Below are 72,089 nucleotides of genomic sequence, written 5' to 3'. Positions count from 1 at the left end.
TACCTGGTATAACCAATATGCAAATGTTAAGGGAAATTTGGTATTTTTGAAACAATAGTCTTCCACCTCCTCCATTTAGAAAAGCTTGTAGAAATCATTTACTTTGTTCTTAAATAGTATGGGTGAGCTTTAATCCACTATAACATCTTCCTCTCTCACCTCTTCATTTTTCACTGTGATCATTCACAGAAGCAACAGAAGTGCCTGCTCATTTCTGCCTGATTGAAGTCCATGGCATATCACATGAGATTCAAGCACACTGTGCCATAGGCCTTAGAGATGCTGCCCGGTCTAAACTACGCATCTCTCCTGCAGCCCACCACAACCACAGCATCACTGTGGCTGCCTGTAGTATTCACCGGCCAGGAGCCAGGTTTTCCCTCCTCACGCTCTCCTGGCACTGCACCACATGCTCTTGCTCGGGTAGTTCCTTCTGGCTATTTGCACATCTGCCCCAGAATGCCACTTTATGCATGGTGCTGTTGATTGAATGTCTCTCTCCCCTGGACTCTGCCCTGCCCATAAGAAAATATCAGAGAGCTTGCTTTGGCTCTCCACCCTGCTTTTCTCCCTCTATTCACATGAGAATACAGAAAAAGAAGAAAGCTTTCTGTAAACAAGCAACAAAGCCTGCACCAAAAATATGAGTGTGCCAACACCTTCGTCATGGGCTTCCTGCCTAGAAGCCATCCAGTCTGTGGGGTCTGTTAAAGTGGCCCAACCTAAGACACTTTGCCTGAGCACATTTTTAGAAATCAAATGCTCTCACCCCTTCTTGTTCTCTAACCTCTTGATCTGGTTTCCTTTTTTCACCTAAGAACATTTAACAGTCCTGATTTATTTACTTGCTATCAGTTTTGTTGGCAAGTACTCATAGAGTAATTGCCTCATAGCCTGGTACATACTAGGTGTTAATTTAGTGTTTGGGGGCAAAAATAGATATTTAATACAGTATTCCACTGTGAAGCACCGGACAGTGTTTAATATTATTTTTGGTGTTTGATAATCCAGCGACTACTGGATAACAGAAAACAAAGAAATGTCAAGTTATTCTATGTTGTGTATTAGTTTTGTTGTGATGTGGTTTTAAAGACTACATGAAGATTTTGAGAATTTTATAGTTGAGAGCTCTTTTAAGGACAGTGTTTGCCCACTGACATTCCCATCATTATATTGTAAAATAACAAAAACTTTATCACCCTCTTGCTTCTGCCCCAACTTTTACATGGAAATATTTAGAACACAAGTAGCGATTATAAATTTAGCAGCAAACTCTAAGTGTACATGCTTAAGAGATAACTTTGCTTTTTGAAAAAAAAATAATATAAGGAATCAGGAGGAAATGTCTAACTATGAAAGCAAGTGACTGGAAAACTTTGAGGCTGATGCAAGCAATAATTCGCCTATGTATGAAGAGATATGAACCAAACACAGAATTGGTGTTCTACCATCGGATTATCAGAACCTCATTAATGTGAGGACTCAACTGCATGTAGCCAGCTAATGACCTTTCCTAAACCTAGCCTTCACCCTATACTATAATACAGGTAGGCTGATAAACCAGATAGCCATCTGCTATCGCTTCTAAATGCCTTACTTTACTCCAACACAGCCTTTTGAAAGCTGTGCCTGGATGGTGTACTCTAGAAGCTAAAGCTGATACGCAAAATATAACTGTGCTCAATCATAGCTAGTAAATTCCCAAAACAGATGGCTTGACTTATTCTTCAGATTACAAAAATTGCAATGGCAATTAGTAAGTAATAAGCAATAAATCTGCTCAATATTTTTTGATAAATGTTCATGCCATGGCTTTGCTGAGCTGCATCCCAAACTGTATCTGTTGTCTAACTGAATGTATTTTTTTCTTTATCTTTTACCTGCAGGGGTCACTGGTGTCACAGGGCAATCTTCCTCTCTGCGTTGGTTTTGATGGGTAATTACCTACTGGCAGGTAATGTATTATAAGAATGAGGTAATATATTCTTGCGATTTACTATTCAGTAAGGAATTCATTAACATAAAGATTATGACCTAGAATATACCCTTGGGAAACTTTCATGTTGATATGCTTTTATTTGGAAGGTGAGTCACTATGTTTGCTAGTGGAAAACAGTTGACAGAAACTTCATTTTTAACTTCTTTTTGGATCTAACTGTGGAGTTAAGTCAGATGACAATAACCAGGGAAAAAAATGAATACTTCATTAAAATGTTTAAGCAGATCCTTCCTTGACCGTCAGAAGCAATATGACTGTCACCACAAAAATGTCTTGTGTTAGCATACTTAATGACACTAACTATATGCATCTTATTAGCAAATTCTAAATAGTAGCCTTCATTCCATTCACATTGTTAGTACAGCAAGGGCTCTAAGATATACCTTATGCAAATTATTTACATAATACTGTAACAATGAACTTTACAGTCTGACAAAAGTAAATTTTTGTGTTCATATAACTAATTTTTGTATATGTGCTAGTTATGTAAGTATCAAATGTTGATTTCTTTTTTTTTAGAGAGATTTATTTATCTTTATTGGAAAGTCAGATACACAGAGAGAAAGATCTGTCTGCTGATCCACTCCCCAAGTGGCTGCAACGGCGAGAGCTGAACCGATCCAAAGCCAGTAGCCAGGAGTCTCTTCCAGGTCTCCAACGCAGGTGCAGGATCCCAAGGTTTGGGCCATCCTCAACTGCTTTCCCAGGCCACAAACAGAGAGTTAGATGGGAATCAGGGCTGCTGGAATTAGAACTGGCCCCCACGTAGGATCCCAGTGAGAACAAGGCTTTCAGGAGGACTTCAGGCACTGGGTTACCATACTGTGCCCTCAAATGTTGATTTCTAAGTTTTCTAATGGATAAAGGGGAACCAATTTGTCTTCTGATTCTTCTGTTCTAGCAAATATTTAAATATACAAGTTCCATAAATCTTAGACTAACTCCATAATAGGACAAAATTTCTATCAGGAAGACACATTATGTATAGAATGTCTCCATACAACACTTGTGTATGGAGTTTGGCGCATCTACAAATGAGTTCGCCTCATTGTGTTGGTCAAAGAACAATATCAAGAAATTATTGTGCTGTGCCTTCCCACCCCCGACCCAGGAAAAGAAAACAAATGTGATAAAATAAAAAAGAGTGTACAACTGGTAACATCCTGCTAAAATTCACATCACTAATAAAATCAACTGAGAGAGCTGGTTTTTTAAGAATTGTTGATTTCCCCCTAAAAGCCTGAAGTATCGCCTATTCCCCCCTCAAAATCCTTAAGATCATAGTGCATCATACAGTTCTTAGGGCCAGACTCATTATGTTTTTGCAAAATCGAAGTAAGATTTTTCAGAGTTAAATTTTTAATTCCTTGGAAGTTTCTTTATAACCTGTGTCTATTTAACAATGAAAGCAAACAGTATCTTGAAGTCTAAATGCAAATGAATTAATTCTGAAAAAAATAAATATATTTGTACTAGAATGGTAAATGTTTGATAGTGATTGGAAAGTGACTCTTAAAGAAACCCTCAGCAGAAAAACCATAATTAGTTTTAAGATTTATTCCCACTGCCTCCTCAGACCAGGGGGCTTTGCTCACCGCAGCACCTCCGAGTACTCAGGACTGTCACGTTTTACTATAGCCCAAAACGCAAGGTGGATATGTGATGTGAAAGGCCCAACTAGAGGTTCCACATAGAAGCCATTTCCTTCCCTGGAAGGTATATTTAGACCCTTATGAATTTAAAAAATAATCTTTAAGAAAGCAAGTCTTATTGATGCATTTGAGTATTGTTGAGAAAGAAATGTATACATTTTTGCATGCTTTTCAGCGATATGTGTTATGGCTTTGGAAGTAATGTGCACACACAAGAAAAGTTAGCATCATGTTTCTGTATTTACAATAATGAGATAAATCATGATTTCGGTGTCAGATTTCTTCTAAAAGCTGCAGCTGACAAACTTTCCATCCCACTGTAACAGGACCTTCATCAAAGGATAGAATTTATATTGTCCTTTGTTTATCAAATATAAAATCATTACTTGAGACTGTGTTATATACTAATTTATTTAGCTATAGAAGTGAAATCTGGCCCTTCATGTCTATAAGTGATCCTCTTGCCCTCTTTTCTCCTGTAATATGCCTTGTTACCAAGCTGATCTTTTAAGAAACCTTTGGTCTATCAAGAGCTTCTTAAATAGCTCTGTAAGGCTCCTCAAGAACTGAATTCAAGACCACTTTCTTGCTCAATACTTCTGCAAATTAAGCACAAGCCAAATTGTTTTCCCAAGAGTGAGACAGTGTTTTTCACCCCATAAGGCCATGCCCTTTATCTCTCCAGCTCCAAGATGACCTCTTTTATGTTTTAAACACCTACCGTTAGGGTTTCAATGAAACCCTGAATTCTCTTTTAAAATATATACTCATTTGTGAAGAAGACTTAAAGAGAAAGTGAAAGATCTCTCCTTCTGGTTCACTCTCCAAGAGGTTGCATAGCCAGAGCTATGCCATGCTGAATCCAGACCTCCATCCTGGTCTCCCACAAAGGTGACAGAAGCCCACGTGTGTGGGTCATCTTCCACTGCCATCTGTAGTGCATCAGCAGAGAGTTGCACTGGAAGAGGGGCAGCCTGGACCCCAACTATCACTGATATGCAATGCCAACTTCCCAGGTAGTGGTTTCACATGCTGCTCTGCCACGCTGGCTTCTGGTTTCCTCTCTTCCAATTAGCTCGTTGCAGCCCTAGAATACATATCTATTTCTCCTATAAGAATGAAACTTCATTGAGGATTGAGATATCCATTTACTATGTTTGTGAAGTCTGTAATACATTGAAAAACCATATAGCCATTGAGAAGTGGCTATTAGAATAAAAGTGTATCATTAGTAACAACCAAAATACTTGTAACAGTTAATACTTTCTAAGCATTTACTCAATGTCAACCATGTTTGAAGTCAAGGATGTTGGCTCCATGGTCCTTGTTTTTACCAGTGTGCCTGTGTCCTCACTGCTTTGAGTTGAATCCTGATTCCACCACCTAACAGGAGAGTCCATAGGACTTCATCATTTAAATGAGAACATTATTAGTATCAAACCCATTCATTTTTAACAAGTCAATTTATATCATTCATGGTAAACCTTTCAAAGAGTACCTATCACAGGGCAATGATTGGTAGAAATTAACTTTCTCATTAGTTTGTTATTTTCCCACCTCCTATTCTACCTTTAGGGATCTGCCATAAGTCATCTCCTCTGTAAAATAATTCCTAATGCCAACCGGATTATTTTTTTCACTGTGATGTACACATCTAATCTTTCATTGCAGTTAACAAGAACATTTGCTAGCCACAGGAAATAGTTATAATCAGATACCATAAGCTGTAATTCATGAGATCACTGAACTGTGAAGTTTGTTTCCATATTACTCCCAACTCCCAGCAAAGATCATTTTATCATCTGTATTTTGGACTCCCCCTTCCCACGGACTTGACAAAATATCTAAACAACATTGTTCTGGTGAGCAAAACACTTTGAAACTCCTGGATTAGCACACACAAAACAAAACTTTGCTTATTCCCACTCTAAATTTGAATGTATAAAGTGGAAGAAAAGAAATATCTCTGAGTTCTCAAGTAGAGTTAACATATCATAGATGAAGTATTTCATCTTAACGTGCTGGTAAAAAAAAAATCCCAATTTAATTCAATCTTTCCCCAATAGGCATTGTTTGGGTATCTGAGGAATCATATTCAATTTTCTGGGTTATGTTACAGCATGCTTTATTATTATTATTATTATTGCAAAGTCAGATATACAGAGAGGAGGAGAGACAGAGAGAAAGATCTTCTGTCCTATGGTTCACTCCCCAAGTGACCACAATGGCCAGAGCTGCGCCAATCTGAAGCCAGGAGCCTGGATCCTCTTCTGGGTCCCCCATGCAGGTGCAGGGTCTCAAGGCTTTGGGCCATCCTCGATGGCTTTCTCAGGCCATATTTATATACAACAATGCTACTGACTCTTCAATGCTGATTTTGTAGTCTGCAATTTTGCCAAATTCATTTGTTAATTCTAAGTTTTTATGTAGGGTCTTAGAGGTATTCTACTTGCAAGATCATAACACCTTCAGACAATGGTGATTTGACTTCTTCTTTCCAGTTTGGAAATCCATGGTTTCTTATGGCTAGGCCCATGTTAAGCATCAGCATCCTTGTCTTATGCCTCATTTTAGATAGAGGGTCTTCAGCTTTTCCACATTCAATATGATCTCAGTATTGGCTTCTCATATAATCCATTATTATTTGGAGGTATATGCTTCCTATACCTAACTTGTTCACAATCTTCATCACAAAGGCCTATTCAGTTTTGCCGTGTTCCCTCATTGCTTTTATTGAGTCGATTGTATAGTGTGTCTTCCTGTGGCATATTGCTTCTGTTAATTTCTGAGTGTTAAATTATCCTTGCAGCACTCCAGTGACTCTCACTTGCTGATAATGAATAATCTCTTGTTGCTCCTGGCTTGCTGGCATTCATTGAGATTTTTGCCTTTTTGCTCTCAAGGATATCATCCTGTGGCTTTCTTTATTTGTTGTGTCCTTCCTTGTTTTGAAATCAAAGTAATAATAAAGAATAGATTCAGAATTTCCTTATCTTCTATTTTGGAAATAATTTAACAATCGGAATTAGTTTCTCTTAAATATATAGGTATTCTGTGCATGTATTTTCATTCTTTTAGATCTATAAAATCCAGACTCTCAGGTCCTTCAGACCTGAAACATCATCGTCATTTCATGCCCAGTACTAGAGCCAGTCCACTTCGTCTTTTTGGTGCATATATCTTTGTTAAACTACTCAGACATTAAATTTTTTGACAGATACAATGTCTGTCATTTACTTCCTCTTTTTTTGGCCATTTCATTGTATATTCTGAAAAACTCAATTTTCTTTTTCAACGCTTTCTGATTTTTCATTTCCTCTTTTTCTTCTCTGTGTAGTGCTTCCTGATTTCACTAGTTTTTAAATTTTTAACTGACATCAAATTTTATGTGTTTGTCAGGTATTGTACAATATTCAACAGATTTAAGCAATGTGCAATGTCATTTAGTGTGTGTATATATATATATATACATATATATATATACATATATCTGTGCCCTCAAAATTCAACCTTTCTTAATGTGAAAGAATTCAACATACTTTCTCCCAATGTTTTAGAGAAGCATACATTACACTCTGTTATCTACAGCCACCCTACCGTGTAAAACAACTGCAAAATACTCTAACTGTAACTTAGTATCCATGAAACAAACCTTCCATATCCCTCCCTCCATTCTCTGGTAACTGTCATTAAAGTGTTAACGCCTATGAAATCCACTTTTTTAGATTGCTCATTTGAGTGAGATCAGGCAGTACTTGGTTCTTTGTGCTTGATTTATTTCATTTATCATAATGCTCTCCAGTTCCATCTATGTTGTTACAACTAACAAGATTTCACCCATTTCATATCTGAGTAGTATTCTGTTGCGTAAAAGTACCACATATTCTTGATCCATTCATCACAGAATGAATACTTATGCTCTTTAATAAACCCCTGTCTTTTATATATGTAAAAGTAAGCTCTAGAGGGATAGAAGACCTGAATGTAAGAAATTAAATTTGGAGACTGCCAAGACAAAAATAAAAATAAGGGTGTGGTGGCAGATCACAGAGCCGAGAACTCATTCTTGGTCTTCAACATTCTTCAGCCAACTCTCCTCACGATGGATTTCTGCCCTGTTTCTGCATCATACCTACACATATTATAAAAGGTATTCTCATACTTACAAAGCCTCAAAAAATTTTCACGCAAGGCTTCTCACTAAAAATAAACAAATAAAATGATGATCAGGTGCAATTTTGGAAAAGCAGGGAACCTGGACAGATGTTGTGAGATGAAAGAAACAGTAGTGAACACCAACCAGGGTGAAACATCTGTAGATTTAATGTTGACTTTTAAACACAGTAACTGTGGTGGTGTGAAATTGGCTTACAGACAGCAGTGTAAATAAAAGGATATTTTGATCTTTGTTTACTTTTTGAGAGATAAAAACATAAATGACTGTTAAAAATCACCAAAACAATATTTTACAAATTAAGAGTGGCTGCTGAAAGAAGTAAATCAAGATATATCACTTATAAAGCAGCAGAGTAAAGGAAAAAATTAGATATTTTCACTCCCAAAAGGACTAATAAAGAAAGAAAAATATTGTGAAAAGAAGGCAAATAGAAGACTTTAAAAAAAAATAAAGACCTGGTAAAATAATTCCAAATGTGTCAACAATAAAAACAGATGTTTAGATGATTCAGACTCACCTGAAAGAAAATACACTATGATTGGATTCATAAAAATATAGCCATAAGTTGTTGGCAAGAGCCATGAAAAGTGGCAGGGAAACAATGTTGTGTTAATCCCATGTGACAACAAGGGCAGCAATACTAGTTCTGGATGGTTAAACTGTAAGCAAAAAGCTGACAGGGATGTAATGGGCAATAAGGAAAGAAAAACTCACTACGAAATCACGATGAAGAACTTATTTGCTATTAAAAACTAAGAATCTGGCATAGCTGTAAAGAGAAATGATTTCTTCCACAACAGTAGAGAAATTGTTAAACTGGATTACAAATTATTTGGGCTAAGTTTTTTGAACAGTAAATTTAAGAAGCTTGATTTAATAAATACATACAGAAACTCTGAAGCTAAAATAGAAATATGGCAATAAAATACAAATAATAACCAAATCGACAATGTACTAAGTCTTAACTGTATTTCAAACAATTGTCAGTCAGTATAATCTTTGACAATGATCTAATTTAAATAAACAATAAATATTGCAGAACTTCAGATGTTCTGTTAATTCCCATATTAAACTACAATGGGAATTAGGATACAGAAGTAAAAATATTAAAGACATATTTAATATTACCTACGTAGGCTTACAAAAATATAGCTGAATAAGTGACATAAATATCACTGTAAGTACAATAAATTTATAAATTATCAAAAGAAAATATTAAAAAGTTATTTTTCAATAATAGCAAAACATTTTTGTAAGGTGCGTAGGAATAAATTTAATATTAAGTATGCAAGATGTCTGTAGAGAAAATCATTGATCAAGATCGAAGAAACAAAATTAAATAACACATTAAGAAATGCACTGTTTTCATATACAGGCAGATATAATTTTAGAATGATTCTCAAATTGTTGCATGCATTCAGTAAAAATTTAACAAACACCATGAGACTTGATGACTCAAACCTAAAATTCATATAGTTAGAAGACAAAAGATTAAAGAAGTACATAATTTTAAAGAACAAATTAGAGGAACTTACTCTGCTTGATATCAAGATTTAATACAAATCTACAGAAATTAAGGCAGGGGAAATCTTCAAATGGAAAATTGAGAGGTAGTGATATGGGTGCAAAGATATTAGAATTAAATTATAAAAACATATAATGAATCCACCCTTCCCGCCACTTTGAGATCATGGAAACACTCCCTTTACAGCAAGTATTATCTTGCACTTCCTATAAGAAAGTAACAAACTGCTGCTGCAATTTGCCAGAAGAGAGACTCAAAGAACTCTGAACAGTAGGATTTGGGACCCATATAATCAGGATGCAAGGACACTGTTGGGGAATACTGTTTTAGGTTCCATGCAAATCTTGAAAAGTAGGCGAAAAGACAACAGAGGCATGAGAGAGATGTAGGAAAGAAACAAAAAAGAGAGACAGAAGTCTGTGGAAATCCTGCTTTGTACTTTACTGGGATGCCTATTTTCATTTCTAGCCTTGGAGTTGCTTTATTTCCTTATTATCTTTAGATTTGTTTTGTTTTGTTTGTTTAAGCTACTTTGAGAGATTTTATTTATTTCTAACCCAGGAGCTTTGACTAATAGCTAGTTAGACTATTAGCAAATTAACTTTGACATTAACAACTAAAAATAATGATACTCAACTTTGTACAATATCAGAGTCCTCACACCAACAATGAGAAGTACGGCTTTGTAGATACATGAAATGGACCTCGGTGATATTTTTTGAAATAGCTAAGAGAAGATACAGAAAGGGTAATATTCAAACATGTTCTTCTGTGTTTTGTGTAGATAAGCTTAGGTTGAATCTTAAATCTAAGAATTTGGTTTGTAAATTACAGATAGCATTTGAATTGAAAGCTACTCCTTTGATTCATGTGTCACAGTGACTGACATCTACTGGCTAGATTATTTCTTGGATATTTAGATTGATCAAATACCTAAGTTTACTTTTGAACTTAAAGAGAGCATAGGGTATAAAGAAGCACTATATTAATCACCTTAAAATGCAACCTCGTCCTAATTACTGTGCATGTAAAGAAGTTTACAGTGGGGCTTTTGGAAGGCTCTGTGGTTATTTTTTCAGTCTCAAAAATGACAGTGCTAAAAGGACAGCATATCTCTGAAATATGAGAAGCATAGCACTTACAGGTCTAAATAGTCCTGCCTTTGTCTTCCTAAACATTACCCCTATTATTGAACTCGTCTCAAAATATTACAGTTACTGGTGTCTGTTTCCAGCTCCTTTGCAAGTCTCAGCCAAGAAGCAAGCCTAGCACAACGCCTGTGGCCTGGAAAGAATCCAATGAGTGTTTTTTTGAATTGAAATGATTTGAATTGAAATGAATAGAATATATTTTTAGGAACTTTCCATCTTAGGAGCATTAATAAAGAGAGGATCATCTGTGCAAGAGATATGGTGTGTTATGTGTAATGCACTTTTATAGGAATATTGCACCACAGCATGCTGACATAAAACTATGCAGTTCATAAGATGGCTCAGTGTATCTGGTTTGAAGTAGCAACATAGCGCAATAGTTGGAGGATCAACTTTGGAACAAGACTGCAGGTTCTGAAATTAGAATTTGTCACTGTGTCGCTGTGTGACCATGCAAAAATTAATCTCTGTGTGCATCTGTTTCTCTTTAAAATGAGAATAATGTTATTTTCTTATAGAGTAGTATTATTTATTGTTACAAATATATGTGATTCATTTAAAGAGGTAAAAGCAATGCCAATTCACTGCAAATACTATAGTTCTATTGTTTTAAAGAGTAAATGCCGTGAGGACTGAGAATACACACACAGAGAATTATACTCAAAGATTTATGCTACAACTCTTTGTCTTGCTGCTCACATGATAGCAAATAAACTGTAGCATTCAAATAATAATGGAAGAATCACAACAGGATGAGATAGGTCAAATAAGTCATTTGAGGAGTGAATGAGCTTAAAATTTAATCTATAGGCTGGGCAACCATATTAGACTGTGAAAGAAATGGAGACATTTGTTATGTCTGATCTTTACTTTCTATTTCAACTTATACAAAGGAGGACAAAGATTTTCAAAATGTTTCCACATATACCTATGAAAGTAAGACATAAATAATATCTTTTTAAATTGTTCTCTTCTTCACACAGGATACAAAATTGTCCCAGTTAAGATATGGGGTGGGGGGGAAGGCCTGGGGCAATGGCTTAATGGCTAAATCTTTGCCTTGCATGCGCTGAGATCCCATATAGGCAACAGTTCATGTCCCAGCAGCTCCACTTCCCGTCTAGCTCCCTGCTTGTGGCCTGGAAAAGTAACAGAGGATGGTCCAAAGCCTTGACCCTGCACCTGCATGGAAGGCCCAGTAGAAGCTCCTGAATTTGGATTGGCTCAGCATTGGTTGTTTCAGCCACTTGGTGATGTAAACAGGAGACAGAAGATCTTTCTCTATCCTTTCTGAAAAATAAATAAATAAATCTTCCCAAAAAAGATCCATAAAATATGTACATATGCATACTGCATGCTACATTACATGTACATAATATGTATATACATATAAATATGTATGCACACATGATGACTAAAAGACATTTGGAATTTCTAAAGATATAATTAACTGAAAAGTCACTTGCTATGCAGAAGGGAATATAATACTTTGGTGTATACATAAAAGTGATTTAAATGTGTTGCATTGTCTTAAATGATCCTTGTTAAAACATGCTTTATACACTCTAACAAAAATGTTGGTGCATAAACATATTAAACGTAGATTATGCATTATTTATGTGTTTACCAAGAGAATTTCTGACCCTTCATAATTGTTTTAAGTGTCATCTCTTCACCACTTGAGTTTGTGTTTTATGGAGTATGTCTTAGGAAATTTTACATGTTTTCATTCAGAACAAAATCAGCTAACTCATAATCTGGATGTATTCTATAATACAACAGACATGTATCTGGCTTTTGTTTCAGTCCTAACAGACTAACTCCTGGCAGCTACATTTCTGGGCATACATATACTAATTTCCCTTGGACTCTGCCTCAGAGATAGACTTATCATCTCAATTTCATATCAAAATCCAATTTAAAATGGATAGCTCCATGGAAAGGATAAACCTGCACCCATTGCATCCGTCACTACACATACTATTGGTAGATTTTTTCTACTGTTACTGCCAGTTATTGGATGCTAGAATTGTACCATGGAGGTGCTGGGTTGTGCCTGGTCATGAAGATTCCCGTGGCCCCTACCAAGGTGCCCAGACTCCATATCCACCTTGGGCTCCAGGTTCGGGCTTCTTGCTACTGCAGACTATGAGAAGTAACAGTTATGGCTCAAATAATAGGACTTTCATTGACTTCATGATCAATTTGCTTTGAATTCTTTGCTTGTGATTTTTCACTTAGGCCCAGCCTGTTCATCTGAAGCATTTGAGAAGTAAATCAGTGGACAGGTCATACATCATATCTTTGTTTTCTTTTCTTTCTTTCTTTCTTTTTTTTTTTCTTTCTCTCTTCTTGCTTTTCTTCTCCTTCTTCTCTATCACACACCCACACACTCTTTTCCCTCTATTTCTTTTTTCTTTTGTCCTACTCTCTCTCTGTTTCTTTCTTCCTCCCTTCTTTCCATCTTCTTTTTGTCTCTGTCTTTATCTCTCAAAATATTCATGAAAAAGGAAATGGAAAGCTCCTGAAAACTCTCCATGAAATTTTAGGAGCCTGTGAGTACGTGCAGGTATACTCACGTACGTGTCAATCAGGCACATACTGACTATTTTCTACTAGTTGTTCTATTTGCTTTCCTTAAATGTTGACATGCAGAACAGGTGTGAAACTGAGAGATCAGCCTTTTACAAAGGGCATGGCAGCATTTGGGAAGATCGAGTTTCTTATACTTTATACCTTGTGATATTTTCGGATTTTTAAGCTACTGACCTACATTGTATGAAAACGTATCTTGTTCTATGAACTTCTGTCTCAACCAGTACATTAAGTTATCTATTATCATTCTTTTCATTCATAATTTATGCAACATTTTCCGTGAAATAAAATGAGGGTCATGTTCCATGTGTTTGGAAGAAGTTGCAGATATGGAAATCAATTTAATTGTTAAAACAGATGGACAGAAAACATTGCTTTTCTCCTCACATCTCAAACCCACTGCACTATTTTTTCTTGTTCTACCACGTTCTCTTTTTTTTTCTTTTTCAATCTTGTATTCAGCAGTTAACTAAAACTTTTATTCAGTGAAGCTTCCTTCCTTTCTCTCCTTCTTTCTTAATCACCCCTCAAAGTTTCTTGTCCACACATGAGAGGAAAGAAATCATCACAATTCTATTCTTCCTACAAACATTGATTGAAGTTTTCCACAAACTAGACCTTGCAGAACAATGGGGGAGAAGAAAATACTCATGTCCCTGTCCTGATAAAGCCACCAGTTCAGTTAATATATTTAGACAAATAGTCAACATTTGAAAGAAGATGATTAATATTTTAAGAGAGCTCACCAATTGAAATAGAATGCTTTGGATGGTTACTTGATTTGTCTATCAAAAATGTTCAGAATTGAATCAGAAGAAAGGAATAGAGACAACTAGAGGTATCAATTTTACAGAGAGGCAATGTGAGTAAAGTCATTGAGAAACGGGTGAGCGTGGTATGTTGCAGGAAACAACAAGAATTGCTTTACTATCAGGGATCTTGCAGCAGCGATCAGGGAGAAGGCAGCCTTGGTGGTTCAGGTAAAGTTAGAAAATGGAAAACAACCACTTCCAATCATACATGTAACTTAATCAGATATTTAAATCTGTCATACTTGCAGACATCACAGAATATAAAGGATTTTACTATAATTCACTCTGACTCACATTTCTTTTTTATAACAAATTTAAAGAATTTAATACATAGCCACTGAACAATGAAAGGCTCTGGAATACAGGTCATTGAGTAATTCTGTTATTGTGTGAACATGACAGAGTGTGCATAGCCAAGCTCTACGGTATCATGACGTCTAGAACAAAACAAGATGAGATGAAGTGAAACACGGAGTAAATAATACAACCAGAAGTCTTTGAATGGAAGGATGATGCTGTTGCTGCTACATAATGGGATCAAATGATTTAAGGGAAATGCGTCTGCATTTCTGTGTTTATTGCTGTTCCAGACACAACAGCCTAAGTTGGACTCAACCCAAGTGTTCCTCAACGGGCAAGAAGATATAAAAACGTGATTCATATATATTGTGAGATATTATGTAATGATTTTTTAAACATCTGACATCCTGCCAATTGGAATCACACAGATAAAGCTGGTGTACATTATGTTAAGTAAATTGAGGCAAGATCTGACCTTTATATGGAAACTTATGAAGTTGATCTCATAAGAAGTTGAAAGTAGGATGGTGCTTCCCAGAGGCTAAAAAAAGTCGATGGAAGGAAGAGACAGGGAAATTCTGTCCAATGGGTAAGTAACTAAGGTAGGCTGGTTCTCAAAAAATTCATGGAAAATGGAACGAAAAGCTAAATTCATTTTGGTGTAAAATTATTTGAAATCAATTCATATAAAAATCTTAACATGTTCATGAAAAATGTGACTATGACAAAAACTATGCATGAATCTTAAAGTCTTTTACATCAAAATGAATCTTTTGATTCGATTCTTTTTAAAGTGTGTGTGTGTGTGTGTGTGAGAGAGAGAGATTTGAGAGGCATAGAGGCAGGAGGAAAGAAACACAAGAAAGAAAGAAATAGATATATTTGGAGAGAACTCCAACTTTCTGATTCACTCCCCCAATGCCCACGAGGCCAAAGTAAGGCCGGACAGGGCAGGAATAGAAAACACAATCCAATTGTCACATGTTTACCCAGTTACTTGAGCCATTGCCACGTTCCCAAAATCACGGTGGCAGGAAGCTGGAATTAAGAGATGGATGTAAGACTAAAATCCACGTACTCTTTCATGGGATGCGACTAGATTACATGCCCACACTTCAATTTCATTTTTGCAAAAGCTTTTTGAAGTATCCTTAATAGATAACAGAAAGATGTTCTGGCATTCTAGTGTGTCTTAGAATATTATCGATAGTCATGATGTATTGTCTATTTCAACAAGAGCAAGAACAAAGGATTTTAAATATTTCCAGCAGAAAGAATTAATAAATGTTTGAAGAGATAAATAAGCTTAGCCTGATAGGAGTACTGCACAATGTATGTCTGTATTAAATTATCACAAGGTATCCCATAAATACACACAGCTAGTATATGACAAATAAACAAAAATATTGTACAGTAAATACATAAACCAGTGCTCATAGTAGCTTATTACCATTATCAAACACTGAGTACTGTGATAAGAGTAAGTCTTAATTTTGTATGACCAGCAGTGCAGTAGGTTTGTTTATAAAGCATTACCACAAACACAGAGTACATTGTGCTATGATACTATGACAATTGCAGTGTCACTAGGTCATAGGAAGTTTCTGCCTCCACTGTAAACTTATGGAACAACCTTCATATATGAGTCCATAGTAAACAAAATTCTACTGCATGGCACATGGCAGAAGTACAAAAGTTTGGAATTTTTCACCAAGCTTTCACACAGTCTATTATTTCATATTTGAAAAAGGAAGATTATTCATATACTTAACACATTAAATGATGCAAAATAAAAATGATTTGCATTTGAAAGCTTTTTGTTTAGTAAGGTTATAATGCACTTAAAAAGGCATTTCTTGTAATACATGTGATGTTTCAAATCCACAGTTAAAAAATTTTAGTAAAACTTCACTTTTTTAAAAGTGGTTTAAATATGCCACATGCCAACCTTTAAGATCATTTTTTTAGAAGACCTGGTTTGAAGTGCATATTAGAAATTTTGTAAGACCTATTTTTCCTTTTTCAAGAGGAAAGGATCACCTTAAAAATAGTCCTCACAAAGACCTTGGTGACATAACTGCAAATATCACATAGAATCTACGATCGTCTTCATCTTTCATGTATTCCTTAAATCAGTGCAGAATTCTTCAAGATAACTCCTGGCCACACTTTCCTTGCCTGTGTTGTTGCTATATGTTACTTGAAAGTAATGTCTGTATTCCATTCAATATATTTTTGTAAGTCTTATTGGTCATTTATCCAGACTAGTTTTCCTTTCTCTCATGTTTAGTGAACTGCACAATAAGAATAGCAAGAGCCAGGCCAGGAGCCAAGGGGCTCAGTGGCTAAATCCTGCCTTGCGTACACCAGGACTCCATATGGGTATCAGTTCATGTCCCAGCTGCTTGCTCTACTTTCCATCCAGCTAATACAGTAGAGGATGGCCCAAAGCCTTGCGACCCTGCGCCTGCGTGGGAAACCCAGAAGAAGCTCCTAACTCCTGGTTTCAGATTGGTTCAGCTCTGTCTATTGCAGTCATTTGGGGAGTGAACCAGAAAATGGAAGATCTTTCTCTGCCACATCTTTTCTTTGTAAATCTGCCTTTCCAATAAAAATAAATAAATCTAAAAAAAAAGAATAGCAATACCTAACAACACAGCACAGCACCTTACAGCTTGCGAAGAATGTTTACATATTCTCATTTAAGTTTCGCATGGTGACCTGTTACAAGATGTCTCTTGACATCATTGCTAAGTGGTAGAATCTTTAAATTAGCACTGTCATTAAACATGCAATTGTGCTGAAGAATTTAGACTAGTTCCAAGCTGTGTGAAATCATCAAAACGGGAAGGTTGAGTTCTTTAGTTACTTGAATCAGACATACTTTCGTAAGTGTTGCATTTCTGTTATTTGTATTCATTCTTTTCTAGCCTATAACTTGTATAAACTTATCACGTTATTTTTTTTAAAGTGCCCCCCCAAAAAGAGGTTTAGAAAAAGGGGTGGGAACTTACTGTATTAGTAGCCAATGCTAATAGTAAAAGATGACAGCTAATTATGTTGCAATTGGTTTTGCTATAGATTATTTCAGAAAGCTTGGCAAACATGCAAATTGATTTAATCCTATAGAAAAAAAAGGAATGTTTGCAGCCATCCTGTTCTATAGGTATATGAACGTGGAGAAGCCTGGAGAGTACAGCCTGTCATATTTTTGTTTCAGCACATGTTGAAGAATCGAAATCCATCACATTCCTCTGACCCAGGGGAGCTGCGTGAGACAGGATTCAGATAACCAAAGAAATCCACATTCCAGAGTAGTTTCTGTACTTACTCAGCGAAAATGTGGACGAAATGCCAGGTATTACAATAGTGACGTCAGCAGACAGATCTGTCTGCATCCTCACTGGTCCTAGCTGATTTGTCATGCATTGTTTACTCTATACTCAAAAATGGACCTGATAAAGACGACAGCAGGCATAGTTAGCTAAAACAACATTCATGTCTGGGGAAAATACGTTGTGAAGGAAGCCCTGTCAATGCTATTTGGGAAAAATAAAAATTTATTTCTCCACATTTACTGTTAAATTTTAAGCAGATAACTTTAAACTCTCCCTTTAACCACCAAACTGGTTTTTGATCATGAAAGACAATCCTATTGGTCTCACAAAATCGTGACATAAATATGAACATTGCTTGCAACTCACTGTCGAAAGACTGGAACTCAGCAGTGAAACAGAGCTGTGTGTTGAAGAGTGGACGCCATCCACAGACTCACTCCCTCTTACACTGAGACGTCCGTGGTGATATTGACCAATGAAATCATTTACTACCTATAATTGCTTGACTTGCTAATTAATTTTTATAATTTGGGTTCTAGTAGTCAGAAGTCTAGCAAGAAAAAAAAATATGATTTCCAGATAACATTTTTACCCAAAATATGAAACAAACATGCCAGGCACCTTTTCTTTGGTAACTCCTCTGCTAAACCCTTGTTTGACCCTTTACCACAACTTGATGAGGCGCAGTGAAGGCAAACATTACTCTTGCCAAAATATCTCACAGCCAAATCTTTACTCACTGGCAGCTGACAGTTTTTCCTGATATCCACCTGTTTAATTCAGCATATAATATGACCAAAATGGTTGCCAAATTCCTTTTCTCCACCTAGCAACAAGTTCCTTTGACTTTATTTTACATTCTCCCTAAGTGATACTTAGAAAATCAATTCAATCATTAACGACTCCTTTATTGCTTGCCAAAAATATGTAATTATTTTAAATTTGCTGAAACTTCTATTGTCATATGACAAATGTATGTATCAACTTCTTATGTATATGCTTATATATATGATTTGATTTTATATATCAAAGATATGGTTATATATATATATGATTTTTAGTCAAATTGACTAAAAAGAGAAGTAAAAGGGGTTAGATTGTCCTTTTAAAAGATTAATTCAAGTTGAAGCACCTGTGTTCATCAAGTGATAGAGTGTTCATTGTATTAATCGGCTATGGTATATTGGCAAAACTCTTAAAGGTAAAATTTAAAAACCAAGCTGTTAAGAACTAAAGAAATTCTAACCTTAATTGCATTGTGATTTATACTGTCAACAGAATTATCAGAGCAGCTATTTTGGAGATCATTTCTAGGTACTGCTTAGAGTATGCCACTTGTATTTGACTCAAATATGCCTTCTCAAACAATCAAATATTTGCTTTAAGTTCTACTTCAGGATGTTTGTATTTCATCAACTAAAAAGTTGAAGTCAAGTATCTGTTTTCAGTGGGACTTGAGCATGAAATCAGAGGATTGCCAAAATCTGTGTACCTAATGAAACTTTAAGGAAATCATTTACTACCAGATAAAAGTCAGTCTGAATATTTCCTTTTGGTTTTGTCATAAATTTTCCTGTACGTGGAGGATAATGCAGGGCAGGCAAGTTTACGTTCATTGAACTTACCTTTACAGATATGTAAACAGATTGCTTTATTTTCTCCCAAGATCAACGCTACCTCTTCTAGGAAGGAAGTCAATGTGAAAAAAATTGTTCAAATAGACTTCTTTGTTCATTCCATGTGCCTATGCCAAGGAACTAGCTGTGCAGAATATCAAAGGATGGATTCATCCATACAAGAAAGCATAATATTTTATATATAGTAATTATGCAATAAATAGCTGTGGAAATGAATTGCATGCTAATCCTTGAATCACCCCTAATTAATTGAAATGGTAAGCTCCATTATTTCACACATTTAGCTGCAGATTTAACAGCAGCCCATGACACTGCTATCTTGGATGATTCGTTTTTTTTTCAGTAGATATTGACATACTCCTATTTTCCAACTTAAAACTTGAGTTATCATCTAACACCCTGATAATTACATATCAAATATCACCAACTTCCTATGTATCTTCTCTAGATTCACCTTGGGAGATAATTCATTGGTTTGTAATCAACACAATTTTTAATCGGTTTAAAACAAACAAAAAAACTACACAGAACAAATAGTTCATTTGGAAAATTTGTAAGTTCCTATGATTTAATACCATATGCTTTGCAGTTACAGAGTCATTCTGAAGCAATGCCTGTGGAACTTTTAAATGTGTAATTCTGAATAATAGTTGACAATGAAATAGCTCAGTCTCTTAAATCTTTCTTTAGAAGATTAAATTTTTGCTTCAAGGTAGGCCACTCACAAAATTTTGTACAATTCAATGGTAATCTCCCTATTGTTTCAGGATTTATTAGACTTGATCTCTGAAGACCCTGACTTCACAGGTACAAAGAAGCTAGGATGGGTATGTGTATAAACTATTCTATAACTAAATATGATGTGTTTTTTTAACTTACACTTTTCAATATACATGAGTGTTTTTTTAAAACCATGAAATATGAATTGACATAGTTGATCTATCATTATGTGCTGATAAATTTTACAGTAGTAGATGAAAATTTCAGTCAATCCTAAAAGGGCAAAAAAAAAAATAGACAAGGAAATCCTCTGCCATTGTCTATGTTTTATCTATTTTTAAAAACCATAGAGGGGAAAAATGTGCCCAGGGGAAAAAAATGAAGCTTTACTGCGAAAGAAATGAACGCAAGAAATCGCACATTAAGTAGCGAAGAGACGTGAAACATTGCAGCTTCATGGCTCTAAGGAGCAACAGCTGTACCTAATTTCAACTTGACGTGCTTCAGATCTCATATTCATACAGGTATTTAATGATCCAAACATAATGGTCCTATATAGAATAATTACTTATAGGAAGGAGCAAACTTCATACGCATTCCTTTGTAAATGATCCTTCAAGAGAAAAACTGCACTGGCTCTTTGAACAATGAATAGCCTCTTTCACCAATCCAAATGTTTGGAGCTAAAACAGCTTATCTTTTAGCAGGGAATAACCAGGGTGCGGGGGCTACTTCCTTTTGACAGATTCTTTCTGTTTCCCCTCTTCCCAGTAGAGCCAACACAAGGAGCAAAGGAAGATGGCTAAACCTATCATTAGGTCATAGTGATAAACGGTTATAAGAAATATCAAAAACAAAAGGAAATAGGGTATTTGAGAGTTGGTGTATTTTGAAAGAAGAGATTCCCTGCTTTCATCTTGACTTTCCTGCACAGGGAAACTGGCAGAAGAACTGGCAAATTCCTTGTCACCTGACAAGCCTAGTGACTGTCCAGGATTAATCAACCCGTCGCTTTCATGCCTTTCCGTTCCCATGTTCTCACGAGATTCACTGATTAAAATCGTTGGCCCTTGCAATATTTCCGCACTGCGTTCTTCCAGCTGGAAAATCTGGCCTAATGAATTGCCTGTTCTAGAGTCCGATATCACTCTTCTTGGACTACTGGAAGATTCTTCAGGTTTACATTCAGGTCGACCCTGGGTTTCACCTGCTGATTTACAATTATGTTCTGACGCGGCAGCAGAAGTTTCGGCGATCGTGGTAATAGCTGTGTTCGCTCCAGCCATTGCCTGTTCCCAAGGTGGTGCTGCAGCCTCCTTGTGGTGATTAGAAAGAGAGTCGTTCTGAGAAGCTCTGCTCGGGTCTGAGGTAAAGGCAGAATGATAAGGGGCATATACCTCTGTTTTCTTTGGTAATTCTTGGACCTGCCCAAGATCTCTGTTGTTGGGAAGTGATTTTTCATCTGTCGATGGCATTTCCAAATGTGAGTCCCATTTTGAAGTTGCTTTTTGATGACTTGTAATGACCTGCAAGGATTCTTCTACAGAAGTGATATTTCCAATGCCGCTCTTCTCCCTGTCACGGCTCTTCCCAGGGCTGTACGTATTCGCGGCTTCTTGCTTCTGCCTTTCATCCACACGTACATTACAAATATCTAAACGGGATACATTCTCAAAACCATTGTCATCAGTTAAGCTGACTGCGTCTCGTTGACAAAGGGTATAACGTGCCTCATCATTCCTCCCTTCATGTGGATCAAACACTGTTCCCTTTACCTTGATGGGCCTGTCACTTCGTGCTGTCTCTTGAGGTAGTGTAGCAATTACTGCTTTTTCTCCAGCCGACATGCTTTCTGGAATCCTTTCTGATGTTGTCTTAATTATATAAGCTGTACCTGCTTCTGCTTCCCCAGGAATATCGTAATCCGCCGTTTCTTGGCAGGTAAACAACCTTTCGGCAGGAGTAGCTTTCAAGCTCCCAGTGTCATCTCTTTTTCCCCACGTGTCTTCACAGTCTGCTCTTTCTTTGATCCGCTCTGTTATATTTATCTCACTCCCTCTTGCTTTTCCCTGACTGTCCAGAGCATTCCAACATGGTTGATGCTGTGTGCTCTTACCCTGACCTTCAGGTTGGAGCCAACCTAGTTTTTCTTGTTCCACTTGGTAAAGGTACTCCTGCCTGAGGACATCTCCATTGCTTGGTGAACATTCTTGACCAGCTAGCCCTCCTAAGGGAGTGTCTTCCCTAGAGGAGGCATCACTTTCTGGGGTTGTTAACACAGCTTCTTCACAACTGAAAAATGTCCTTGAAGATCGAAATGTATCTGCCATGATTTCTTGGGTAGGAATTGGGCTATCTTTGGTTGGTAGAGAAATTCGGTCTCTGTCATCAGCTTCAGTCACTTCCATGGCTGTTTCAAGGTGGCCCATCTTTGTCTCTTGGTCACAGAACACTGACGGAACATTTCTACTTGGTGTTTCACTAAACCCTATCTTTTGTACTTTGTTATCTCTACTTTGCACACAGTCTTTCCTGAAAAATCTGTTTTCTGTTGATTCTTCCACATTGGCAGATGCATTCCAATGGCAATCTCTTGGTAGATATTCCCCATCTTTTATTTCAATGTTCTTAGCGCCTCCTTCATATTTTTTATTCAGGCTACCTGTCATTAGTAGACTTGTAGAAGGGCAAGATTTCTCCCCTCTGCCACTCCCATAGGCAGGATTAGCATTGTCATCCAGGATTGCTTTGCTGCTGATATGTAACTGAACTGATTCGTCACTAGTGGTATCTCCCAAAGAATGGTTGATTTCTCCCCCAGCTGAAGGCTGATGACTGGTCTCATTTCCTGAGGAATATTTTTCACCGTGGTAATGATCATCCTTTAAGGAACTTCCTGCTGATGAACTTGGAAACAAAGACCCTTGAAACGAGTCAGTGTGTACTTCACTGCAGAGTCGCTTCTTCGCTAATTCTTCAGCTTTATTTGGAAAATTGACTGGACCTGATGAAAATGTGTTCCTTGCATCTTCAGAAGCATCACATTGAGCTAAGTGTTGATGTATCTTTTGGAATAAAAACAACAACAGCAAATAATGACAACATGAACTGATTTGATTGTACAGAAGGAAGTAGAGAGTCTATCAACTTGAGTACTAATTATCTAATACATTTCATTGGCTCATTTCATTTGTGGATTTCATATAAACTCTGAAAGCCAGATGTTTTGGGGGATCCTTGTAACCTGCAACTTGGGAATAAGATTAGTAAGAAAAGGGACCCAAATTAATCACTCCCCTTCCAGCTCCAAATATCACATTGTATTATTCAACTATTCTTGCTTGTCATTGCAGTTTCTCCTCACTTTGGATATACACATTGATAGCTCCATGCTAATCAATTAGAGAGCAGCTTCCTGGGTGCCCCTTGCTGCATTTACACTTGCTGTAGGTGCCCCCATTACAGTTTCTCTTATTAATATGTTTTCTGCAAAGCCTCTGCAAACTATTAATAGCAAAACGTCACTCAAAGAAAAGTGAGGGAGTTAATGTCTCTGCAAATTCTGTTTTAATGACCCTCTGCCAACTGGTACTCAAATGTATTTGAGCTCTTCAGTGATGCCAACTGTCAGGATTTAACAGTGAGATGCCTGTGTTTTTTTTTCTTCTCATAACTGACATTTGCATGATCTCAATAATTATATGCAAATCTTACGTTTTCCCCTTCTTCTCACATAAGGCTCATGTTACTTGTCAACTGCACAGCTGTCTTGTAAGCCAACGCCTGTGGGTTCCACAGATTTGGTTGTATTTCCATCTATTACAGAACTTCATTGTTTTATGCATTAATGTCAGTGTGGAGCAAATTAGCATCTAAATTATTGTTCCCTATTCATTTATTGGACATACAATCTCAGTAACTTCTAAACAAACTTCTATATTTGAGCCCGTTCACTGTAATGAGGTGTATTGGTGAAGTATGTGATTTTACTGGGTCCTTTCATTATATTCTATGTTTTAAAAAGAAAAAGAAATGGCGATGTTAACTTTCAGCTGGTGAGAATTCTCACAATGGGTGACAACTTTGTAGTTTCTTAAAGTTGGAGCAAAGTAAATTGCATACTTTAGTGATGCACCCACCACATCACTATAGAAAGGTAGAATGTGTGGGAAAGGAGATGAGCTCTATTTCTTTTCTGTTTCAGTGTTGACACTTGAAGAGGCAAGTGTCATTTTAATCTTAGCTGATTATGAATCCATGTATCCCAATGATATGAACTCCAATAAATACAGAAAAGGGTAAATTGTATTATGCGATTCATTTACTCCTATTTCCTCTTCTGCCATTAAAGTGCTATCTAAACCACCCCCCAAAAAATTCAAAAAGGATTGCATGTTCACCAAGTGTGAAATTTATGATAACAAATTTAATACTAAATTGTACCATACTGAATTTGTTTCCTGCTTAAAACTATAGCAGAGGCTCTTTTCTCCTCACTTGGTAATTTAATGCTTTGCAATGATATAGAACTTTGAGATTCTTACGTGGGTAGAAGTTGCGCTTTTTTAAAAAATGCTGCTAAATGCAAGTCTTACAGTCTAGTAGAGTTGGATAGGACCTAATAATCATCGTGTCTAGCCTTCTCGTTTTACAGATGAGTTTATGCTAAGTGTACACATGTCACAAAGATTAGAAATGCACATCAGGGTAGGGCTACCTCTCCTGCAATTCCTACAAACTATTACTCAGAGCCGCTGGTGAAGAGATAAGAAATGAATGTCATTAATTTACCACTGCCAGAGACCAGAAGCAACATACTGAAATCAAAGTGGCTTGTTGATCAAGCTGGAAATGCAAGGACAGCATATGCTGTGCTTTCCCATTTGCAAATTATCTTAGTGGAAGCTATTGAAAGACAGGCATTGCAGCATCTTTGAAGCATAAATGAATTCATCTTCTCTAATACCATGGCAAGCAGAACACTTACCATCAACTCTAATTCTTTTTCATTATGTTCATCATGTTCCACGTTTGCAGCTTTTACATTCTGATAGCTGCTCTCCAAGAGTTCCTTGTCCTCGTGGGAACAAACAATGGTTGGGATATAGGTATCTGTAAGGTTAGGAGAATTGTTTCTATGTAAGAATATTTTCATTGTAGGATTTAGCAAGAGGTAAGTTTTATTTAAAAATTAAATAAGAAATATTACCTTTGATTTTTGAATTTTCAAAATTATTTTCTTCTGTTGCTTCTGATAATTCTTCCTTACTGTTGAAATGAAAACAAAATTTATACCTGTTTCTTCTGGGACTATATGTATTCAGTATTTTTATAAAGGAGGGAAATCGAGTCCATTACAAAACAAATAAATATACACAACATCCCCCATAATTTATTCTATTATGTTGTATATTTTTTAGGCAGAAATGATCTTTTAGACTGTGTAGTAATTATCAATTACAGATAAATGTTAAAAATAACTCACAAAATTCCACTTTTTTGAAATAATAAACAACATTGAAACTAACTGTAAAAATACATGTAAATGCACATTTTCTCTATTTTTATCTTTGAAAATGAGAACAATTTTCTCTTAGTTTAAAAGATACAAGTCATGAACTGCTAATCCATTTATGACTGTATTTCTAATATTTCAACTATTAATTTTGTGTGCTCCATTTAATCAAAATTCTTCCAATTGAATTGGTATGGCACTAACCTTCTCTCCAGAAAAGGAGGGGGAAAAACAAGTTGACTAAAACCTGAAAGGCAGCTAAATTTGTATTCAGTTAAAAGTCTCTCTATATGTATTGCCACAGGCCAATTTTATAACCAAGACTTCAGATCTCTCATATGCAAGCATACATTTTCTTTGAAATGATTCAAGTTACATCCTTTTTTCTAGCATATTCTGCATACTGATTGAAAAAGATAGACACATTTTTTCTGTCAAATGTAATCCATTTGCAAGTGTATTTGTGGAGTCATGAGAATATAGATTTGACCAAGACATTTAGCGTGAAAATGCTATTGATGAAAAAGCCTTTGTCTACAGTTACATCACAAGGCAATTTGCAAGGAATATTTGGAACAATATTCCTATCTATTTGTACGGTCTCCACTGAAATTTTTTCTTAGTGACTTCTGTCAGTAATTTTTCTGTAACAAAAGAAATCTGGAAAGATGGAGATGCCCGATAAATCCCTGTGATAGAATATGGAAAATACTCTCCAAGGTACAAGGGATTTTGATCCCAAAAGACTAAGTTTATTTCAATAAATCATGGAAAAATTGCAATTTCTTCCATCCTGATTGTGTAAGCAGGTGATTCAATTCTGTATATGTTTATGATGTTTAATTTTACCTTCACTCAGAACATTTGGTAGCTTTTGAGTTTATAAATTATAAAATGTCACTAAAAATATTTTAATGCATCCAATTGCTTAAAATTTATTTTTAAGAAATTTAACTGCAAGTTGACACATCTCTCCTTTTCCACATACGTAATATCTATGTTTTTATGTATAAATAATTCAACAGTATTTAATTTTCTCTGCTTCTTCTCCACTCCCATAAGAATGCTAAAAATTTAATTTGTATAGAAAACAACCATTCACTCTTCTGCTTTAATCCAATCAAAATTGGGGATCATGTCTAAAGTCGATTGATCTAGAACAATTCAAATTTCAAAATGATTAAGGCAAAAGGACAGGAGTATGTTTGTTTAACTCACTTGAAGGACAAGCAATTATGTGCCTGACCATGCATCAATACAGTAACATCTTACAAAGACATATAAACTCAGAAATTCAGGGGGTCAGCTTTAGATTCATGGATAACTAAAAAGAAAGAAGTTGAACATAAGTGAAATTTAAGATGTACATCAAATATCTGAACGAAAAACTACTAGAAATGTGCAAGGTTTCTGTACAGAAAAGAATAAAAATTGTCTCAAGAAATAATAAGACCATATGGATGAAGAACTATACAATCTTCATAGATAATGGAAACATTAGGAAGATGCTACATTGGTCAGCACACTTGATTCAATTCAAAACTTCAAAGCATTTTAACAAACTTTAGAGATTATGATTCTAAAGAGGAGTGACAGGGCTCCCAGTAGTTGGAGTGTTTCTGAGTAGCAGGAATAAAGAGCCCATTTCCTGCTATCAAGAGTCTTTAAGATTTAGTTGTTACAGCACAGTTATATTGGTGCTGGTACCTGAACATTGATTAACCAAACAGAACAGAGAACCTAGTAACAGAATCACATGAATCAGGAATGCTGGGATAGTGTATTATAACTGACAATAGAGAAATAAGAGATTCTTAGTAAATGGAGACAGGGAAAAATGGTTCCCCTTTTGCAGGGAAAGATGGAAGGTGGCAAACACAACTTCAGATTGTTGTATCAAATGTCAAGTCTCAAAACTCCCACTATAAAATACAGATAGTAATATCACTTATCCTTATAAGTAGGGAATACTTTCTTAATAAAAAAAGAAAGCATGGACCATAACAAATCTAGTCAAATCTTTAAATATTACAATTTTAAAACATGTATTCATTGCAAGACTGTAAAGTAAAAACCTAGATTAAAATCCAGAAATGTGTTTGCATGGCACAAAAGCAATACAAATACCAAGAATATTTGAAGAATCACTACAAATCAGTAAAAATAAAAAAGTACAAGCAGTTCATTATGAGAGAAAACACACATATCAAATCAACACTTCAAGGTCTAATCTGCTTTATTAGAAAGCAGTAAATTGGAAATCAAGACTACAAAGAAATAATCTCCCAGATCCATTGGCAACAATGGAAAAAATCTACCAGGAGTTATTGTTTGCTCTAAATGTGAAGGCATGTATGTGAACGATAGCGGAATGCCTGGATTTGATTCTCAACTCCTGAGATCACGTTGGTGCTAACTCAGTGGGAACGCTTAACAACTGGGATCCAGTTAACTATGTGGGAGACTGGAATTGAGTGCACAACTTCCTGGATGTTTTATGCCTCTGAAGAGTAAAACAGAAGATGAGAGATCTCTCTCATTTCCTTTCTCTTCCTCTCAAATAAATAAAAATTATATTTAAAAAATTAGTCTACAAGCACCAAGAGTTGGAGCTGATTTGGGACCAAAGGCTTTCTGGTTGCTGGTGAGAGAATAAACAGATGAGACTTCCTTGCAGAAAAAAATTGACTGAAATGATCTCCTAATTTGACATGCATACAATCATGACTTCTACCTCCATTCCTGAGCACGCATCCTCCAAATTCTTGCATGTAGTACTGAGACAACACCAGAAATGTTTATTATCAGAACTATAAACCTTGTATGAGTACATATGGCAGTCGAGAGAACAGTAGGTACAGTATGGAATATCACAAAAATAAATATTACATAGCACCAAGGTTACTAAACCACAAAACTATGCCAACACAGACACATTTTTAACAATATTATATTAAATTAACAGGGGAAGTTAATTTTGTTAAACTAAAAACTAGTAAAATAACCTAAGTGGAAAGATATTGCAAGGCATGTAGAGACTACAATAAAAACTATGTAAGAAGAACGTGGGGCCTGGTGCAATGGCTCAATGGCTAAATCTTCACCTTGCAAACACTGGGATGTCATATTAGCACTGGTTGCTTTCCAACTCCGTGCTTATGGCATGGAAAAGCAGTGAAGGATGGCCCAAGTCCTTGGGACCCTGTGCCCATCTGGGAGACCTGGAAGAAGCTCCTGGATCTTGGCTTCAGATTGGCTCAGCTTCGGTCATTGTGGCCATTTAGGGAGTGAATGAGCAGATGGAAGATCTTTCTTTTTGTCTCTCCTTCTCTTTGGAAATACAATCTACCTTCCCAATAAAAATAAATAAATCTTAAAATGAGAGAGAGCACGGGGTTGACATAATGGTGTAGCACTGAAACTACCACTTGTGGTGCCGACACCCTGTGTGTAAGTTTCCGAAATATGATAAAATACTGAAATTTCATGTAATACCTTATGGGAGCTACTAAATAAATATGTGCAGAACATAGCATGAAGTGAATGATGTCTAAAAAAAAGTGATACTGACAAAATACAGTAATAATTATAAATGTATAGCAATACATATTCATTCACTCAATCATAACCAAGTGCTTGAATAGCCACAAATTTCCAGATGTTGCAGGAATTGTCCTGAGCAGTTATTGCTTAGGACAGACTCACACTAATGAGGAAGGTGAGCAATTAATTAAAGCAAAATACCCAACAGTGGGTTGTGCTTAGCAAAATGCCGAATGAGATGAACACAATTTTAGAAAAATATGACCTCTATGTTAAAACCTAAACAAGAAGTGGCATTCTGTACAGCAAAGGAAACGATCAACAATGTGAAGCAGTCAACAGAATGGGAGAAAATCTTAGCACACTACACAACTGATAGGGAAATAATATCCAGAATTTACAGAGCTTCAGAAACTCAATGACAGCAAAACACATGTTAAGAAATGGGTGAAGGAATGAGCAGGCATTTTTTTTAAAGATATTTTTAACCTATCTAATCAGTTCTTAAGCAAACAGCAATTTGTGTTTCTAGGTCACCAGTTAATCATTCAAAATTTTGAGTCCTACAGTTCTTCACATCTATGCTCCATGCAACTGACAGAAAATTCACTTTTTAGGCCAAATTCTGTGATTCACACAAGAATCAGGGATCTTTAGGGAATTTCAAAATTGGTCAGTGACAAAAGGATGGACACCTAGTTATAAATCACATAGGATAACTAGTGACAAAGTTACAACTGAGTTCAATTGTCTTGGTCACCAAAGACAGTGTTGTAACCATAGGGGGTCGATTCATAATGAATAACACTTAAAAAGGATTGGAAGGAATCTTTTTGGTTATTTCATGCTCACTAAGCCAATCACTAATCATGGGCTTTTACAAGATATTTAGTTTTTTTAAGCTTCACTTTTTCCTCTAAAATATTGATAGTTTATCACACAGAACAATTATTACACATAATAAATCATTATTATTATTAATGAAATGTACTAAACAAGACCATAGTGATCATTATTTATTACCACACAAACGAATTTTCATGCTATATCACATCTATATATAAACTATGGGTTTTTTTGTTTTGTTTTGTTTTTAGTATTTGTGGCACTCCCATATGTTTAATCCACAAGTTATTTTAGGAGTGAAATTTACAATGCATGATTGCAAACATGCTTAACATTTCTGACTATGCCCTTGTATCAGAATACCTTCCTGCCTAAAACTCAGTCGATTTTCACAGAAAGCAAACCTTTCATGGAAAGTAAACCTTTACTTCTAGGCACCCTCTCCAAGTGCAGTGTGCAGTGGAATGTTAAGTTACATATCTTTTATTACTCAAATGATTTACTCAGTGTCAGGATGCAAGCACCAGGTTAATGTGGCTATGGTTTCTGTGTATGTTACCTTTCTGCTTTTTAAGTTACGGATGATTGTAACACCGAACTGTCAACTTTTAGTGGTTTTTAGTATAAGTAATAATATGATCTCTTCCTACAGTCCTAGGATGTCATTGTGTTAAACTCCACTTGCCTCTTAAAGTATGAGCACAATCTTTTAGAGACCAGTTTCACAAAATCTGAGTCTGATAAGATGGAATTACTCAATCAGTTAGTGTGAATGGCAGGATCAAGTCGTAACTGCAAAATGTAACTTTCCAAGAGGAATCAGAAAGTTGGAATAAACAGGATTATTCTGAAAGTGAGTAGTGTTCGTCACATTTGTGGCTCCTAAATCCTGCCAGAAAATGGTGAGAACCATCAAGAGATTCAAATGGGAGACGTGGTGATAGCCTTTCACACTAAGACGAACATTTAAAACCGAAGTGTTAAACTCTTCAGCAAATGTGGACCAGCACTGCTTCAAAGCCTGTGTTCTCATTTGATCTCTCTCCTCTGCTTCACCCATGCCCCAAGCAAGAAAAATAAAGTTGATATTTCCACAAAAAAAGTCATTCTACCATTTTTGCCTTTCATAGCCACTAAAATACTGATTGAAGAAAGCAAAGACATACTTAGTGAGAGATCAAGTTTGTTAATACGTTAGCTAGTTTCAGGTGGTTTTTTCCCATTGCCATTGAAATGCCAGCTGTCTTCTCTTTGTCAGGAACAAACCAAAATACAAAATAGAAATATCTGATCCAAGAGAAGCAATTGAGATAAATGTCTAATTGTGAACAGAAGCCTCAGGGGGAGGGGCAGGAAATGTGAAGATATCATCTAGAAAGAATTTCAGATGAGAAGATGTATAAAATTCAGTCCCTTAATGATGATGCCAGAAAGGAAGAAAATAAATGCAGCTTTGCATCATTAATACAAAGCAAGAAATGATCATGAGGAGAAAAGCATTAAAACTTGTTTTTTTATTATTATTATTTCATTTTATGACACAGTTTCACAGGCTCTGGGATTCCCCCAACCCCTCCCTAAACCCCTCCCCTCATATTGAATTCCTCCATATTGTTACAGTAGTACAGTTCAAATCCAGTCATGATTCCTTCATTGTGGGCATGGGCCATGCAGAGAGTCCAGCATCTTATTGTCCAGATAAATTCAACAGTTTCATTGGGAGACCATCCTTGGTCTGAAAGTAGAGCTGGCAGAATATCATCCCCTCCAATGAAAAGCCACTACACAACTTCAACAGCAGGAAGAAATATGGAAATTTACAACATCATGAAGTGAATTGGCATGGTATTGAGTGACCAATATGTTAGAAAATGCAAGTTCTTAACCACATCCTGTTCCTACTTCATTGACATCTCCATTTCAGTTTATACACAACCGGCTGCTATAAACCTTAAAATGGTTATAGGGTACTATTCAGCTATCTCATATCTATTTCCATTTTTATAATTAGCAGCTTACAGTATTCAAGCATGATTTTTACTGAACTTTGCGAATTTTAGTATAATGCAAACAGGCTTATAACTCTAAGTAACTCTAACAAGCCATATATTAACAATTGAGGGGTGCAACAATTTGGATTCTCCTTCTGTGGCGAGAGGGTTGGACAGATAACTGACAGGCTAAGGGGCATTGTTTTTTTGTGGGTGTGTCTTTCGTTATCTTTAAAGGGAAAGCTCTGGTTTCCCTTCAGAGGCAGAAGTACAATCCACACCTGCTAATCTTCAGCACTGGCAGCAAGCACTGAAAACAGATAAAATGATTCCTTGCTAAGACCCCATGGCCTTCCTTTACAGGGCCAGGCAGTCACTACTGACCAAACCTTTCATTGCTCAAAAAAATTCATTCTTTTCCATTTCAATGTTAAACACATGACTTCCAGTTTCAGAGTTACATTTGTGTAGATATAAAAACTTTATTTTATGAATATAATTTAGAAATACTTAATTTGGATATTTCTCAGTATATCTTCAAAAGATATAAGTGCTGGAAGGATCACTAGAAATATTGTTAGCTTCAAATTGTAACATAGCCAAATACACATTTTACCACAATCTTACAATGAACATTATATATTCCCATTTAATACCATACAAATCTTTCCTGCACAATGTGTGAATCTGAGTTATAATATTATTTCTATAATATATTGTGAAATGATTTGTCTCCATGTTACATAATTAATGCCTAATTCAACCTTTTTCCATTATTAGAACATTATCAATATGTTTAACTGATAGATACATTGAATAATTTCTAGTTTATGAGCTAATCTGTTACTTTTAAATGTAAACTAGTAACCAATGCAAACCACAGATGACATGAATAAACTAGTGAACTGGTCAAGCTTGCATTTCATTAGGAACACACCACTTGGGGCCAACTGATCAATGCTCTGTCTCCCAGCACCAGTTCCACTGCTGCCTGCTGCACTTCCTAATTAGTTCTATGCTGTTGGCCTGAGAAAGCTGTCTTGGGTCCTTGCACCAACATGGGAGGCCCAGAGTGGGCTGCTGCCTTCAGATTCGCTGAGCTCTGGCCATTGCATCCATTTGTGGAGTGAACCAGCACATGGAAGATGTTTGCCTCTATGTTTCTCCTTTCTGTAAATCTACCTTTCCAATAAAAACAAATAAATCTTTTAATTTAAAAAATATTACGGTCCGGCACGATAGCGTAGTGGTTAAAGTCCTCACCTTGAACACGCTGGGATCCCTTACAGGTGCCAGTTTGTATCACAGCAGCCCTGCTTCCCATCCAGCTCCCTGCCTGTGGCCTGGCGAAGCAGTTGAGGACAGCCCAAAGCCTTGAGACCCTGCACCCGTGTGGGAGACCTGGAAGAAGCTCCTGGCTTCCGATTGGCTCAGCTCCAGCCTTTGTGGCCACTTGGGGAGTGAACCAGTGGATGGAAGATCTTCCTCTCTGTCTCTACTCCTCTCTCTATATCTGCCTTTCCAATAAAAATATATAAATTTTTTTTAAAAAAATTTAATGGACACTTGACAGGCAAATTTCTGGTTTGTTATTCAATCTAATATGAGTAGCATGTCTTCTATATTTTAAATTTTTTATGATACCAGTTACGACTTTTTGATTTTTCATAGTTATAGCCTTTATTATAGGAAATTTAGGGGGGATTTTCATTTCTTAATTTTTTTTTTTATTCAGGGCCCAGTGCAACAGGGACTAAATCCTTGCTTTGGTGAATGCTGACATCCAATATGGGCATGAGTTCTAATCTTGGCTGCTCCACTTCCTATTTAGCCCCCTGCTTATGGTCCGGAAAGCAGCAGATCATGGCCTGAAGCCTTGGCACCCTGCACCCATGGGGTGACCCAGAAGAAGCTCCTGGCTCCTGGCTTCAGATGGACTCAGCTCTGGCCTTTGTGGCCACTTGGGGAGTAAACCAGTGGATGGCAAATCTTTCTTTCTGTCTCTCCCTTTGTCTGTAAATCTGACTTCCAGGAAAAATAAATAAATCTTTAAAAAATTTGTTTATTCATTTGAAAGGCAAAGTGACAGAGGCAGTGCAAAGAGCAGACAAAAAGAGACAGAGAGACAGAGAGAGAGAGTTGGTGATTCACTCCCCAAATCACTGTCAGCTGGGACAATCTGAAATCAGAATCGTGCAGCTTCAGTTGGCTAGGGGCCAGGGGCCCAAATATTGGCATATCTCCCTTCATTTGCAGGTGCATTAGAGGAGAACTGTATCAGAAGTAAAACAGGCAGAGACTCAAGGGATACTAATTATCAGAAGGATCTCCTTACTCTGCCACACCCCAATACTGGCCCCAACTCATTCCATTAAGGAAAAACAATTTGTTTCACAAACACATTTTCCAAGTAGTTCTTTTAATTAATTATACCATAAGCTAATACATCAGAGAAATTAGAAATATAATCAATTGGACTAGTTAGTTTGCATTAAAAACCAGGAATCACATTTTCAAATTGGAATTTGATCTAACTACCTTTGAAAAGTTCTCAGCACATCTTAAAGCATTATTTCTAAATGTAATGCCGTTGTGAACTTACGTCATGCATTAAAATCTTCTAATGTACCTTTTTGTCAATTCTTCACAATAGTATTACAAAAGGGAGAAGAGGATACATTTAAAAAGCAATTGAAGAAGAACTCAATGGAAGCCTATTAGGCTACCTGTTGATGAGAATGTAAGAGGGTCATTAATATGTGAATCATTGACATGATAGGCCGTAATGACTCCTCCTGGGATGTATCAGTCTATTGTATCAGAGACTAGCTGGGGATTCATTAACTGGAAGACTTCTTAATATGCAAATGATTAACGCAACGCACAGAGGCTTACTTCTCAAACGTCTGTAGTTTGGGTTACACATTTTCTTTGTCAACCCCATCACCCACACCTATTGTGAATGGTTTGCTTTCTTCCTTCCTCTGTCTCAGATTGCTTCACAAAAGAGTCTACGCTCCTGTGGAATCAACCACTTCACGCTCGAAGGCCTCTTGCCCGTGTTGTGTCCATGTTTCTTTGCTTCCATGCAGGTTTATGCACATTCACCACTAACATCACTTGGAGGAAATAACTCAAAATTCAGTATGAAATCTGACCAGAGAGAGATTTCTCCAAATCAGTTGGGGGCTAACAATAAAATAAATTGAAAGAAGCAGTTTTTTCTTTTTTAAATGAAACTGTAAAACACGAATAGTCTCACTAGCAGTTAAATAAGTTGGTTGGAAAGTGCATGATGAAAAAGTAACTGGAAATGAAAAGGATGAGAGAGAAGAGGAGGGTTCAGACAGAGGCGACAGAAGGAAAGAGTGCAATTAAACCAAGTAAGAACAAGTAGTCAGACTTATGAATGCACAGAATAAGCCAGCGGTGTAAACCACTCAGTACCTGCTACACACTGAGCACGTACAAGATTACATTCGCTGTTTTTCATAACCATCTCTTTCCAGTGGTTTGCTTGATTTGTATGCGGGCAGTCCTGATTCTACAGAAAATACTTTCTTCTCTTAAGCACCACTTTACATAAACTTATCCAAAATGTACAATACTAGAAGTCTATATCCCAGATAATTTTTAAAAACCTTAAAAACACAGTGAGCATGTTTTTTCATATGTCTATTTGCCATTTGTTTTTTGAAAAATGTCTGTTCATTCTTTTACCCATGTCTTCACAGGGTTATTTGTTTTGCTGTCACTGAGTTTCTGAAGCTTTTTGTAAATCTTAGATATTAGTCTCCTATCAGTTGTGTAGTGTGCAAAGATTTTCTCCCATTCTGTTGATTGCTTCTTCACTTTGTTGATCATCTCCTTTGCTGTACAGAAGCTTTTTAGTTCAATGTAATCCCAGTTGCTTATTTGGGCTTTGACTGTGCTTTCAGTGACTTTTGAAGAAGTCTTCCCTAATTCCTATATCTTGCAGAGTGCTTTCTATGTTTTCTTTTAATAGTTTCATGGTGTCTGGGTGCAGATTTAGGTCCTTGATCCATTTAGAGCTGACTTGTGTTAAGGTGACAGGTGGGTCTTGCTTTTTACGTTTGCTGCCTGCTATTTCATTGTCCCAACAGCATTAATGTTGAAGAGGCCAGATTTTGTCCATGGATTATTTTCAATTCTTGTGTTGAATAATTGGCTGTACATGTGTGGGGTTCCTTATGGGAATTTTATTCTGTTTCATTGATCTTCTTCTATGTTCTGTACCAGTACCACACTGTTTTGATGACCACTGCTCTGTAGTATGTCTTAAGGTCTGGAATTGTGAGTCCTCCTGCTTGACTTTCATTCTTCAGGATAGCTTTAGTTATTTGTGGTCTCCTGTGTTTCCAGATGAACTTTTGTATCATCTTTTCTATTTCTGAGAAGAATGTTGTTGGGATTTTGATCTGGATTGAGTTGAATCTATATAATACTTTTGGTAAAATGGACATTTTGATGATGTTGATCCTACCAATCCAGGAACATGGCAGGTTTCTCTCTAACGTCTTCTTCAATTCCAAAGGCACAAATGTTGTATGTTCTCTCTGATCTAAGGCAATCTTCACGCAAAATATGAAATCAATAGCCTTTTCAGACTGTTTTTGCTACATCTGATATAGTTTGATACTTCTGTTTTTATTTTCATTCATTCAAAAACAGTTTTTATTTTTCTCATTAATTTCCTCACTAACTCATTGATCATACAATAACATCCTGTTTCAGGAAGGTCTTTGATTTTCATACTCATTTCTTGAGCAACACATTGGTCATTCAGTAGCATGTTATTTAGCTTCATGTTGCTGTAAATTTTCTATTTTTCTCTCTGTTGTTGATTTTGTTTATGGCTTTTCATTTAAGGGGATGTATAATAACTTGGTAGTAGAGACTATGCCACACAGATGCAAAAATACAATGCAGTACGCATCTCTACTTCCAAATCAAAAATGGACTTCCAAAGAAAATGTTAAACATATTTTGATAATAAGATGCTGTACTCTCTGCCACTGTCCATTCCTACAATGCCACAATACACTTAAATAGCACAATGATGGGCTTATGACTGCTTATGAAGGACAATACTATTGTATAATGACATATGTGAAATAAGTGGTAAGGATTTGGGAACGGGGGAAAGGAAATCCTGGAGCCTATGGAACTGTATCATGGAATAACAAAATTAATTAACTGAAACAAGTCTTATCTACACGTAACAAAAATAGCAACTGGATTCACCAATTCTTCAGAAAACATAGCATTTAATCTCACAATATTTTTAGCGAGAAATCCATGCACTTTTGTGTCTAGACAGACTACATGAGACCATCACCGTGCTGTGAGTTATACTGCATTTGTGACAATGACACCCCATACCTGAATGTGGGTTCAAGTTTCTGCTAATCCACTTCTGATTTTGATTCCTGCTAATTCACCTGTAAGGGAAGTAGAAGATGGCCCAGGTGCTTAAGAAATAGAAATTAGGGCTCGCATCAGCAGCCATATGGGATATCATTGTCACACTGGATGCCAATAGTACAACACTTAACAAAAATGAACAGTTAGTTAAGGCAGGTGATATAAGCATCAATTATATACCATTGTAGATGGATTTTTATTGTTTTTATTATGAAGACATATACTTTATTATAATTTCTTAAGATACATGTTTTTTTGTTTTTTCTAATTTTAATGCCATGTAAAGGAAAACATTATTTTTACAGTTTTCAAATTGTTATATCTATTGATAATGACATAAAAATGTTAATATATTCACAAAACATTTAAATATAGTTTTGATTCAGCAAAATCATAGATTGGATAGAATCTACAAAGGTATTACTTAAAATTTTCCAAACCAAATGCTTCTGTCCAGAAAAATAAATGAAATAGAACCCCTATTTCACACAGTTTTAAAATGTCTTTATACATGAATGTGTAAATTACTTATATTCTTCCTGTAACATTTTCAGAAATCTAAATCAAAATTGTTTTGAATAGTATTTAATAGTCTACCAGATACATTACAGTATCTTTCTTTAGTCTTTAACTAAGTTTAAAATTTTAAGTGTGTTACACTAGTCTCCTTTGCTTGATTTTAGTTTTTTTGTTTTTGTATAATGTAAGACCAAGATATTTTGCAATCTCAAGAGAGAAGTGACAGTGACCCCCAATTTGTAGGGGTTGTGTTTAAGTGCATATGAAGAATGTGATAGTGACAGGAATCCTTGACAGGATGAAGACCCAGCCAAAAAAGTTATTCACATCAACAAAAGTGAAAAGGGCACCAGCCAGGTCCAGAGTCCCCGAAAAGATAGAATCAGTGAAGACCATATGACCATCCGCATCACCCCTAACATGAGCCTGGACCCTAATTTAGGCTCTGGCAAGAAGGAAAGTGAATGAATCCATTACAATCATCTGTTTACTCTATCTGCCCTTTAACTCTTCCTGTCCAGACTGTTAGAGCTTCCCAGCTCTAATTGTAGTGATTTGGATCATGGTATGAAGGAAGGCAGAGGGTAATCCTGGAAAACTTGTTTTGGTGGAGGCATCAGAATTAGCTGACATCATCGAAAACTAAGATTAGGATTACTCAATAGATCAGCTTTTTTAATCACAAAACATGTTGAATAATTACATCATGATATACTATATTAATTTGCTTCTCAATTTAATGTCATTAACATCTTAGTATCTCAAAGCCACAATATAAATATAGACTTGTACACTAGAGTAAAAATGGTTTGTGCATACGACTCTATGTTTAATTTGGGTGTTGAACATGTGGTTATCACAAGACAAAATTCCCTTTTATTGTTTCAGTGACATTGAATTATTATGTTTGTATATTACATTCCTAACTTTAAAAATATTTTGATCAAATGCAGAATCATTATCTCTGTGGCCAATGAATATAATATGAATGTAGAATTAATAAGTGTTGGCAAAGGAAAAATCAGTTATGACATGGAAGCTTCCGGATTGATAGACGTTTTTACTGTGATTTTAAGCAAAATATGGAAAAAAAGAAAGAAAACTGTATTAGAAATATGCTAAATATAGCATTGAGACATAAGGTAATATGATAATTTGACACTAGGTTCTGCAATTGAAAATGTCCAGGAAGTATCTGACTGTTAAATTTCATGAAATAATAAAAGCATTCATGATTAAAATGAAAATACACATAATTCATTATCCAACTATTTAGAAAATATCTGTAGATTTTACCAAGTCAAAGTTATCAGCAGAAAAACCAGCTGCATTTAACAAAAATTTTTCAAAAAAAAATTTTGGGGTAAAATCCTGTACTGGCCTAGAGAATATTTAACACCATTTCTCAAAGAATATCAGTCCAGTAGAAGAATGGGATACATACCAAAAAAAACTGTTTAAGGGCAAAAAATGGCAATTTCTGACTATGTATGACATGAATAGAATAGGCATTCAATGTCAAATGTAAAAGAGGGAAGTGACTAATCACATTGGAGATACCACAAGAGCCTCCCTGAGAGTCACACTTAGCTGTCCTCAGTGGAAGATAAGAGTGATAGAAAAAAGAGAAAATAATTTTCAGGACTGAAAAGCAGACCCTGATAGAAATGGCGAAGAGAAGTGAGGACTAGGGTTCATGGTTAAAACACAGGGTTAGGACGACAACATGCCACATTAGGGTAACTGGGCTTGATGCTCAACTCCTATCTTCAACTTCATAATAATGAAAATATTGGGGGTAAAATAGGTGATGTCCCTGCCCACCAATGTGAGAAACCTGTATGGAATTCCCAGGTCTGGTGCCATTTAATTATTGTATTTGCAACTTTCAGGGAGAGGACAAATGGGGAAGGCGAAGGAGGAAATCTCTGAGCCTACAGAACTATTCCATGAAAAATAAAAATCTTGGGCCCGGCAACGTGGCCTAGCGGCTAAAGTCCTCGCCTTGAAAGCCCCGGGATCCCATGTGGGCGCCGGTTCTAGTCCCGGCAGCTCCACTTCCCATCCAGCTCCCTGCTTGTGGCCTGGGAAAGCAGTCGAGGACGGCCCAAAGCTTTGGGACCCTGCGCCCTTGTGGGAGACCCGGAAGAGGTTCCTGGTCCCGGCTTTGGATCGGCGCGCACCGGCCCATTGCGGCTCACCTGGGGAGTGAAACATCAGATGGAAGATCTTCCTCTCTGTCTCTCCTCCTCTCTGTATATCCGGCTTTCCAATAATAATAAAATCTTTAAAAAAAAAAATCTTTTAAACCAATGAAATTGTAAATTTACTTCATAGCTTTTAAACTAGCCAAGATACATTTAAAGATGAATGAATGAATGAATACTTGTCATTTCCGAGACTCTTCAAGTATTTACATTTCAGCCTGTTGATGGTGCACAATATTGAAATTTAATATTCTTACCTGGTTACATGTGGTTGGTGAGGCAATATTAGCAAAGGGAAAGGAGATTTTGAAATCAAAATGGGCTTCAGTCCAAGTTTTGTCAAGGGTAACTGAAGAGGCAGGGTTTCAAGTTATTCAACTATAATAATTACCTTGTAGGATTATAGGAACTTATTTTTGGAATTTAACCAAGTCAGTCCAAATATGCATCCAGCCCCTTACAAGTTATGACCAATAAGGTCTAATCTTATGATTATCTTTAAAATGGTGGCAGCATAGTAAATAGCTTTCCTTGAAAATAGACTAGTTTGTTGACTGAAGTGCTTTGTAGCAAGATAATTTTGCAGTTTTTACAAAGGAATAAAGCCATATATTTAAAAAAATAAAATGATAGGATATAATGTGATGGCCTGAAAAAAAAAAAAAAGGAACACCAGTCCTTGGATGAGATTTGCCTACAAGGTAAACTCCAACTCAATTCCTAAACTCCAACTAACTACTGAGATAGTAGACAATATGTCAGTGTCCTACCTTTCAAATATAAAAGCTATCTGGTCAATAATAAGTCTCTTGCTAAACATTAGTTTCTTTCCCTGGATATAAATTATATTAGATGTAATAGTTCCACACAGAAACTTTCACTCAAGAAAGTTGTCATGTTTCATACACTGTGTGTAGCAAGTGCACAGGAAAATATTACCAGAAAACCTGATAATTTAGGTAAAATCAAAGTAAATAAATAAATAAATAAATAAGGTTACAGGCGAGTTTCACAATAGCAGTAACAAAACAGTTTTGTTGAACTACATAAATTTTATGAGATTTGTAAACAAATGCTATGAATCTAGTAGAACTGCTATTGTCTAGAAACTTATCTCACCAGCTGTCATTTCATGAAACATTGTTAATACAGAAAACACAAAATGTCCACTATCTGCAGCAGTCTTGATTATATGTATCAGATAAACATACACACGTACTCACAAAAGACATAGAGCTTAATGGGAAAGTTTACACATAAGCATTTACATATTTTTCCATACAAAAAGCAGTGCATCAAGAATGAAGTGTAGCTGACGCTTCGACACTGTTCTGCATACTTAGTGTTCTAAATAAGATACAAAATGAATTGAGTGTATCATTTCTCTAGGTTCATTGATTGGAACAAATAGCTCTTAATAGTGCACACACAGTCAAGCTACTAAACATATATTCAAATGGTTTCTTATTGTATAAATGATATTAGCTTTTTTCTATAAAATTATATCCTTACACATAATTACATTTTAGCTGGCTTCTTGATTTTTACAAATGTATTTAAAATCCTGTTTTAGCATCTTGTAAATTATTTTTTTACAATTATATTCTTGAATGAGATTTCATTTTAAAATTAGGTAGCTAGAAAAGTGTCAGATTTTCACTATTGTTCTTAATTGTTCAATATTTAAGGGGATTTCAAGAATTCTAAAGCCATTGTTTTAGAAGAATAAACAGTGATCTTCTGAAGTTCTTTTAATTTACCAAGTGTGTAAACAGTTCTCTTCCCTTTTCTAGTTCCCATTACAATTAAAGCCCAGAGCAGCTTTGTTTTAAGCCTCTTGCCTCTTCCATTTCCATTGCCCAGTCCAAATCCAAAGCTTGTGTGCAGCCTCAGAGTGCATAAGATGTAGATAGACCCTGCTATCCTAAAGGTGTCTAACACATCAGGGTAGAGGATGGCATCTACTCTGTTTGCATATGTACACATAGACTCATATACAGAGATTTCAAGCCAGACTACAAAATGAGAGGACTTGGGGCATTCAGACCCACCTCAAGTGTCTGCTCCAAAGGTTGCTTCCCTACATCATTGTTGTACGTTGCACTGCAAACTTGAAATACGCACAAAGAGTCAAAGCCAGAGGAATTGGAGGAAGGTGAAAACCCAAATCAACCATATCAAAATGGTACCATGATTTTTGCCTGGAGCATGTTGGGGCAGAAGTTCATGGACGCTGTTCCACTTCACTGGCTGCAGATGGACGTAAGCGGGGCGATTGGGCTCCTGAAGCATTTATATGAGTGAAGGTATCGACAGCGATTCCTGGGAACTTGAGAGAAATCCTGAATCCTCAGAAGCTCTTGTTCCTCCCCTCTCAGAAAAGATCTGAAATCCCCTTGTAGAAAAAAAAAAGAATCCAGGCTTGTAGAGGTGTGGGATTCCACAAAATTAGGAAGCCACAATGCTCTGGTAGATCTCCAAGGGCATTTGAAGCTAGTTGGCTCCACACCATCAACCAGCTGGCAGCTTCCAACATGCTCCGATGGGCCCAGTGCAGCTACCTCTGTTTTATGCTTCTGTTCAGTCTTGCCAGAGGTCTCCGCCCCTAAATAGACTCAGCTTCCACAATTAGGGTGCCCTCCCAATGAATTAGTTATGGAATGTATTAGGTCCCAAAGGCCTCGTGGAGCTATTTACACCTCTTTGGACTATTTCCAGGACTCAGGGTTACACTGTACATTTAAACAAAAAAAGTCTCACAATCCAATGGCCTTGACTAGCACATGCAACATGGCCCTATCTTATGCCCCATGTTCCAATTCCTAATGATTTTACCACACTGAAAGGCAAATTATCTGTTTTGCAAATCATTCTTTAAAAAGGATTCCTCTTCTCTCCCATCCCTGAGTGTGCTTCTACTCCTCAGGTGTAAAAAGAGAGGACTCGCAGGCTTTCCCCTTTAGCAGTGAAGTCATTTAGGGCTTTAATTGCCTTCAACTGGCCAAGTTATAAATATCATCCAACACCTATATTATGACTGCCTTTTCTTAAAATAATAAACTAGTTTCACAAAATTAAATGCAAAACAAATGAAGTCAAACTGCGTACTTACCAGTTAGAAGCATACAGTTAGCAGGTGATACCAAGGGAAGGGGGAACCCAAAATACCAAAAAGGCCACTTGTCTGACAAGATTGGTTACAGATTATGTGCTCTGGAAAAGCTAAAACGTAAATAGTAATTTCACTGTTTTGCCAATGCTTCCATTATATACTCAGCATCTCAACTTGGTGCCTTGCTTCTCCAACATGGTCTCTACTCTGAGAGGTCTTTTCTTCCTGGGCCTCCTCTCTTATTTTCACATGGCCCCATCTTCATGATTCTCTACTGCTGCCTACCAGCATAGCACTGACCCATAGGCCCTTGATAAATGTTCGTATAATGAACTTGGAAGCTGATCCAGGAGTTCTATGATGTCTGAGGAAATAATACAAGTCTACACAATCAAGAAAAGACTTAAACAAGATGTGATCAGAAAAATGCCAATTATGATAGTTAGCCTTTGATGATTACTGTATATTTACTCGACTCTCTCCTAAATTTAAAGATATAATCTCATATTAACTTAGTTTAATCATCACAAGACCAGGCATCATGGCATCTATATTACAGGTGAATGAATAATTGATACTCTGCAAAGTAACATATCCATTGTCATATCATCATTGAATATGTTTTACTGAAATTAATATTATGCCTGCACTATACCAAAACAAATGCCCTCTTTTTGTCTCTTCCAGTCTGCTCCTCCACTATTTCATCTGTAAAGTATGGAAAATTTGACAGTCAATAAGTCCTATTCAAGCTTTTTAAGATATCTCAGATACCAGGTGACACATATCTCAAGAAAATTTAGAGTTGAATTAGTTTTTCTGGCTGATTATAATTCTGAAAGAGATAAAGGGATAGTTCTTCAAAAACTAGTAACATTTAGTAGCCCTGAAAGAAAAGAAGACAGAGATATTGAAAGGGTTCTAACCTCATTACAAACATTCAAGCACACCTTAAGCTAGAGGTAGTATTGTGTTTTTGGTTTTTTTTTTTACAGCTGTTAACGTTTTACAATAGTTAACATATGATGTCTCAGGTAAGTATAACCAACATTTACAGCTACTGCCTACATGGAAATCTCAAACAATTCCAAGAAATAGTGCTTTGATTTTCCCCAACTAACAGACAAGGAAACAGTTTGACTTGTGAAAGTTCACACAGTCAATATATAGTGGACACTGGACTCAAATTCAGATGATTTCAAGTCTAAAGCCCCTAATTTTAACTTGGAACTTACTGTGCAGACTCTTTCTAGCTATGTGTGTTTTTATATTTACTTAATACAGTTTCTGTATCATTTTGTCACTGATTTTGAAATAAAATCCACAGGATATAGATCAGAATTCTGCTTAGTTTGCTTACTAACACACACACCCTAGTGCCCCTGGTCCAGATACGTGAGACTTAGCAAGTGTTCCTGATGCATGACTTCTAGTGCAATTAAATACATTTGGGTCACTCTTAGTCACATGTTTATAAGTTATAAACTCTAGTTACCTCTTCTTGTAGATATTTCTTTTAGGCAAAAGTACATAGTCTAATTGACAATCAAAACCAGTGTGGCATTAAGAGATGTGCAAGCACTGATTCAAGCAAATCTCCATCAGGAAAACAACGGGCTGCACGCAGAAGTCCTCCCTGATTAAATGTGTTCCACAATCCATCCTGTATTTATTACAAGAGATTATTGACACTTTCAAAAGATAACATTGTAGGGATTCTGGTAGCAAATTAAATTTGATATTTAAAGAAACTGAAGTTAAATGTCCCTCTCAACACTAAAATAGCCTAATCGAATTTTATCTTACACCGCACACTATTCCTAATCTAGATGCAAAGAGGCAAAAAATTCACATATATTGCTCTTCTGTTTTTATCTTCTAAAAGAAATCACCTCTAAATGAGTCTATACAGGCAGGGTGAAGATCCTTTTGGATACTTTAGTACTTGGAGAGAGGAGGATGCATTGGAAGGTATAATTATTTTTATCAAATAGGTATTCATTTTATTTTGCCCAAGTACTCGTTTCATAAGAGTAACATTAATAAGGTATGCTATTTTTCTTTAACCAAATTCTTCACAGTGAAATCCAACTGCAATATTCATTTAGAAATTTGATAATGCTCTCTTGTGTGAGTTTTAGGAATATTTGAAACCCCATTGCATATAAATTATATCATGGAATAGCTGTATAAATATTCTATTATGGCACTGGCTGTTCTAAGGATCTGTCAGGATTTCCTTTATACACTCCATTTTGAGTGGTATATAAATCAGATGTAAAAATTCATGTTGGACTGAAATGCAGCACAGAAAGCCTCCTCCAGAGGCTCAGGCTTTTTTCAAAATGTGGTTTGAATTATGTTGGTCATTTTTAAGTTATACAAGTGCAGAAAATGTATTTGTGGTTTTGAAGGAGAGAAATTTTTTCCATTTTTGTAACTCATTAGGAAACTTTACAGGCCTTTAGACCATTTTGTGGTTTAGTTCTTCTCAGGTTTTTCCCCAAAGCAATATTAAAACTTGAATGGTGTCCGCTGTGAATCCAATGATTACAGCTCTGAATACAAATGTGTGTGGGGGTATATATATAATAGCCATACTCTTCAACCAGTAGAAGTTGCAATAACATTGGGATGGAGAGAGATTAGGCCCATCAGGGCCCCACTCTCGTTCTTACTATCAAGTTAAGTTTGGTCTATCAAAGAACCCTCCTATCTAAATCATAGCTAAGCATGCGTTGTGTGTAATTTTAAAGCTGTGCCTTTAACTTGCAGAAAAATCCATTGCTGCTTTTATGAAGTCTTTACCAACACAATCTGGCTTTTCCTAAATTCTGTTTGATGTAACATGTAGCAAGTGGCAAGATGGTTGTAGATATTCACCGACAAGAATTTCATTTGAAATACTTTTTAGGTTATGCAATTATGTGGATAAATTAGTTGGTCAAATAAAATTGAAGCTATTTTGTCTATATACTAATATGTTGCTGAACAATTTCATATGTCAGCATATGTGGAAATTGTGATTATACTATTTCTCTTAATAACTGCAGTTAAAATCTGAGATAGTTTTGATGTAAATCAAGAAAGCTAACATGACTCATAAATTAATTAAGCTAATCTTCCAAATGACTTTAATGGAAAAAGAAACACAAACATTTGCTTGAATTGCTTCTACCTATGCTATATGTAGTCCATTAATGTATTCATGAAGCACATTTAGTAGTAATTATTTGTTGTCTTATGCACTAAAGCATAAGGAGGTTAAAATGACCCATTGTCGTGTCTTACATTATTTGTTAAATATTGCTTGCAGAGTTACAATCTGGGTGTCTTGATTCTTAATACAGTTCTTTTTCATTATTTTACACTATTTCTGGTGTAGTTACTAAAATCCCTGGGTTTAGGGACAATTAGGATGGACCACTCAAAGGACAATCCAGCATTTGCCCCTGGCTGGTGCTGCACTGGGCCTTTCCCTGTGGGACACTCTGAGGAACAAAAGAATTCTAACTCTCCCTGAACACTTCATATACTAACCTGATGTCATGGAAATTAGCCAGCTCTGCACTATAGAGAGAGGGGAATGCCAACTTTCTTTATTTTTCACATTAGCAGGAGAGCAGGGTTACTAATGAGGAGTCGTATCCCAAACCTCCAATCTATGTAGTTGAATATATGTATGTCTATCTGGGTCATTTTTTTTATTCTGCTCCATTTAATTTTACTAAATTATATTAAATTGTGTTCTACCGTACTACATTTGAATTTTTGTGTAATTCATATATCACACATATTTCTATTCCTTTAAGGTCATATGACCTTTGATTCAACTTAAGATGTAACACTGCAAACATTTCTGGTAGATCAGCGTCAGTTACTAGGAAGTTTCCTGCAGGTTTTATGGGAAATCCAACCAATTTCTAAGAACTAGGTATACATAACAATAAGATTTTATAAAATTGTCAATAATATTTTGAAGTATAAACAGTTAGAGATTTTAGAAATAGAGCTTAAATGTCAAAACAGATTCTATCTGTGAGGAATTATGCTTGAAACTAAGCAATTTATAATTCATGAGGCCAAAAATGTATCGATTGTACTTCCCCACCATCCAATGCATTATACTCATAATTTTTCTCACTTTTGCAGAAGAGATAATACAGTTCCACAATTTGCATTACATTGACCTTGTTAAAGCCTGACACCATTGTTTTTGACATAGTTTTTGACACGATAAGCAGTACAATTTTAAATAGAATGACTATTTTTTACAGGATGTGAAGTAAAGAATGCCCAATGAAAAACTTTTCAGATTACAAATAGTAAAGAATATAAGAGACTCACCTTGGTTTTATCTTTAAGCAACCTTTTATTTGTTTATTCGGAACTTCTTCAAGTGGTTTTGCTGGTTCCGGCTCAGGTTCCTTCTTTTGACAAACCAATACATAATTTGTGCCATTATTATTTGACCAAAATGTACCAGCAGAAGTTTCATAGCGTATACAAAACTCAACTTTACTTCCATCTTTTTGATAAGGAGGGACCAGAGAAATCTTGAAAGAGAACTGATCAGTTTCACCATCACACGAGTTAGGAACGTATTCTGCCAAAATGTCATAATGTGTTTGCCAATCATCTAACGACATTCTCACATAGACTAGCTTCTCAAAAGAAACATTCAAAACGCGAATAATACCCTTCATGCTGGTACAACCTGGTACAAACTCAGTTGACTCCAGTATCGCTTTCTGCTCTTGAAGTTGTTGCATAAGGGCTTCTTTGGAACAAGGCAAGTCAAAAAGTGGAGATAAAACGTATTCTTCTGTCTGAAAAACATCCTTTCTTAGCTCAAAGTTGGTGGAGACGCTCGGTAAGTCCCAGCTATCAAATTCTTTAACAGACACAAGGTTGAATCCAAAACTGTCAGCAAATGAAACTCTTCTGCTCCCTGAAGTTGGGGTGTCCAGGTAGACTTCCTCAGAAGACTCAGAACCTCGTCGGCTGGGTTGTGGGGAGAAGCCAGGTTTGAAAGTATCTTTAACTTCTTCATCTTCACAAAAAGATTCGGACAAACCGGGAACTTCTAAAAAATTATCTTTGCTAATCTGAGCAGGTACTTCAGAAGGCTCCATTGGGCTCTCTGATATCACATAAGGGAGAACTGTACAACTAGTAGAGGCTGATATTTGAGATACTGAGGCTTAAGCTGAGTCTAATGTTACAGTTGACATTGCAAAAAAGAGTCAGCTCTATAAATAGGTCCGCTGGCGTGTAAACTATGCTAGCTTGCCTCCAAAGGCCTTTAATATGATAGCGTCCATGCCCCTCTCGCCAGTATGCTTCAGATTTAACTCTCAGCTTTTAAAGTCGTGTTTGTTTATGAGCTGGGTTCCAAAAAGGTATTTTCCAACCACTTTTTTTTCTGCTACAAATTCTGAACTTTAGACTGAAAACATTATTTTACTGTTTATTGTAAATATTTTACACTTGTTTCTGAAAGAAGACCAAAAAGTCATACACAATATTTAATATATAGTTGCAGCTAAATCAATTCTGGGAGGAGTAAAATATTCACTTAGAATAATATTCTAATCTTTGGCTAATTGCTATATGCTCACGAACCAGAGATCTCTGTGGATTGTAGAGCCTGTTTAAATTCTTACATGTTTTATGTATCAGCTCACAGCAATTTCGTTAAAGCTTCTACAAAATTATAAATGCACCTATACCTCGACTAAGAAATGGTTCAGCTAAAAAATGTGCTCTTTAAGTATTGAATACTACCAAAGATACACGTAGATGTATGTTCATGACAGAATGTTTTACTTACAAATCTCAAGAAACTAAAGGTCAACCAACACTCTTAAAATTGAATGCTTATGGGCCCGGCGGCGTGGCCTAGCGGCTAAAGTCCTCACCTTGAACGCCCTGGGGATCCCATATGGGCGCCGGTTCTAATCCCGGCAGCTCCACTTCCCATCCAGCTCCCTGCTTGTGGCCTGGGAAAGCAGTTGAGGACGGCCCAATGCACTGGGACACTGCACCCGCGTGTGTGGGAGACCAGGAAGAGGTTCCAGGTTCCCGGCTTCGGATCGGCGCGCACTGGCCCGTTGCGGCTCACTTGGGGAGTGAATCATCGGACGGAGGATCTTCCTCTCTGTCTCTCCTCCTCTGTGTATATCTGGCTGTAATAAAATGAATAAATCTTTAAAAAAAATTGAATGCGCTTCGAGTCATTAAAAAAAAAGAGTAAACACCATTGCGTTTGATACAGCTAGGTAAAATCTGCACAGATATGTGCTCAGAAAATTCCTGGAAAGATGCATAAGAAAATGTTTGCAGTGCTGACCTCTAACCCAGAGGTTGAGGAATGAAGGAAAAGCGGGCTCATACAGTTTGAAATGTTAGACCTACTCAGGTTTATATCAAAACATTTGTAAATTAAACAAAAACTAGGGTCAGACATTTAGCCTTGCAGTTAACATGCCAAGGAGTACCTCCACATGTCAATCAAATTCTGCTCCTGGCTCTGGCTGTTGGCTCTATGATGATGCCAGTGTGAATGCTGGGAGGCAGTAAGGGTGGTGAGCAGTGGAGCTTGGGCCACCTACCTGGGAGATCTGTATGGAGTTCCTGATTTGCATGGTTAGCCCTAGTCCAGCCCATAGTTGCAGACATTTGGGGAGTGAATGAACAGCTTATAGTGTGCTTTCTCTTTCTGCTGTTTTCTTATTATTATTTGTTTAGTTCTTTAGTTAATGGACGGTTAACCTTATGATAAAAAAATAATAATAAATTGAAAGCATGCCATGGTAGGGGCCAGTGCTGTGGCACAGTGGGTTAATTCATTTTCTGCAATGCTGGCATACCATGTGAGTGCTGGTTGGAGTCCTGTTTGCTCCACTTCTGATACTGCTTCCTGCCTATATACCTAAGAAAGGAGACGATGCCCCAAGTACCTAAGACCCCTGTACCCATGTAAGAGAAATAGTGAAGTGTCTGGCTTCTGGCTTCATCATGGTACAGCCCTGATTGTTGAGGCCATTTGTGGAATAAACCAGCAGACCAAAGATTTCTCTCTCTGCCCATGCCTTTCCCTCTCTGTAACTGTGCCTTTCAAACAGATAAATGTTTACAAGAAGTATGTCACTGTAAAAATTAAAAGAAAAAGATAAGAAAAAGAAATGAGGATGGAAGCATGGGCAGGAGTGGAGGATGATGGAAAGAATCGCTAAAGTCTTAAACCTGTATATATGAATCACATGAAATTTTTCATATTATATAAATAAAATATTAAATAGAAATAAAAAATTTAAAATATACAGTGTGAAAGATGACAATTAAAAAATGACAGCCCCATGTCATTGCTTCTTTCAAATAACAACTTCATAAAATGTTATAATTTATTAAATCATTTGAATTACATAAATTAATAGAAAATTTTATTTTCTAACATGTGAAATGGCTTATGTCTAGGAGGATTAAAAAAAAAGTGTATAGATTTCATCCATGCAGCTAAAATGAATGGCTGTGGAAATAGTCATCTCTTGTAAACTTGACTTCGTGCGTCAAAATATTACAAAGTACCTAAGATATATTATTACCTGCTCAGGGTAATTAGTAATAAACTATTTCATAAAATAGAAAAATAATGTATATAGTCATGTAGATAGTACAAAATAAGAAATTGTGAGTTAATGATGTATCAAAATAATTTGAGTGATTAGTGTTGATGGCTCCGGCATACAGAGCAAGACCACTCAATCTGTATCTTGGCTCCGCCACTTGCTAGCTGGATGGCCTTCAGAACGTGGTTCCCATTTTCTGGCCATCACTTTCTTCAATTGTTAAAATGCAATGTTTAATCTCATACAGGATGGTTTAATATTTTTTGTACGAAGCCTATTGTAATTATAGCAATCATATGCATTCCTACTTGTCTTTGTAAAAGCTGTTTCTAAGGTACAATAGATAGATGACTTGATAAGTGGAAAGATTATAGAAAAATCCACATACTTGTTAAGAAATTATTTGTGAGTGTCCTGTTCTTGTTTTCTAAAGGCTAGCCTGTGCAGTTTGTATCTTTACAAAACATTCAATAGAAGGGTGTCTTCTTATTTGATCTAAACTTTTAGCTTTTAAACGTGCCTCTTTGCACAGAGCACCATTCCCTTGATTTGTAGTAATCGCTGCCTTTCTTTTCAAGTTTATAACCTTCACATAATTGTAGAGAGTTGACATGCTCCCCGGTAGTCACCACTTAGCTAAAGCAGCGCGATTTCACCCTTTTAATCTCTTCTGACATGTCAGTCCTCCGGTGCTTTTTATCATTTTGCTACTCCTCCATGAACCCTTTCCAGCTTTTCTCTATTTTTCTATTAATGAGTTGCCTCAAGATGAAGGCGATAACACGGATCAAATCTTGGGAGAAGGAGAGGAAGCTACCAGCTCCTGCTTGTGCCTTGGCGTACGCGTTTAGTTAAAATTTTAATTTCCCCTACCTTACTTCTGCACGGTAGATAAAGCCAACATCCTCTTTTCTCATATCCACAATTGCCTCTGCTGCAACTAAGTACATTTTTCTTCTGTTCCAATAAACTAAGGGGTTTTTTTCCACACGCTATTGTTCAAGTCTGTGTCACCCATTCTACTTATTTCTTGTATTATGCAAAGATTCCTCATGTTATCTTTTTTTCTTTTTAGAAAATGCCACTTGACATCCTAGTATTTCAGAAATAGATGCCAAACACTCAAGTAAGGTAATTCTAGGAAGGTTTGTTATAATAGTATATTTGTAAAGCATAAATGTGGAGAAGCTACAAAGGGTTAGTGTAACAAACAGGGACTGATGACAAATGAGCTGTTATCGTTCCTCAAGGAATAAGGAAGTGGAGAAGGTATCAGAACTTGAAAGAAAGGAGCATCATGGAGTATATGGGTGGGAGACCCGGTCAAGGGGCACAGCCAGCTGATGACAACATCGCCAAGAGTGATCCAGAAACATCAATGCACTCCAAAGGATTCATTCTTCCCTTTTCATTGATATCCTACAGGATATGGGTCAGAGACCATGGAGCCCAGCTCATTCAAGTCCCTCTCCTGGAACAGGCGTCAGTGTACAAAATTTTAAGTGGTAAACAGATGGTATCAGAGATTAAACAGATGTATGTGATATGTGTTTACATAATGCAATGTATATGCTACTTAACAATGGTTAATTATGTTAGTGCATAATATAGTATGCACACGTATATATGCCTTTAATGATATATATTGATAGTTTAACATAAGTGTGAATGTTTCTCTTCACATGTGTTTCATCTGACTGCCAACTGACATTATTTTTCTTAACCTTTCATTGTCCCAGGCTTAACAGAAAATGTGAAAACACTTAAGGTCTGCAAGCTCTCATTTGGTATAAGCTGCAAATAAGAAAGTCTAACTGTATCACCAAATGCCCTAGAAACAGTAAACTGTCTTCTTTGAGATCTATTATAACTTCATTTATTTCCCTCACCAGCTTGGAATTTGCAACCTAAACTTAAGAATCATGACAAGAGAATCCGGAAGAGCAACTGTTAACAAAATACGTGTAAAAATCGCTGAAAGAAGCATTCAAACTGCATAAGCACAGGTGCACTGCCAGAGCTGCAGAATAAGCATTCTCTAGGATGCTCGGGATGATGAGGCACTCAGGTGATTCTGATGCACAAATCTGATTGGACATCACCATCAGCCTGTTAGATGCGGAGAGAAGCATTTGTGTTTCATTATGGAAATGCCAGAGCTTTTGCACCTGAAGTACCATACCCTGGTTGTTGTGGGTTTTTTTTTTTTTTTTTTTTTTTTGCCATGGAGGCTACAAAATACTTTTTTTTTTTTGGAAATATATTAAAGTATGATGAAATTGTAGTGTAGCAGAAATGTAAAGGCAATTAGCAAGAATCCAGGCTAATCACTTTACATTAAAAAAAAATGAATTCTCCAGAACAATGAAAAGGCCTTGTCATTTAGTAAAAGTTGAGGCTTGAACTCAGTTCTCAATTGCTCTTGGTCTCGTTTTCTCTATATTGTATGACACGTAGGCCAGCTTCCAGTTTTAGAGTTTATATTTAACAAATTAATCATTCCTTGAAAACAGTCATTAATATTCATTTATTCTAGATTCAGTTTATTTTTTTAATCAATTAACTTTTGTGAACTTTTCTCTTTTGCATTTGATGAAAGCCCTCCAGAGATGTCCTGATAATTTTTCCTTGAGTCATGGTGTTGCCTCCCTTTTTGACCTGTGCCCCTTTTGATGAATGTAATATCTTATACTCTGATTTCTCCCTCAGAGACTCTACTATATTTCTGTTTGGGGATGATTGATCTAAGTCATAAAAATAAATTATGCTATCTCTTAAGAGCTAATACAATTTCTTAGCATTTTAAAAGACTATTACTTAAGGGACAAAACTTCAGACATAGTTTATGACACAAATTTCTCCATCCAACTACAATCATTGAAGAAAAAGCTCTGTCAGAATTGCTCACAAGTTCTAAACTGTTCACCTCTAGCAACAGAGCATGCGTAGATGAGTCGGCCGAGAGTAGAAACTTTTGTAGGTAACAATAGCTATTTTTAGGCACTCATGTGAAAGCTAGAAAAAGAGAGAGAGAGAAGAGACACAGTGATGCTCCACTAATGGGTCCTCCCCCACCTATCTACAGCAGCTAGGGCTGGACCAGGGCAAAGGATGAGTCAGAAAACTAACCTGGGGCTCTACTGTGGGTGATAGGGACCTGCACATTTGGACAGTCATTTGCTGCTTCCAAGGAGGCACATGAGGAGGAAACCATCCGCAACAGAGTCATGGCGCACATCCATCTCTCTAGTCGGACTGCTAATGTCCCTGGTGGTATTCTCACGGTAACTCTTCTAAGGAGGTATGTCAAGTAATCCTTGAAAATTCTTAAAAATTCAGAATTCATGGCAGAAGAGTCATCTCATTGAGGGCAACATGTAATGATCTTATTTCAATTTATCAGAGAGGAACTAACATACTATTCAAGCACCAAATGTTTACTTTATGTAGATTGCTAACATTTTATTTTATGTTTATTTATGCTCATTTTATATGGACTGTTAAACGCTGTGAACAAAAATAAAGATGCGTAAATATAGAGCAGGGTTATGATCAGGGGACCTGAGGATGCCTGGCATGGAAACATCGGGACTAACTCCTTCATGTGACATGTCAGCAAATTCACATCTGTACTGTCAATAGGATTCTTACGTGAGTTGTGTATGTTTTCAATATTATCCTGAGAAGGAAAATGTCTCACAAGCCTCTTAAATATGTGTGTCTTCTGATATTATCTTTGTAAATTGTTTACTGACCCATAAAATACATGCTCGTGCTGTGTACATATAGATATGAAAGGTGTAGCCAATCACACTGTATTAGGAGTAAGTAGGTTAGCATTCTAGAGTCATGTATATTATGAAAAAGCTTGAAACCACTCAATTACTCAGCAAAAATATACAGATACTCATTCATGGTGATGACTCCAGAGCCGAAAGGTTTTCATACACGAGATAAAAATTGTCTTTTAATTTTAAAACAATTTTTATTGGTTTCTTTATCCCTGGAAGGCACTATGTTTGCAAAGATAAATATAAAATATAGGATTTGTCCTCACCTTTTGGAGAGGTGGGTAGCAATAAGCACTGTCCATTGAGGCGTATCCCACTTCCTTTCCCTTCCAGCCTTACTGCTGGATTACAAAATCCTGAGATGATGCCCATCAATCTGACTTCATAGATTGTTCTTGCATGTTCCTATCATTATGTGAGGACTAGATGGTTGTCTTAAAGGCAGATTTTTACACAATGTTTTATCAGTAACCAGGACCCATCTGTCCCTATTATAAAGAACTGTAGATCACAAATTCTGCAAAAAAAAAAAAAATTTACTCTTGTAGCTACTACTTTGTTAATTACATTAAGTTTTCAGCAGCAGAAACTCCATGTTAGAAGCCTGGCCAATAATCCACTGATGACTTCTCCTCCGACCCTGTCACTCAAAGAGGGTGGTATTGTCGAAGAAAGAGTTGGTGGTCCATGTCAGAGTGCAGCATCCTTTGGTAAGCTATAGTTTGTCTGGAATCACTGCTTATTCCAAATAAGAAAAGTCAGTTTTTTTTTTAATTTACATTCAGTGAATTTTCAAAAATGGTATTTTTATTGTTAATCTAACCCTCAAAATTGTAACATTCAAGAAATTTTAGACAATGTTTGTGTGGATTCAGTTTTGGATACATTTGTGTTTTCACTTTTATTCATGCGTTTCAAATGTCCTCAATAGGGGAGAGTTTCATAACGCATAATTTTAAGGACAAAGCAGACATATTTCAAATGACTGCTCTTTTTTTTTTATTGTTTGATCTCGGGCATTTTACAAATGGAATCCTATAACACTTAACTCATCTACCTGTTGTGAGAACTAAGCTCCAGCATGCATCCAGCTGTTGTCAGTGGTGACAAATAAAAGCACTAAAAAATGTGTCTTTCTACGTTACCAAAACCACAGCTGTGGAGTTTGATAACAATGGAAATGAAAGAATCCTGCTTCTTTTATTGATTATCTGCGAGGCCTGAGGCAGTTGCTTTGTCCCCATGTGTTTTTATTTCCCCTTCTGTGAACTAGGACTAGTAGGAATTCCTAGCTGTAAGTAGGATTATAAGAATCAATTGAGTTAATTCGTGAAAAGCTTTGAAAGAATGAGGGTTTAAATGCAGCTCAAATTATGACGATCAAAATTTTATAAAGAAGCAGCAGATGTTTAGTGCCATTGTCAAGTTGCCAGTTGAGATGCCAGATGCCTGGGTCAACTGTGACCTCTGCTTCCGATCCAGCTTCTTGCTAAAACACACTCTTTGAGACAGCAGGTAGTGGCCCAAAGTATTAGTTCTCTTCCTGTCACCTTACGGGTCCTGGCTGGGGTCCCGGCTACTTCACTTCCAATCCAGCTACCTGTGACAGCCTGGGAAGAGGATGTTGCCATCACCCAAGTGCTCGGGCCCCTCCCACCCACCTGAGGACCCACATGAAGCTCCTGGCGCCTACCTTAGGCCTCCAGCACTTTCTTTTATGGCCATCTAGGGAGTGAATCAGAGCATGGAAAATCTCTTTTTCTCTATGCATCATCATCATCTCTCCCTGTCACTCTTTCAAATAAATAAGTAAACCTTTAAATATGAAAATGAGGGAAATGATCCATAAAATAGAGTATCCAAGAAGCAGAACTGTTACAGCAGATGAGACAAATTCCTACTGTCGCTACATCCACTTCTTCCAGAGATAGTAAATTTAGGAATGGCCTATTTTCCCTGAGAAGCTTACAAGTATTTAAATCAGGAGTAGTGAAAGTACCTCCAGGGTTTTCCTTCTGAACCTCCCGCAGATCCAGAGAAAAGAGGCTGGGAAGTTGAAGTCTTAGTTCACAGAAGATGTAATTTGTAATATTTTCTTCTTTTCTTTAAACACTGGAAACTTTAATCCCTATATTATTAAAGAATGTGCATTAGTCATTTTATATTACATAATTATAAATATTTTGAGTATAGGCAAAGGGAACATAGAATACAAAAATAAGTTTATTTGTTCAATCTAAAATTCAGAATGGCCTCTTGATCTCTGTTCCCAAGGTTCAGAGTGCGCCCATTGCAGCACATGGCAGTTCCGACAAGGAGAGTGGAACGCACAGTCCTTGTGTTCCTCCCCATGTGTTGAGATGTCACACACTCAACCTTCATTGAGACTTGAGGACTTTGGAGGCCTGGCAGGTGCATTTACTTTCCACACCGCCCCTTTAAGCACTCCTCTAAATTATCTGGCTGCAATAAAAGATCAGCTTGAAACTTACTCCTCACTTGGTGTCTATTCAAGGTTTGATGGAACAGTAAGGAATATTGTTAAAGACAATGAGGCATCAACTCCTTTAATTATTCTTTCTTAAAAATCTGCTGTTTCAGGTTGTCTGTGTCAGATCTGGAATCCTGACATTTTAACCGTTTCTTGATTAAGGGTTCTATCTCCCTCTCAAGGAATGCTTATTCTATGTGCTTGTTCACAAGTGGCATAACCTTTCCGCAGCTGAGTTCAAACCTTGTAAAATAGGAATAATTATAGTGGATTCTGTTTGCCCAGCATGTGGTAAGCGTATACTATGCATGGACCCCTATAAGATCTTCACCTGGAGTCTGATGTATGTCCTGAGAACAAAGGCAGAACTGAACATGGAATTGGGACTACAAGCAAAACAGGGTGCAAGGAAAAACAAAGCTCAGTACTGAGGTTCTAGAATCCTAGAACTATTTCGCACTAAACTGAATAAAAACCATCAAAGCAAAACTACCCCTATAACTAATGACCCAAATAGTCAACTAAATGTAATGTTATATACCTTAGCAGTTTCCTTTTACAATTTTACTATTTTCTATTTTTAATTTTTATTCTAAAATTTTTCAAACAATACAAAAATGTATAACATTTCAATGAGAACACATACCTAAATTTTTGTATATTTGCTAGGTATGTATTATTTTCATATACAAACACACTATCTTTCTGAAATGCAAAAATTGATTATTAATATTATATGATAGGAATCATGAAAAAGGTTATGAAGTGAGAAGAGAAGGGTATATGATTACATAAGTGTTCTAATTCAGTGAATTTAACACTAATAAATATATATATACTAAATAATAAGGCATCCACACTTTTAAAATATAGATTAACAAAAAAGACATCTTTCCTACACTGAACTAGGGCTGTCAATATAAGAGATTATAGTTTTCCTCACTATGATTGGGAAATTGGTTTCAAGATCTCCATGGATATCAAATTATGATGTTCAAGTCTCTAATATAAAATCACATATTAATTGTGTACAACTTACAACATCTTATATACTGAAACTAGCTCTAGGTTATTTGTAACATCTAATAGGTTATAAATGCTATGCAAACAATTCTAACATTTGGGGGTTAATGACAAGGAAAAAATGACTGTACATGTTCAATTATAGACAGAATTTTTTCCAAATATTTTCACCTATGTTTGGTTGAATTTGCACAAGTAGATCCTGAATTAATGGGCGAATGATAACTGAATTTTTATAGGACTTTGACCTGATTTGCAAACATCTCATCTTGCTTTACCTTAATTAGTTAATGATTAAAATTCAAAGGAAAATCTTGACTGAAAATGTGAGCATGGCAAAGAAGTTTCACTCTCAGGCATGCACAATTGATGATGCAGGGGACCGCTGGAGCACTGTGAAGAAAAATTCTAAGTCCAATACTGCGGGAAAAATGGAGTCTTGCCTGTGGAGCAAGAAGCAGGCCGTGGAATCTACATAGATACCGCTTCAATTTGGATTTAATTAAGATTTATCCAGTACTCATTAGAGACTGAGTTCACGAAATGGCAAGAAATCCACAGACAAAACAACTTGACTTCACGGAACAGCAGGCGGAAGGAGAAGAAGAGGACAAAACAAACCATAAGACGTTAGCACCATAGAAGTGGCGCACAGCAGATACTTGCCAAGTGTTCATTCACAGTATAGAGGAAAGAGATCATTTTAGGCCAAAGAACTTAAAAAAAAAAAAAAAAAAGATTCACGGAAAAGATGTCACGGGCTTCACAGATATAAATACTGTTATGAAATTATAAATGAATTCTATATGTTTAAAAAGTCTGTACCAAGGCCCGGCAACGTGGCCTAGCGGCTAAAAGTCCTCGCCTTGAAAGCCCCGGGATCCCATATGGGCGCCGGTTCTAATCCCGGCAGCTCCACTTCCCATCCAGCTCCCTGCTTGTGGCCTGGGAAAGCAGTCGAGGACAGCCCAAAGCTTTGGGACCCTGCACCCGCGTGGGAGACCTGGAAGAGGTTCCAGGTTCCCAGCATCCGATTGGCGCGCACCGGCCCGTTGCGGCTCACTTGGGGAGTGAAACATCGGATGGAAGGTCTTCCTCTCTGTCTCTCCTCCTCTCTGTATATCCGCTTTCCAATAATAATAAATCTTTAAAAAAAAAAAAGTCTGTACCGTTGCCTGAATACTTAAAAGAGTTTGCAAGTTTATCTAATTCATTCAAGTTTTAAAAATCGAAATCTAGCAAGGGCATATGAGTCAGTTCAATTAGTTTGCTCTAATTTACTTAATAACCGTGCCAAGACATTCCACATCTGATATTTCTCTTTCTGTTTCTGATTCCTACTTCATTTTCAGAAGACCAAGGGTTAAAGACTTAACTGATATCTTGAGTCTGCCAAGCAACCACTCACTCACTTGCACTCAGATGTCTCTAGTCCTGTTTCAAGGTGGTTTGCCCCATATAAGCCCTAATGTAGTTTGTAAATTGTCCAACTTAGTTGTTCAGCTGCCATAGTCTGAAATAAAAAAAATATGTAAGTGGGTCATTTCTAAAATTAATTCAGTCTAACTTTGCCTGAAAACACTAAGAATATTACCATCACGAGGTCAAAATATCACCCCCATGCAAGCAGCAACAATCCCTGGGGAACCAGCCCAGGACGCTCTGATCCTGTTTGTCAGATAAGAAACAGGCTGCTTTCAGCTGACCTGCAAATGAGAGCATGCTGATCACCTTAGTCACCAATAAATAACAATCTCAAGGAATATATTTGAGCACCGACAATTTAATGAGCACCCATTTAACTTTTTAGTAACTCAGAATTGGGGGGATTATTGATGTTATTATGTGACTTTATGGAGACAGAAACTGGGGTAAGACCTATGATTAGAAATTGCACTGAAGTGTAAATGTCCATGTCTCTTCATCTCATTGCATTGCAGTGTGTGTCCATGAGTTCCCTTTGTACCTATCTGCTCATCACTTATTAAGCACCTAGTATGTATCAGCCACCACACTGATTTGTGCCTTCCTCATAATTTGCACTTCTACACTCTTTCCTTAAATATACAGAATATTAAGGGGAGAGAGACATCCTCCATCTTCTGGCTCACTCTCCAAATGGCCTCAATGACTTGGAATTGATAAGTCTACCAGGTGTGTGGCAGAAACAAACTTGGGCCATCTTCTATTTTCCAAGGCCATAAACAGGGAGCTGGATCAGAAGCAGAGTAGCCAGAACTGGAACTGAGAGTCATATGGGATGCCGGCGATGCACTGGGCCACAACACTAGCTCCAATATATTTGATTTAAAGATAGGATCTTCATGGGAGTAATTAAAGTTATACAAGATCACAAGGAAGGACTGAGTTTCCTACAAGATGTAGAAACACCGGACTGACATATACACAGAGAAAAGACCATGTGAGGACATAGTGAGTAGCAATTGTCTATGAGCCGAGTAGAGTAACCCCATCTGAGAGCAACACTGTCAGCACCTTCATCTTGGACTCAGCATCAAGAACTGTGCAGAAATAAATTTCTGTTGCTGAGGTCAGCCAACCTCTGACATTCTGTTACGTTAGCCCTAAGAACAACACAGAGGTAGATACAGGTGTCACAGCCCATTAAAGAAGATGAAAACAAATAATAGATACATGAATTTAAAAATTGAGGGAAGATAGATATTTCAGCTTACTTTCATATAAATGTGAAGCTGAGTTGCAGGAAGTTAATTTCTGGAGCCAGTGTTATAGCTGGGCAGGCCACTGTCTGCAACCGTGTCAGCTCGTATGAGTGCCAGTTCACGTTCCTGCTATACCATTGCTGATCCAGCTCCCTGCTAATATGCCTGAGAGAGCAGTAGATGGTGGTGAAAGACTTTGGCTCCCTGCCATGCATGTCAAGTTCCAAGACCCTGCCTGTGAAGTGACCCAGCCCCAGTTGTTGGAGCCATTTGGGAAGTAAACCAGTGTGTATAAAATTCTCTCTCTCTCTCTCTCTCTCTCTCTCTCTCTCTCTCTGTCTTTCAAAAAGATGAACAAAAGATTTTTAAAATCAAAAGAGTTCATTCCTAGAAAACAAACCATTTATTTCTGTCTATAGGTGACCTGTTCTTCAAGAGGCCAAACTATGGATTATTGTGCTTTACCTAATAGCCCAATGCAGTTCTAACTTCACTCAGGAACAGGCATTTGATGCAGTAATTAAGTTGACACTTAGAAAACTTACATCTGTACCAATTCAAGCCCCAGTCCCTTGCTTCTGATTCAGCTTTTTGCTAATGCACATTTTAGGAGACAGCAGATGATGGTTCAGATGCTATTGTCTATGTCACTCACATGGGAAACATGGATTTGATTCTTAGCTCCTGGTCCTGGCTTCTGGCCAGTCCAGGTCTGATCGTTGTGAGTTTTATGAGACTAAATCTTGGGATAAACAATCTCTATCTGTTCTCTGTCTTTTAAATAAAATAAAAATTGTATTTTTTTAAGAAACTTACTATGGTATGGCATTCCTACTATGGTATGGCATTTCTACTTCCCATCCAGTTTCCTGCTTGTGACCTGGGAAAGCAGTAGAGGGTAGCCCAAAACCCTGCACCCGCGTGAAAGACATGGAAGAAGCTTCTGGCTCCTGGATTTAGATTGTCTCAGTTTGCGCAGTTGTATCAGTTTGAGGAATGGAGAAGCAGATGGAAGATATTCTCTGTCTCTCCTTTTCTCTGCAAATCTGAGCTGCCTTTCCAATAAAAATAAATACATCTAAAAAGAATCCTCTGTATGGCTAAGGGCCAGGTAAATGGAATAAGTGAAAGGCTAAGAGGACCCTTCTTCTGAGATCCAAACAGAAAATGGAACAGACATGTGAACAAGTGCTGAGATGCCAGGTAAGGGTTCCTGCTCCCACAGGCATCTTGATTCAGAAATAAAAGTTATAATCATCACATTCCCTGGTTGCTCTTCTCTTGCCACATCTCTGGAACCAGAGAAGAACCATCTTTCCCTCCTCCTGCCTAGCACTCTCGGATAGCACTACCATGACTCTTTCCAAATCTATGTTAATGGTATGCATAGTAGTAGAATTTGAATATTCACTTCTCAGTCACTGGGAGCCAGACTGCTACCTTGCTGCGACTTCTCTTCTTGAATACTAATTATTGGCTCATACTTTTTATTTTTATTCCTTTTGGCAGAACGTTTAATCATCATCAAAGCTGAAGGATCTAAATGGTTCTAAATGGCAACAAAAGAACACCACAAAATTCCACATATAGATCTTACTACACATTTCGTTTGCAGAACAGTTCGAGATGAATGAAGAATTCTGACTTTAAAATACACTCCAAAAGAAATAACGCTTGATCTGGATCTAGAATAAAGATAGGAACATTTGTTAAAGCATTTTGAGGGCAGGTGTTTGGCTGGTAGCCAAGATGCCAGAGTCTCATGTAAGAGCGTCTGGGGTTCCCCAATGATTCTGCTCCCAATTGCAACATCCCGCCAAAGAAGACTGGGAGAAACAGAAGTACTTGGGCTTCTGTCATCTCTGTAGGAAACCTGGACAGAGTCTGATTTATAAATACACAACACGGCAAGTATAGGAAATGGAAAAAATAAAGTAACATAAAAGTATAATTATAAATATTCATGAGAGTCCTACTATTAATTAAGAATAAAGACACATGCTGTATAGATCTATTATTTTTCAGTATGCTAGTCTCCCTTGTAGAGTGCATATCTATATAGAGGGATACATAGATATATAATTATTTGTGTGTTAATCATTTCACATCAGAGAGAACATATGGAATCTGCCCTTTGAGACTGGCTTATTTCACTGAGCATAATGGTTTCGAGCTGGGCCCATTTTGTTGCAAAGTGTAAGATGTTGTTCTTTTTATGGCTAAGTAGTATTCCACGGAGTAGATGGACCACAATATCTGTTCATCTGTTGAGAGGCATCTGGGTTGGTTCCATCTCCTTCCTACTGTGAATTGCACTGCCAGCTGGGTGATTTAAGTTGAGCTCTCTGAATCTCCATACCTGGAAGATTCGTGAGGCAGGAAAATACCAAGAGTGTTAAGGACAGAATGTTGATAGCTCACACGAAGTGCAGCAGTGGGCCAAACAGGGATGCGGAGGAACAAGATCATAGAAGCAGATCATTAGGCAAGAGCTCAGTCTGCAAAATCGGGTAAAATGCCCGGATGACTCGGTAGCAGAAGACAGCAATGTGAAGTGAATCCTCTGTGCTGTGAGCCTAGGATCCTCTCAATTCCTTTTGCTTAACGAGACCATTAGGTTCAGAGGGAGAACTAAACATGTACACACGTATGCATATATGTACACACAAACACAAATTAGCAATACAGCAAATGAATAAAATATTCAGTTCTTAGTCTTCAGTGCACAAGCTCTGAAGCTTGACTATTTAGGTGTATTTTTTACTTTTTCTTATCTGAAAAGTAGATTTTTTTACCAAGAGAAGGAGAGACAGAGAGAGGAAGAGACAAACAGAAAGAGAGAGAGAGAGATATCTTCCATCTGCTAGTTCACTCCAAAAATGACCTGAAATGACGGGAGCTGTCAATCGAAAGTCCAGAGCCAGAAGTCTTCTCCAGGTCTCCCACATAGCTGCAGGAACCCAAGCATATGAGCCATCCTCCACTGCTTTGCTAGGCCACAGGCAGGGAATTGGATGGGAAGTGGAGCAGCAAGGACACAAACCAGCACCCACATGGGATGCTGCCAATGACAAGTGGAGGAAGCCTGTTGATCCCTGTACCAGCCGCACTCTTTAGGCTCTAACTTAACCCCGCCCATACCTTTATCTTGGAGAAGTAATCTGCTCCCCATTTCACCTGTAAAACATGCTAACAGTACCAGCTACACGATAAAGCTGTCTGAAAGCCTACCTGAGGTAAATCCAGGTCCACAGGTGATCTTAGAATAGAAGTACAGCACTAAACAGAAACTGAGTAAAACCAAATTTTGTTACCCCCATTAATGCTTGCTTAACCATCATGTAGGGTCATCTTAAACTATAGTTCATCTGTTTTAAGAGAACCATTGTTTTCCCTTTTTCTCATTGTTATATAAAGGACACTATGATTTGTACTACACATTCCAAAGAACTCCTACTCCATGCCTTACCTACGAAGGCAAGGTCTATTGGCACATTTCCATTGGAATGGGCTTGTGTACATCTTCCCAATCTGAAACTGAGTGCATCATCTTCCCCGTTACTTTACTTTAGCTGATGATCAAGTGGTTTTGGAGATTCGTGAAGAACTAAGTCTGTGTCTGACCCCTTTAGATAAGTATAGTCGTAGTGGGCACAGCTGAACTGTAAACTCCTTAGCAGCTTAGAGCACTTCTTTTTTAATGACTGTGAGGTTGAGTATTCTATCAGATATGAAATCTGTATGTTATGGTGTTTTCGGTAAAATTTTTTCTCAACTGAGAGTGCTGTCAGGAAAAAATATCATAACCTTGAACAACTCCTCCTCCGTAGTATTTCTCATCAAAGACGTACACCACGGGGTCCCTGAGGGTAGCCTCTCAAAACAGGCAGGGAACCCATTCTCCAGGGGAAAATTATCCAAGAGTCTGAACACTCCTCCAGGGGGTTTCAACTCCAGAGAGGCCTTATCAGTGGGGAGCCAGCCCTAAGCCAGCATTCCGGAGAGCACTAACACTCTGAAATGCTGATAAACCTGAGAATCAAGAGTTTCAAACTTGCTGGAAGGGTTTCCCTCCCATTGCCTTCACTTCAAAAAGCTAATCAGAGATTTGCCGGCCCGGTGTGGTAGCCTAACAGTGGTTAAAGTCCTCACCTTGAACATGCTGGGATCCTATATAGGCGCCAGTTTTAATCCCATCAGCTCCACTTCCCATCCAGCTCCCTGCTTCTGGCCTGGAAAAGCAGTTGAGGACGGCCCAAAACCTTGGAAGACTGCATACATGTGGGAGACTCAAAAGAAGCTCCTGGCTCCTGGCTTCCGATTGGCTCAGGTCTGGCCATTAAAGCCACTTGGGGAGTGAGTCATCAGAAAGCAGATCTTCTCTTTGTTTCCTGTCCTCTCTTTATTTCTGACTTTCTAACAAATAAATATATATATATTTTATTAGCATATTTATATGTATATATAAATCCCTACATATAAACAGATTTGGAGCAACTGGAGGTGATGCTCTGATAACACTTTTCTTTCTGAACCTGAATGGGACCACATTTCAGAGTCCATCAGTGCCCTGAACAGGACCCTCCACCCAGTCAGCACACACGGGGGAACTGCTATGGGCCCAGCGCACTGTTTAGACACATGGGGAAGAGTGAAGCGCTACTGGGGAAGGACGGAAGTGGCAATTGGAAAAGATGTGGCCAGAATCCAGATACTAAATTGAAGCCTGTTACAAGGCAAAGGGGATTGGCAGTTTCAGGAAGGTTCTTCCATAAGAAGAAATGTCCTAGCAATCCAGGATGCTGTGAGGGAACACAAATTCTGACTGAGAAATCACTTCCCAGAGCGGGAGAAATTAGGAATCCAATGAATCAAGGGATCCCGGAGCACAGGCTGAGCGCCAAGATGTCTGCATGTGATGCTAGATTCAGTCAAGTACCAGAGACTCAATGTGCTGTAAGGCTGTGCAAGCGATGTAACATTTACACTCATAGCAAAGGGTGGTTTTAGTCCCTGCAGGTGATTATAAGAACCAAGGCTGGGAGCAGCTCAGACTAAGACAGGTTACAGTACCAGCCTGGCATATATGTGGGTCAGGTCTGGGGGTGGGTCAAGCTGAGCCAATTCATAGCAGTTCTTGGCAGATATGATAACCAGGATGCGGTGCAGGATGGGTTGGGTTGGGCCACAATGCCAGCCAGTTCACATTAGGGCTGGGATTAGGGGCTGGCTTGGCTGGGCTAGACTTTAGAACCCACCAGCATGAGCTGGAACTAAGGGCAAGCTGTGCCAGGTTACAGCACCCACCAGCAAATGCTGAGGTAAGGCCAATCATGCAAGTCTGGACCGCAGTACCCACCAGTACACAGTACACATAAGACCAGGGATAGGGTGGCGAGCCCGGGCCACTGCTAGTGCTGGTGAGTGCGAAATCTGGGACTGGGAGCAGATCAGGCCAAGCAGGGTTACAACATCTGTGGCCTGCATGTGAGCTGAGTTAGGGGAAATGCCGGACTGGACCAAGCGACCATATCTACTGATGCATGCATGAGCCAGAGTAAGTGCAGGCTGATTAGGATTCGTCCAGCATGAGCTGGCAAGTGCTGGGACTGGAGACTAGATCACAGAACCACCTGGAGTGTTCAAGATCCAGGAATGTGACTGGGCCTAGTAGGAAAACCGTAGGCATTCCTTGATAGGCTCCCATCAGTGAGCATGAAAACCAGGGCTTGGAGAGGGCCTGACTGGACAGCAAGTAGCACCAAGTGGAATGAGTGTGGACTAGATAGTGGAATCGGTTGGGTTAGCTAGGCTCCAATGTTCATTGATGTGTACGAGAGCTGAATGAGATGCAGGACAGACCAGAGCCATCTACTGCACTTACTGGAAAGGACAGGAACCAGGACTGGGGGCAGGTCTGGTGGGGCTATTGGAGCTTACTCTGAGCAGAGTTCCCACTGATGGTTGGCAGAGTTAGACTGGGCTGCAACCTCCATTGGTTTATGTATGAGATGGGGCTAGGGGCAGAACTCGCCAGGTGATTGCACTTACAGTGTGCCTACCTGATTTGGGTGATGGATTGAGCTGAACCCTACACTGGCAGGTGGGTACACACAAGAATCAGGTGGGCGTCACCTCTGGCAAGATTTCTTTGGAGATCCCACCCCCCCAACTGGATCACTGGACTCAGAACTCCAACCACAGGGAAAATCACAGAATCTGTGTTCTGACTGTGGAGTGCATGAATCAGAAATGGGTCTCCACAGTTGCTGAGGCCTGTGCAGTGGAGGGCATGTCCAGATTCTCACAGAGGACATGACCACCAGCTCATGGGGCCTACAGAGGACGTCTAATACCACAGAGGACGGAACAAATTGGACAGTTCTCCTGGACAAGTATCTGCAAGGATTGAGATTCTAAGGTGGACTATTGTCAGTCAATGGGGCTTGGAGGGATTTCCTCAATCTTGGAGCAATAACATCAACAACATCGCAGAACCGTCAAAACCACTTAAACAATGTCCTCAGAATATGCTCCACATCAGGGACTCTGGAATGACATCACACTGCCTCCCCTGATTCCTGGGAACTGATGTGTTTGTGTTGCTGGGAGCCACCCTCTCTCCTTCTCCCTCCACTTCCCCAGATGCCAGAAGAAAAGAGAAAATTGGAGGCAGTTGTCTGATGCATCCCTCTAGACTATGTAAACACAAACAAAATAAAACAAATGCATCTTATTAAGACAAATTCTTACAATGAAAAAGAAAAAAGGGAAAGAGGGCTCAAGTGAGACCAGCATTAAAGCATTAAATCTTTTCCGTGCTTCATTCAGTTTGATATTTCCTTTAACCTCATTCATTTATCCAGTAACTTCAGCTTTTTCCCCTGCTTGGAGGATCTTTCCCAGATGATTCATTTTTCACTGTTTAACCTTCCCCATTAGGTAGCCCTCCTATCTGGGGAACACATGTGCAGACATCTTAACCGTTCCTTCCTTTTTGTTCATGTCAGTATTTAACACCTGTGTGTTCTGCTTAACCACCAGCCTTTATCTTCTGTCTCTCCCATCAGACTTTAAGTTCAATGAGGATGAGGAATTTTCTCCTCTTTATTAGCTACTCTATCCATAGTAAGAAAAACAATACCTGGCATGAATCATAAATGCAATACAAATCTGTTGAATGTAGCACTCAATCCCTAATGTACCGATGGTCTCAATCGCTGGATTCTTTCACTAGGGATTTTGGGTTCACACACCACCCCTTTTCATAAATTACTCTAGACTCATTTGGCCACTCAATCAATGACTACCTTTCCATTACCTTGGGATTTTTCTAGACTTTAGGGAATTAGTGTGAAATACTCTGTAGATGGTGAAAATTAATTCACAGTGTATTCCAGACACTATTTTCCATTGTAGGAGCCTTTAGTGATTCACCCTGAAGAACAAACACTGAGAATTTTAGAAGATGTCCCAAGTCTTTGGATGAGCATTCTAAAGGTAAGAGCCTGCTAAAACATACAGTGTAGCACGTTGACTCTGGTCAACAATGGATCTTAAGAATCACCTTGGCATACCGCTGATGTGCTTGAAAAAGAAAGCTTACTAAAATCCATAGCCATTTTCTAAAATGAGCAATTCACTTAGGAAATACATTTTAGCACAGATGCGAGCATTTTAGTCAAGACAATTTTGCTTAACTCCAAATCAACTTACTTTTGTTTGGTTCACATGGTAGAGAGCTTAACTATGTATTATTATCCATCTTTCCAAAAGTAATATTGTGAAGGTTTAATAAAGGGCAACACAAAACTTTCACAAATATAAACTGCAAGAAAAATAATAATAGCTTTATTCTTTAGTGCTTCCATGTCACCTTGCTATTTCTTACTTGTCATTCACTAATTAAATGTCAGTTCCAGGTAGCTATAAGACTAAAACTATTATTTGACATAATCTAAAATAGAATCTAAGTTAACCAATTGTGCTTGGGTACTGATGCTATTTGTCCTCCCATCCTTCACCTTCGTGCCAGGATCTCTAGTCTCCTTTGTTTTTCCCCTACCTTGTGACACACTCCTGTCAAGTCTCATCCCATTTCTCACCATGAAACGGAAAAAGTGAATTTTTTTTATTATTTATTTTATTCACATTAAGTGAATAGATGTCATGTATTTCACAATACCAATTTAGTAGCATAGCAACACGTTCCACCCAACCCCAATCCTCCTGCCTATGTTCCACATCCATCCTTCTCTGGCCTTCTTTTTGTCCTTCCTCTTTTTTCTTTTTTTTTTTTAGGTTTACAGTGGCATATTTTGAATCCATGTTGTAAGCACAGACTTAATATTCCAATAGGTAAAGATTTCAATACATAGCATGTATTTTTTAAAAAAACTACTTTTTCTAGAGAATATGGACAAAGACTGAATACATTGCAGAGGAAAAAAACAGTTATATGGTAACAAAGCATCTGAGAACAACTGAATAGCCACACGTTGAAGAATGAAGCTAGAGCACTGTATTTCACATTGTACAGAAATCAACTCAAAAATCTATTAAAGATTTAAATTCAGTACCTCAAACTTTGAAATTATTAGTAGAAAATAGAGGTAATACTTTTGGACATTGGGATTGGAAAGGTTTTTTTGAACCAGAACTCCCAAAAGTATAGGAAACTACATTTTACCAAACTCTAAGTACTTGTGTACAACAAAGGAAACAAGTGAAAAAGCAGAATAAAGAATACAAGAAGAAAATATTTGCAAGTTATATACTGATAAGGAGTTAATAACCAAGATACACAAGGAAATCCACTCACTCAATAGCGAGAAAACTAAATATTTTCTATCACTGGTGCCTGCTCAGCCAGTTCACTTCCCATGATGTATGAAACCAAACTACACACAGTAGAAAACCTTCATTGGAATTTTAAGAGCTGAGAGTATGATTTTTTAGGTTGTTCTTTCCTTGTTTCCAGGCTTTTCTTCCAACAAAATCTATGTAGTTTTAGAGTTATAAATTGTCAATTTATCCTTTGTATAACAAAACCAATATAATGAATATCATGAGAGACATGTTCAAATTCCTTATACTTAAAAGAGTTTAAAAACACCACATTTATAAATCACTGTAAAAAGTTGTTCAGAACTATGGTTATGCAGCGGGGTGGAGGAACCCACCATGGGGGGAGGGTGGGGGGGAGAATCCCAGATTCTATGTAATTACAACACAATGTAATTAATGAATAAATTTAATAAAAAAGTTGTTCAGACTGTAGTATCCATAACTAGATGGTATCTACATTTTCCTTAAATATTTTCTTTAAAGTGATCATTTAATTTTTCTTGAGGTAGTTGATGAAATGTACCTGTTTGTGCTTCCTTTTAAAACTACAAGGACTAAGTCCATCTTTCTTCCAGTTTATAGTTCTTCAAGATCTCTCCGTGTTTGCTCCCTGTGTAATATCTGCCTTTGAAATGAAAATAAATAGATCTTTTCAAAACATTCTGAGGATAGATGTCTTATTATCCGCTCTTGTGCCATTCAAACATAGTGGCTAACTCCAGTCATCTTTAGTGCAAAATGTCATGAACACAAAGGAGGAAAACATCATTTTCAAGTGAAGATTGAGTCAAATTTTAATGGAATTAGCAGATTTGTCTATCAACTGCAAAGCAGTTTTGTAAGTGAACACAAGGGAAAGGCTAGTCTATGTGGAATGATCAGAGGAAGCAAAGTATGTATTTGGGAATGATATTAGATCATAATTAAGAAAGTATTTCCATGTAGCTATTTGAGGCAGGACAATGAGGCTTTATAGTTTAAGAACATAAAGTAAATTTTGTAGTGTAGATATTGGAAATACTGAAACCTATTTGAGCAGAAGGATGGCATGGTAAAAGATAATGCTTGAGGAACATTACTTTCGTGTGGAATGGAACCTAGAGAGAGGGGAATAATTAAGGAGCTATTACAAAATTGAAACAGGATGTAACAAAAGTCTGCAAAAGGAAACGGTAGGAGGCATGATAAAAATAGGTTACATGCAAGAACTGTGTAGAAGTAGAATGAGTCACTGTTCGGAGCACTACCCTGTCTCTGTCTTTATTTTAATAAGAAGAAATCATCACAAAAGATGGGTAGATTATGTACTCCTTCAAAGACAGAATGGTAAAGTAGAAAGTAGAAAGCAGCTTTCAAGTCACACTGGAGCAAACTCTTGGATCCGCTGCTCCTTAACAATATGCCATACACAAACACTTCACTTGAACACCGCAGCCTAGCATGTAACTTGGAGGTAGTCAAGCATAATAATGTCTAGCCCTCTGACACCAAATAAACCAGTGGCCTTCTATTTTATCTGCTATTTCAAACATTTTTATTTAGCTTCTGTTATGTATCAGGCACTAAGTTTGAAAACGAAAACCATGACGTTTTTACGCATTGCCCAGATTGTACTGTGTAAGACGAAAAGTATGAGAGATTTCATTGCTCACAGATACTCTTTCCTTTCCAAAGGACACCGCCTCCCTTCTCTCAATAGCACGACTTACAAAGATTCCCCTAAAGGGCCTTTCCCACACCATGGGCTTTGAGTTTGCCTATGTTCTTTGCTTTGCCTGTTAGAAAGCCCCCTCTGTGTCTCCTTCTCTAAGCCTGTCTTTAAAACAAAAATGAGCAAAAACCTTCAAAATAAAAATTACATGTGCAAAAGAATGTTCATATGGAAGAATCTTAATGTAACTATGCCATTAGGTTAATGACAGATTTTTTAAATCACTATTCGTGGTGCACTAGTAGTTGGAAGCTCTTTTTCTCTCCTCGCCCCCTCTGTGTCTCCTTCTCTAAGCCTGTCTTTAAAACAAAAATGAGCAAAAAACTTTTGTTGAGGCTGGTAAGAGGCCAATGGAATGCAACAGATTCAAGAATGCATTCAGATTCTTGAGAGAGATACTTGATAGCTTTCCACATGTAAATTGATCTGACATCTGCTCTGAGCTAAGGCAGTGGAGCAGTGCAGGAGGACAGTATCCTCTAACAAACTAGTGCTCTAAATTGCCATTTGTATTGTTTCTGCCATCCAAATATGAACACTAGACATTTGAAAATAATACCATATACTATAAATCAAGATAAATTCTTTTTGTACAGGTACATATCACCATCAAAAAATAATAGCTTAGGGTCCGGCGGCGTGGCCTAGCGGCTAAAGTCCTCGCCTTGAACATGCCGGGATCCCATATGGGCGCCGGTTCTAATCCCGGCAGCCCCACTTTCCATCCAGCTCCCTGCTTGTGGCCTGGGAAAGCAGTTGAGGATGGCCCAATGCTTTGAGACTCTGCACCCGTGTGGGAGACCTGGAAGAGGTTCCTGGCTCCTGGC

General features: G+C 37.4%; 1 protein-coding gene across 1 annotated transcript; it reads right to left on the bottom strand.

Moving 5' to 3' along the window:
- Positions 1–18,544: 18,544 nt before the first annotated feature.
- Positions 18,545–48,303, bottom strand: PPP1R3A (protein phosphatase 1 regulatory subunit 3A). Its single transcript, XM_004592459.4, has 4 exons — positions 47,432–48,303; positions 25,116–25,174; positions 24,894–25,018; positions 18,545–22,971 (listed from the first exon to the last, which is right to left on the bottom strand). Exons 1-4 carry the CDS (start codon positions 48,217–48,219, stop codon positions 20,635–20,637), a joined length of 3,309 nt encoding a protein of 1,102 aa, XP_004592516.2. The 5' UTR covers positions 48,220–48,303; the 3' UTR covers positions 18,545–20,634.
- Between the last annotated feature and the right edge of the window lie 23,786 nt (positions 48,304–72,089).

Source organism: Ochotona princeps, chromosome 25 (genome assembly GCF_030435755.1).
Source record: "Ochotona princeps isolate mOchPri1 chromosome 25, mOchPri1.hap1, whole genome shotgun sequence".
In the NCBI taxonomy this organism is placed as follows: domain Eukaryota; kingdom Metazoa; phylum Chordata; class Mammalia; order Lagomorpha; family Ochotonidae; genus Ochotona; species Ochotona princeps.
The sequence above is the reverse complement of the archived record's forward strand: the minus strand, read 5'-3'. Positions and strand labels throughout refer to the sequence as shown.

Excerpts from the sequence above, each read along its gene's own strand:
- PPP1R3A (XM_004592459.4), bottom strand. The coding sequence starts at position 48,219 with ATGGAGCCTTCTGAAGTACCTGCTCAGATTAGCAAAGATAATTTTTTA. Across the intron at positions 25,019-25,115 it reads TGAAAATTCAAAAATCAAAG|ATACCTATATCCCAACCATT; the intron begins GTAATATTTCTT and ends CTAACCTTACAG. Across the intron at positions 22,972-24,893 it reads AAAAAGAATTAGAGTTGATG|ATACATCAACACTTAGCTCA; the intron begins GTAAGTGTTCTG and ends TTATTCCAAAAG.